The sequence below is a fragment of the Podarcis gaigeae genome (genome assembly GCF_964106915.1).
Source record: "Podarcis gaigeae genome assembly, chromosome: 3".
In the NCBI taxonomy this organism is placed as follows: domain Eukaryota; kingdom Metazoa; phylum Chordata; class Lepidosauria; order Squamata; family Lacertidae; genus Podarcis; species Podarcis gaigeae.
Window position 1 is genome coordinate 10,602,165 of NC_139680.1, and position 72,089 is coordinate 10,674,253.

Sequence of the window (72,089 nt, forward strand, 5' to 3'; positions counted from 1 at the left end):
TCAATGGGCTTGCTTTGCAAGATGAAAAAACCGCTAGACGAAGGGAATCGCGGAACGGATTCTTTTCATCTTGCGAGGCACCACTGTAGTATGATACTGCTTTAAATGTATAGTGTAGATCGGGTCCTTAATTAATGCCCACCATATTGAGAGAAGAAAGTCACTAGATGGTTAATGTAAATAGGGATATAAAGCTAAGTGCCCTTGCTGAGTTGCCTGGTTTCAGATTCGCGGTCACCTTTCCTGTTTGCTTTTGTAGTGCCTGATAACATGCAGGTGGCGCTGTGGTCTAAATCGCTGAGCATCTTGGGCTTGCTGATCAGAAAGTCGATGGTTCGAATCCCCGCGACGGAGTGAGCTCCCGTTGCTCTGTCCCACCTCCTGCCAACCTAGCAGTTTGAAAGCATGCCAGTGCAAGTAGATAAATAGATACTGCTGTGGCAGGAAGGTAAACGGCATTTCCGTGTGCTCTGGTTTCCGTCATGGTGTTCAGATGCACCAGAAGCAGCTTAGTCCTGCTGGCCACATGACCCGGAAAACTGTCTGTGGACAAACGCTGGCTCCCTCGGCCTGAAAGCAAGATGAGTGCCGCAACCCCATAGTCGCCTTTGACTGGACTTAATCACCCAGAGGTCCTTTACCTTTTACCTTTACCTGCCTGATAACAGTAAGTCAAACATTTTGTTTGTTTGTTTTGTATACAGTGGTACCTTGGGTTACAGATGCTTCAGGTTACAGACACTTCAGGTTACAGACTCCACTAACCCAGAAATAGTACCTCGGGTTAAGAACTTTGCTTCAGGATGAGAACAGAAGTCACACGGTGGCAGCAGGAGGCCCCATTAGCTAAAGCGGTACCTCAGGTTAACAACAGTTTCAGGTTAAGAATGGACCTCCAGAACAAATTAAGTTCTTAACCTGAGGTACCACTGTACTACCCAATACCCACAGGTTTCAGGGCAGCTCACAACATAAAATCACAATATAAATGCACAAAATACATATTAATAACCTCCCCCTATATTATATATATATATATATATATATATATATATATATATATATATATATATATAATATCGTGGGACGTGGGTTGCACTGTGGGTTAAACCACTGAGCCTAGACTTGCCAATCAGAAGGTCGGCAGTTCGAATCCCCGCAACGGGGTGAGCTCCCATTGTTCGGTCCCTTCTCCTGCCAACCTAGCAGTTCGAAAGCACATCAAAGTGCAAGTAGATAAATAGGTACCACTCCGGCGGGAAGGTAAACGGCGCTTCTGTGCGCTGCTGTCGTTCGCCAGAAGTGTCTTAATCATGCTGGCCACATGACCCGGAAGCTGTACACCGGCTCCCTCGGCCAATAAAGCGAGATGAGCTTCACAACCCCAGAGTCGGCCACAACTGGACCTAATGGTCAGGGGTCCCTTTACCTTTACCTTATATCACATTTCCAGTGTAAAGTTTACATCCATGCCCATCTTTGCCATGCTGAGACAAAACCTACTCTGTGAAATGCAGCAGCTGGAAGGAGGAGACAGGGACAGCACTGCTTTTTTACTCTAGCCTTGCATCTGCCTAGCAGGTGAGTAACATCAACCCTAACGAAAGAAGAGGACTTGAAAAAAACAGAGTCTAGTCGGAAACGAGACATAAATGGTTATGGTGGCCTGCTGCCCAAACGAAGTTATGCTACTACCCTCCCCATCCAAGCCGTGGCTATAATTACAAGCCCGTTCCCCGGAGTCGGGTGTGTTTTCTGGAAGTGATGCTGCCATGTTTAGTATAATTGTTCTTAGGCCCAGATCCAGCCTGAGTAGCTTGACTAGAAGCTGGGGGAATCAAGCCTCTCGAGGGGGTGAGGCAAACCCTGGGAGAGAAGAGACTGAGCTGGAATTTCTGGAGGCTTGCCAGGTCGCCGCAGGCAGGGAGAGTAAATCACACCGCGCTGAGTTGCGCTTGGAGATGAGATGGACAGAGTCAAAGGAAGACCCACGGCTGGAAAATAACTGGACTTGTTCTAAGTATACAGAATGTTGGAAGCTTGGGGGAAAGTCGCCTCAGTTCTTCCAAGACTTCTTTCCAAAAACATGCCACGAACAGGGACAACATTCAGTCACCTTCCTCTGACTCACAGCAAATGCTCAGAGCCAGTGGGTATCTCACCAGCAGTCTCTGGGAGAAATAGCCATGCACAGGAATTACAACGAAATGTTGCAATGTGGATTGCTCCTCTTCAGGGCTCCAGCCAGCCAGCCAGCCATGGGCTCCATTCAATGTACTTGTTATGTTCTGAGTTGAATAGGATCCAAAAGGCAGCGGTCTGATTGGTCCTAGAACAATGGGATTCAGAATGCAACAGTCTGATTGGTCCTAGAACAGTAGGATTCAGAATGCAGCAGTCTGATTGGTCCACAGGAGCCACCCAATCCAGCTCCAGGTGGAAGTGAATCCCCAACCTGATTGGCCTACAGGTGAATCCCGGAATTAGTCAATCACATGGGGCCCATTGTGTAAATAATGTATATAAAGCAGACATTCTGGGGGAACTCCAATTCCTCCTCACCACTATGAGCTGAATAAAGAGCATGAAATCCACTCTTGACTCCGAGTGTATTTCAGTACTCCATTACAGTGGTACCTCAGGTTACATACGCTTCAGGTTACATACGCTTCAGGTTACAGACTCCGCTAACCCAGAAATAGTGCTTCAGGTTAAGAACTTTTCTTCAGGATGAGAACAGAAACCGTGCTCAGGCGGAACAACAGCAGCAGGAGGCCCCATTAGCTAAAGTGGTGTTTCAGGTTAAGAACAGTTTCAGGTTAAGAATGGACCTCCAGAACGAATTAAGTACTTAACCTGAGGTACCACTGTACATTCCCCCTTCCATTCTACCACCCAAATCAGTCAGAATTCTGTTGCCACTGCTCACAGTTAGTCCCCATTGAGATGGTTTGGAATACCCCATTCAGGGGCTTTCTACCCCAAAAGGGGTGTGTGTGTGTGTGTGTGTGTTTCAACAAACCTTGGGGTTTCTCTGAGCCTGATGATGATAACCCACTATGGTCAGCACCACTCTGGCCCCATTCTTGGTGGGAAGAAGAAACATGGCAGAATCTCTACAGGAAACATCTTATAGTTTTTGTTGTTGAAAACAAACCTCCTGATCCACACAGGCTCTGCTTGTGCGGGTAATCCATACAGTGGTACCTCTGGTTACGAAGTTAATTCATTCCGGATGTCCGTTCTTAACCTGAAACCGTTCTTAACCTGAGGTACCACTGTAGCTAAAGGGGCCTCCTGCTGCCACCGCACCGCCGCCACACGATTTCTGTTCTCATCCTGAGGTAAAAGTTCTTAACCCGAGGTACTACTTCCGGGTTAGCGGAGTCTGTAAGCCAAGGTGTTTGTAACCCGAGGTACCACTGTATTTGAAAACAGAACAAGTGGGTTGGAGAAGGGAATTGATAGTGGGATTTATACTTGGAGCAGTTAATAGGACTGGATGGAGAATTTCTGCCATTTACAGTTTTGCAGTTTCGGTACCGCTTACCCACTGCTAGATGAAATAATTGGACCTTTACAGAAAGCTAAACCAGTAAAAGTTGTTTAATCAATGTTTATGGTGTGGGGGGAGAGCCCTGGTTGTACTAAAGTGATGTAGAAAAGGAAGAAGAAAAAGCAACAACACACACTACTGTCTCTCTGTGTGAATATTAAGTAGGAAAAGTCGAATGAGCAGAAAACTATGCAATTTGGGATTTTGATTTTGATAGTTTCCTGCTTGGCAGGGGGTTGGACTCGATGGCCCTTGTGGTCTCTTCCAACTCTATGATTCTATGATTCTATGATTTCTGCGAACTTCACTAATAAAAATATATATATAGCCATATAATAGATTTCACCAAAAGAACAAATTATAATGCCATTTCACAATCCCTTTTCCCTCCCAGCATATGATTAGAGAGCTGCGTAATCTCAAACCTAATTGTCCAAGCGCCCCTGCATGCTTCTGTAGCCTAGAGGATTTTTGCAGAATTTCTCAGGTAGGGTTGCTATATTTCAAAAGGTGAAAATCTGGAAACCAAAGTTTTGGAACTTCTTTTTTGGGGTGGGGGGTGGGGATTTGACAAAAATAAATTGATGGCAAACTTACCTATCTCAGGGCTTTCCTAACATAAAAGTCATATATATCACTCAAGGGTTGGTTTTATGTGCTCAGGTCAGGCTTCAGTTTAGAGATTAATGCACAAAGGGCCGCAAGGTTTGAAGTCAGAATTGAATGCAAAAGGCTTTATGTATTTAAGTCTTGCTGAGATGGGCAGCCCTAGCGAAGTCTACAAGTCGACTGCTCTTACGGGCCCTGAGGAGATTTCACCCCTCCCATTCCAAGAATCTGCTGATGTTCTCTGCTGGTTCTCCAGAGAGGAGGGGGGCGGTTTCTCCTCACTACTTATTCTGCTCCAGCCTCACATCAAAAAGAGAGACTGAGTGTTAGAGAGAGAGTGTGTTATCTCTGTATAGATAAGGTTGTTGCTAAGAGCAGCTGTTACACTCAGTGCAGTCTAGATTCTCCATTTAGCTCTGTATATAGTTTGTAGTTGTAGATAGAATAAAAGTAGTTATTCTACAGAGCTGTTCTCTGAGTGGTTTATGCTCTGCTGTACTCTGCTGTGCAACGACTGTCTTCGGAAGTGAATCTGGTGCTCACAACTCTGAGTTGTGAGTCCACAGCACTTTGACCTGTTCCTGTGCAGAAGGTGGTCTCTGGAAGTGCTACCCAGCTCGCCTGGCCCAGTCGGGGCTGAAGTGTAGATAGAATAAATGAGTCCAGTCGGTGGCACTGGCTCAAGGGCAATGCTGACAGGCCCATGGTCCTTGCAGTACACTTTGAGCATTTAAATAAATCAGAACTGAAAAGCTTTTAAAAGTGCATAGTAAGGTCCGCTAGTTATCCATTGCCATGGAGTTTAAGAGGTTTGGCTTGGTGCATGAACTACAAAAGTTATTTTAGGCTTCAATTCAGTTCCAGTTGCTGTTTCGGTTTTAATCTCCAGACAGGTTGAACCCAGTGCTATTAACTGAAGGGGCAGACAGGCTGTGGAGTTTTCTCATTTTTCCGGCCTTAAATTCAGTATTCCACCTTTCCACATCAGTTTTCATTTTTAAAAATCCATCGTGAAAGTACTCTGCGCCAGGGACACGAAAGGCAAGCTTGAGTCAGCACAGCATCACACGTTTGCCTTAAAACAAAAATATGAGCCTTGCACAGAACACTGAGAAGGATCTGCTATGTCACTGATGACTGGGTCTCCACTATGGCAAGAGTGAGTGGACCTCTGCCCCAACCCAAATGACCCACAGATGTTGCTTAACCACAACCCTTTTCATCCCTGGAGCTGGCAACTTTAGGTTGCTTCTTTGCAAGATGTCATCCAGGTCATATTCACACTGCGCATCTAGTGTGCATTTAGAGTGCAGGCCTTCTTCTAAGGAACCCTGGGAACTGTAGGCCACCCTCCACAGGGCTACATTCCCCAGCACCCTTAGCAAACTACAGTTCACAAAATTTTGGGGGGGATTTAAATGTGCATTAAAGTAGCATTGAATGTTTGGTGTGGCGTGGTATTTGACAAAATGTATAGGACAAGAAACAAGGGAGCGGGTGGCACTGTGGGATAAACCAAAGAAACTAGGACTTGCTGATCAGAAGGTCGGTGGTTCGAATCCCCACAATGGGGTGAGCTCCCGTTGCTCAGTCCCTGCTCCTGCCAACCTAGCATTTCGAAAGCACGTCAAGGTGCAAATAGATAAATAGGTACCACTCTGGCGGGAAGGTAAACGGCATTTCCGTGCGCTGCTCTGGCTCGCCAGAAGCGGCTTAGTCATGCTAGCCACATGACCCGGAAGCTGTACACCGGCTCCCTCGGCCAATAAAGTGAGATGAGCGCCACAACCCCAGAGCCGGCCACGACTGGACTGAATGGTCAGAGGTCCCTTTACCTTTTTATAGGACAAGAAGCAAGGAATGTTGGGAATGTAAAGAAAAAGAAGGGAGTTTTTATCGCATGTGGTGAACATGTGATAAGGTAAAGGCATATTGGGAAATGATATATAATGAATTAAAAAAATGTACAATAATACCTTTGTTAAAAAACCCGGAAACTTTCTTGCTGGGGTTAGTTGGGAAGGAGATACCAAAGGGAGATAAAAAAACTGTTTATGTATGCAACTACTGCAGCAAGGACTCTTTTAACCCAAAAATGGAAACAGCAAGAGATACCAAGGTTAGAAGAGTGGCAGATGAATATGATGGACTATGCGCAATTATGTGTTCAGACCCAGAGACCTCCCCCCTAAATAAACACACATTTGACTCAAATTTTAGTTTTGGTTTTTGGCAGAATTTAGGCCACAGCTTTATTGATTACAGAAAAGTTAGTGGTTGCATAGGCTATGGTTTGACTAGTTCCCTGCACCCTTGCAGTTAACGCTGACCCAGGGCTCCAGCATAGGTCAGCCAAGGGTGAACACCTGAGATAGGTGAAAAGTCTGGGAACAGACTCTGTTCACTCCCCAGATGCTCCCCTGGACTCAGGCACGGGCACAACCCCCTCTCAGGGGTGGACCAAACCAAGTTGAGACCTGGATTCCTTTAACGGAATACCCTTCACATAGGGATGTCGAGACCGTTCTCCCATCCCTATCACCTGAACCAGTGCCTATCCACAACCTTACAAGTTGTGATGATTTGCTACGCAGCAGGCGAAACCCAAATGGCAACAGCCAATCAGCCAAGTGGGGAAAATTCCTGCCGTGCCCCTGTCCCAACAACATATGACACATGATGGCATAGCAAGGTCAATTGCAAAATGCCCTAAAAGTAGGGAGAGGTGGGCGGGTGTTCCGATGCACGAGCCAAAAGAGGAAGCTCTGGGTCATGTGCATAGGTATATATAGGTCCCTCGATCCGTCTAGACTGCACCCCATTGGCCAGATTAAATCCAGCAACGAGGGACTTACCAATCGGGTGTTGTGGCTTTCCAATATACCCGCCCACAACCAGGCGCTCAGTCTCCAGGTCTTACCACAACACGTGCCCGCTTTTAGGGAGGACACGATTTGGCAAAACTGACTGGGAAAATCTGAAACCATCAGGATCAAGCTTTCCAAAAGGACTGGAATAAACTTATACTATATTTGAAAGAACATTGTAATCAACTAACAAGACTTGCAGGGTTGTAAGAAGACATGTAATGGCAATGATTTGTACCCTTTTATTTAAAAATTAAGAGATGTGGAAAGAAAAAATGTAAAGGGGAAGATTTATAAATGCTAGAATATAAAGATGAAAATTAGGAAACCAGAAAGCGGGATGGAGGGAAGTCGAAGGGCTCATGTGAGCAATACATAGAGTGAATAATAAGAATATGTTTAAATGTCAAAAAATTGAGAAGCAATAAAATATTGTTTTTTAAATTATGTTTGGCGTCGCCATGGCCGTAGCAACAGACATTCTGAGCATCTTCAGAAGATCACAAGCATTCCAGCGTCTGGACCTGTGACCTTGGTTATTTGTCGCAGTTTGTGATGGAAACTATTTCTGGAATAGGTGGAGCTGTTTATGTCCCATGGTCTTCCCAAACCCTTCGGCACAGGGAATCACAAATCACTCCCTTCCTAGCTTTCTCTCAGCAGGTGGCACATGAAGCTACTCACAATTTGTCCAAGCAGTGTGCCAAGTAGTCGTCGTCTTGTTATGATTTATCTTTGCTAAGATCATCTGCAAAGGGAGAGGCCTAGCCAGATATATTTACCCATTTTATTACAAAGTTGCCAATAGATACATATTTTGTTAGAGGGTTGTTGTTGTTGTTGTTGTTCTGGAAATAGCCCTGAGCGGCACAGGGTGGGCTTTAAATGTTAACTGGGAAATAAATAAATATGCAGCATGGAAGTGAAAAATAAAAAAGAGAAGAATATAAGAAAGTGAAGAGATGAAGTATACATTGCAGTCTCCAGCTCTACCTCTCTTTTAAATCAGAACCAGTGAAGGTGGTGAAGGTCCTGTGTGAGTGCCTGGAGGTGGTTGGGGGATGGATGGTGGCTAACTGAGGTTGAATCCTGACAAGACAGAAGTACTGTTTTTGGAGGACAGGGGGTGGGCAGGTGTGGAGGACTCCCTGGTCCTGAATGGGATAACTGTGCCCCTGAAGGACCAGGTGTGCAGCCTGGGAGCCATTTTGGACTCACAGTTGTCCATGGAGGCGCAGGTCAATTCTGTGTCCAGGGCAGCTGTTTACCAGCTCCATCTGGTACACAGGCTGAGACCCTACCTGCCCGCGGACTGTCTTGCCAGAGTGGTGCATGCTCTGGTTATCTCCCGCTTGGACTACTGCAATGTGCTCTATGTGAGGCTACCTTTGAAGGTGACTCAGAAACTGCAATTAATCCAGAATGCAGCAGCTAGACTGGTGACTGGGAGTGGCCACCAGGACCATATAACACCAGTCCTGAGAGATCTGCATTGGCTCCCGGTACGTTTCCGAGCACAATTCAAAGTGTTGGTGCTGAACTTTAAAGCCCTAAATGGCCTTGGTCCTGTATACCTGAAGGAGTGTCTCCACCCCAGTCATTCAGCCCGGACACTGAGGTCCAGCGCCGAGGGCCTTCTGGCGGTTCCCTCACTGCGAGAAGTGAGGTTACAGGGAACCAGGCAGAGGGCCTTCTTGGCAGTGGCACCTGCCCTGTGGAACACCCAGCAGATGTCAAGGCAATAAACAACTTTTACTTTAAAAAGACAACTGAAGGCGGCCCTGTTTAGGGAAGTTTTTAATGTCTGACGCTGTATTGTTTTTAATATTCAGTTGGAAGCCATCCAGAGTGGCTGGGGAAACCCAGCCAGATGGGTGGGGTATAAATTATTATTATTATTATTATTATTATTATTATTATTATTATTATGCACTAGGTGCTTCCAGAGAGCAGCATCAGCAACACTGCCAATTCCTTCTGTACTAACATTAGCCCTGTTCAGTGGTGATGATGTCTGCAAGTTATCTAGTCTCCATGCAAAAAGGAAGCCAGAGGTATGAAAAGGAAAGGCAACTTCCTGCAGCCTCAAAAAGCACAAATTGACTCCTGCCGCCGCCACAGAAAAGAAATGTAAACCTACCCAAACCAGCAGCAAACATGGTCAGGTTTTCCTCCCAATTCTCAGTTCGAGTGACAGCGACTTTGGTGAAGGTCTGTTGCACGACACCATGTTTGGGAAATCTGGAATTTCTGAATAGGTTCCCAACAACTTTTTCAGGCTTTCCTTGTTGATTTATTGGGATATGAAAATCCACTCAGGCTTCTGTGGTCTGTGGTCCCAATAACTCCATAAATTAAGTGCTTGCCTTGCTGAAACTGTAATGAACTTCATCAGTTTTTAGGATTACTAGACCAGGGCAACACATTTTAAAACGGGAAGTTCAGGATACAGCTTTTCACTGTAGCTTCAGCCCCATCCTCAACACCCAACAATATCAGTCATCCTCAGTCACCCTAACCCTCCCATCAATGTCTCCATCACATCTGATAAGTCAATGGCTTTGGCTTCCCCCTTGAACACTACAAGCTGTCTGTCTGAATCAAACATTGGTCCTTCTAGTTCATAGGTAGGCAAACTAAGGCTCGGGGCCCAGATCTGGCCCAATCGCCTTCTAAATCCGGCTTGCAGACTGTCTGGGAATCAGCATGTTTTTACATGAGTAGAATGTGTGCTTTTATTTAAAATGCATCTCTGGGTTATTTGTGGGGCATAGGAATTCGTTCATTCCCCCCCCCCCAAAAAAAATAGTCCAGCCCAACAAGGTCGGAGGGACAGTGGACCAGCACCCTGCTGAAAAAGTTTGCTGACCAGAAACATGGGAGATTACAAGGGGTTTGAAAAAAATGGATGTACCGTGCCATATTAGAAGCAAAAAAAAACTTGTTTTGATGAATTGGAAGAACCGCAAAAAGATCCCATTGAGCACATGGATTGACAATATGAACAGATTAGTTACATACGAACGAATTGCATATCGACGCAAATGAAGAATGGATAAATATGAAGAAATCTGGAAGGAAAGTGGTGGGAAGTAGGGGGAGGAGAGGTGGGGAAATATTGTTAAAAGGGTGTAGTTATAGGTATATCAGTACTCAAATCTGAATTGTTAAATTGTTTTATTAGTGTTATTGTGGTTTTTGTTGTATGTGTTTCTTGTGGTTGGTGTCTGTATTGAAAAAACAATTACCGTATTTTTTGCTCTATAAGACACACAAGACGCACCTAGTTTTTGGAGGAGGAAAACAAGAAAAAAAATATTCTGAATCTCAGAAGCCAGAACAACTAGAGGGATCGCTGTGCAGTGAAAGCAGCAATCCCGCTTGCTGTTCTGGCTTCTGGGATAGCTGCGCAGCCTGTATTCACTCCATAAGACGCACACACATTTCCCCTTACTTTTTAGGAGGGGAAAAAGTGAGTCTTATAGAGCAAAAAATACGGTAAATAAATTTTATTTTTAAAAAAGTTTGCTGACCCTGTTCTAGTCCAGGGTTGTCTACTTTGACTATCGGCATCCCTCTGACGTCTCTGGCAAATGTATGTTTCCCAGCTCTGCTACCTGAGATCCTTTCAGCTGGGAGATTAATTCCTTTGAAGCAAGGATTGAACCTGGAACCACCTGCAGGAAAAGCATGAAGCCATGGTCCTTCCTCAATGTACACAGAATGGGGAAAAATGAAACAGAGGTGGGAAATGAAGACCGAGAATCCCTTTAGATTCACGGTGGAAGAAACAATAGGAGAATCTGGACAGATCTCTCTTATTTTGTACTAATGAAAAACAACTGTAAGTGCATCTTTTTAGAAATGAAGTGTTAAGTGGGGTGAAAAGACAAAAAAGGAAATGCCAAAGTTGGTGTGAGAACAATTGAGCTGTATTTCCCACTGTTTTCAGGCTGGGTTTTCGATATTTGAACCTTGGGGGTTGCTTTAGAAAGAGAGAAATCTCCAGCTAAAGGGAATGCAGAGAAAAGGGAATAAACGGTTTATGAAGTGAGGCTTTCTGTCTATTATTACTATAGCCACAGGAACCATTTGTGTCGTCGTTTTGTTCAGATTCTTTTCCCACAGCTGAATCTATCCAAAATAGGGTGAGAGAGGATGAGCGAGCTCAGCTGAAATTTCTCAGAAAATAATTTCTTGAAAACTTTATTTGTCAAGCTCCGCCTGAATTATGAGGGAATATCACTCACCCATCCCTCATCAATGAATATCCTATCTTCCTCTCTTAGCCCATTGCTTCCCTTATCCACAAGTATTAACTAACAATAGAGTATTAGATGAGCTAAGATTTCTCAGAAAATTATTTTCTGGTAATTTTCTCCCCACCCCCCAACTATTAGAGTACAGGTGGGGGGGGGGCTAAGCTTCAGAGGCCAAATGAGATAAACATCAGGCTCCCCTCTGCCCTCATAGCTATACCCGAGAATGGGCATAGTTCTCATGCTTGCAAGAAATCCATCTTTCACTGTGATGGCACCTACACATTGGAACTTCTTGTCCATTGATATAAAGACAGGAAACTTTGCTGTATTGTTTCCACTGCCTGCTAAAAACTCTTTTGTTTAGGGAGGCCCTACCCAAACATATATACCGTATTTTTTGCTGTATAAGACTCACTTTTTCCCTCCTAAAAAGTAAGGGGAAATGTGTGTGCGTCTTATGGAGCGAATGCAGGCTGTGCAGCTATCCCAGAAGCCAGAACAGCAAGAGGGATCGCTGCTTTCACTGCGCAGCGATCTCTCTTGCTGTTCTGGCTTCTGAGATTCAAAATATTTTTTTTCTTGTTTTCCTCCTCCAAAAACTAGGTGCATCTTGTGGACTGGCGTGTCTTATAGAGCGAAAAATACGGTATTTCAACATGTACAGTACAGTCATACCTCATGTTACGTTTGCTTCAGGTTATGCGTTTTCAGGTCGCGTCCCGCGGTGAGGCTTCACACCTCACTGCTGATAAGAGGGGGCACCTGCATTTTAAGGCAGCCTGTCCCTCCCCTGTTCATTGGCTAGCCAGTACCATGAGGTGTCATTGGTTGATCCATGCCTCTAGTCCATCCCAGAAAGAATGGGGCAAACCCATATGCAGAAGGCATAGCATTGTGTCAACTCAACAGGCGAAAGCCAATCAGAACTGTGCTAATTTAGACCATGCTGAATTTTACCCGAAGGCCAAAACTCATGCTTGCTTTCCCTGTGTCCATACCAATAGATGAGCTCCTTCCAAAGATTCTCTAACAGGTAGCTCTGTGAATTGTAGGCAATTCAAAACATCTCCCCCCCATCCCGCCTGCCCCCCAAACTATATCCGGTGCTTTCCAAAACATTGCACATTGACAGGGAGTTCAGTTCCCCCAGTTCTGTTTGCTCCACATTTTTCTCCACACTGCCATAAATCTTCACTCCATAGGGCTGCAGTACATATGACCTATTCCTTGGCACCGGGGCCTGTTATGTTTCCATCCCAATACGTGTGTTTGGTTTCATGAGGGTGAACAGGCAGCTGGCCAAGCAGAGAACACATCTCCTCTGCGGCTGGGCCAGAGCCAAGATATTATCCCGACTTTTAAGAATGCATGAGCAATCGAGAGAAGAGGAGGAGGAAGAAGAAGAAGAAGAAAAGGGGAGGAAAGAAGAAGGAGGGGAAGGAAAATTAAAACCATCCTCCCCTCACCTCTCTGTTCCTCGCTTCCTGCGTTTGAAAGGTATCCTGGATTACATGACATCCAGTGTGGGGATTAAAGGTCCCAATCAATATTGGGCTATGGTTTCCCTTTCTCACTCGGGCTACGGTTTCTTTTTCCGCTTGATGTTGCACCGAAGGTATGAGCCTGCAGTGTGTTTCGAAAGAGCCAAGCTCTGTGTCAGAAAGAAGCCCGCAGAACAGCACATCTTCATCACGCTTGTACATCTGGTCCTTATGTATCTTCCCTCCTGCAGGGTCCTTTTGCGACGGAGCTTGGAAACTGTGAGGCAGTGTTTTGGAGTGTGTTAAAGAACTACGCTGTGTCTCCCCTTACAATGCGCTATGCCCTGCTATGATTTGCCTGGCAGTTGTACAGAAACCTTGGCTTTGCTTTAATCTCGGTAGTGGAATGATTTTTTCCCCCCAAGATTATTTTATTTTGGGGGCTTTCAGGCTTGCCAATCTTCCGAGGCTGTAATAACCCAGAGCCAAAAGCTGGGGGATAATCCGGTTACTTGTGAGTAGATATCCTCCCCATGCCAAATTCACCCCTTGGGGCATCCGGCAAACTCCAACATTCTCTCTCCAGTGCAGTGGGGATTAATATTACATTTACACCCACCATAGAGATGGTTGGCCATTAGTCATACGCCATGTAGGCCTCATCACACATATTGGAGCCCTTCAAAAGACTTCAAACCCTGGGCTAGGAGATAACTGGGACAAATGGACCTAAGTTTCTTAACACTGAGACAGAATCTTCAATTTAAGCTAATGCTGAACATGGCAGAAGGTGCATTAGCTTGTATATTAGGCCAAAATAAAGGAACTGAAACTGTGATTGTAAAAGGGCAAGAAAAGGACTGTGAGGGCTAATCCTTTTGATGGTTTATGAATGGCGCACACCTGTTTTGCTTGCCGCCATTTTTCATCCACAGCCTACTTCTTTTAGAATGAGAAGGGTAAACCTCCATCAACCGGTAAATTTGTTGCTAATTCCCTGGGTCCAGCCCCACCATTTAGCAAGCTGCAGCAATTTGCGTCAGGCAACATCATGAGGTTGGGTTAGAGGAAGGCAGGAATAAGTGACTGAATGATGTAGCAAGATTTTTTAAACTTCATTGCTACTGAATGTTGCAATGACCATCATTTTAGGGATTGGATGTCAGGCTTCGGGGAATTGGCTTCCTCGTGGCAGTAAATAAGCAGATCAAACGAAAAGAACACCTTACCAGTTAGCTTCTTTAATAAACACAGCAAGAGACAAAAGAATGCATCTCTCTAGAATGGCGGTGCTCCCAATTAAGGTTTCCCCACGTCCCTATTAATCTATGTCACTTCTGCGCCTTGTAATCTGAGCTTGTTGCCACGCGCTTTCTGTTCTAACACTCTCTGAGCTCTCCTTGTCCTTGGAGGGGGGTTGGGATGCGGTCCAAAGAGTGTGAATCTGTTAACCCCCTATCTTCCAGTGTTTCTTCTTCTAGATGTTCCCCATCCAGTATTTCCCAACTTCTGCCTTCTGGACTATGCCCCTCTGCAAAACACTGTTCTAAATCTATACTGTCCTCCTGCTCCTGGGAAGCTTCAGGGGAGGGGGGGGCGGCTCCCACCATTCCTCCTCAGTGCAGTCCTCCTCAGCACAGTCCCTGATATTGGACCATGAGTGGCTCCCCCATAGTCCATGACCCATGGTATCCATCATAAGGATACTCCCTTAAGGTCTTCTTTTTGCCCTTTCATGATTATACATAGGGCCCACCAAGGGGTTTTGGGTGGCCTCCAGCGACTCCCAACAATTCTGTTGAAATTCTTTGACTGTGTCTCTTTTTTTGGAAGTATTCTTGGTGATTCTCTGTCATGGTCCAGTTCACGGGCGATCAAAGTCCCGGCTGGGGACGTCAGGACTGGGGGCAAGATGGAAGGGTGGGAGCAGGAAAGGGAGTCAGGAAGCAAGGAGTCACGAAGTCAAGGGTGCGAGGATCAAGAAGCAAGGAGTCATGAAGTCAGGGGTCCAAGGATCAAGAAGCAAGGAGTCACGAAGTCAGGGGTCCAAGGATCAAGAAGCAAGGAGTCACGAAGTCAGGGGTCCAAGGATCAAGAAGCAAGGAGTCAAGGAGCCAAACACAGCCAGGCAGGGAACATGTTGCTGTGGCAAAGAGCCGAAGGGAAATGCTGACCTTATATTCCTTCCGGGCTCTTGCCACCAGGTGCTGTGAGTTACCAACCTTGCCTCTTCAGAACAAACTTAGGAAGACCCCAGCCCTGCAAAGTCCTACTGGTCACAGGGCCTGGCTCCTGTAAGCACTCCTGACACTCTCCACCCATAAGTTTTCCCCATTTTTCTCTCCTGTAATTAATTACCGTCATTAGACTGAACCAAGTGCCCTTGGGTAATTTTCACTACTTTTTAGTCTAATTGATTATTTCCTGTTGCTGCTACCGGGTGCACTATTAATAGGACTACTCATTAGCAGCCTATTGACTTCTCTTCTGTTTATGGCTGGCTGCACTATTTCTGTGAGGCCTTTGGCAGCCAGTGATTAATGATCATTCGCCATGTGCTGCTGAAGGCATCCAAGAAGGAGAGACAATGAAACCAGCAGTGAATACGTCTGATGTCAATAGAGACAATACACTTAAATAGAATTAATGAAGTTAGCAACACCTATTCATTGCATTGGTGAGCAAATGTAATATATTTGGGCAGTGGCGTAGCGTGGGTTGTCAGCACCTGGGGCAAAGCAAGTAATTTGTGCCCCCTAACCTGTCGATTTGCGCCCCCTAACCCTAACCCCCAGATGTTGCGCCCAGTGCGGCCGGCCCCCCCTGCAACCCCCCACATTACGCCACTGTATTTGGGGCGGGGAAGGTTGGAGGATTTTGTCTCAGAAGGAATATTAAAAAGGAGAAAATAATCAATTTAAAATAAAATAAAAATTAGAAAAGAAATATGAGTTGCGGATGGTTAAGGAAGGGTTGAGACTGACTTGGATGGAAGGAGGAAGAAGACTCCATCTAAGTTCTATTCAGAGTAATCTCATTGAAATGAATCAACCAAAAGAACCAGCTCCAGCAATTTCAATAGGTCTAATCTGAATACAGCTAACACTGGTTGCAGCCAACGGGTTACAGACAGACATTGGATGGAAATCATCACCATCGGTTAAAAGAAATAATAGAAAAAGAAAATACAGATAGAAAGAGGCAGGGAAGAGACTTTGAAAAAATAATATTAATAATAACAATAGCAAGCAAAGTAACAATTTGGGCTGTGCAAGAGAGCACTTGGGAGGGGCTTCTAAATGTCACTTGACATCATTGTCACATCATATGACTGGCAGGTGGGCAGGTCTGTCCACCTTTCAGGCTTGGCCCACAAAGAGTAGGGAGATAATGACCCGGTTCTCTGCCTTATGGCATTTTCCATTTCTTTCTTTCTTTCCTTCCTTCCTTCCTTCCTTCCTTCCTTCCTTCCTTCCTTCCTTCCTTCTCATGGGTGACTTTCTTTCTCCTCCTGTCACTGTCCCACATCCTCCCCCATTTCTTTCTGATTTTCCCTGCTTCAACTCACATGCCTTGTCTTCCTCCTCTAACTGTGCTGACAGTCCTTTTGCATGGACTCCCAATGCTGTTGTTTTTATGTGCTTCTCTTTTATCTGTACAGCATCCTAAAAAGCAGAGACATCACCTTGCCAACAAAGGTCCGTAGAGTTAAAGCTCTGGTTTTCCCAGTAGTGATGTATGGAAGTGGGAGCAGGACCATAAAGAAGGCTGATCGCTGAAGAATTGATGCTTTTGAATTCTGGTGCTGGAGGAGACTCTTGAGAGTCCCATGGACTGCAAGAAGATCAAACCTCTCCATTCTGAAGGAAATCAGCCCTGAGTGCTCACTGGAAGGACAGATCCTGAAGCTGAGGCTCCAATACTTTGGCCACCTCATGAGAAGAGAAGACTCCCTGGAAAAGACCCTGATGTTGGGAAAGATGGAGGGCACAAGGAGGAGGGGATGACAGAGGACGAGATGGTTGGACAGTGTTCTCGAAGCTACCAGAAAGAGTTTGACCAAAGTGCGGGATGCAGTGGAAGACAGAAGTGCAATGGGATCATGAAGAGTCGGACACGACTAAACGACTAAACAACAACAACAACTTTTATCTGGGTTCTTTGCAGAGGTGTACCTATGCAGATGCTTGCATCCTTGGCAAGGAGCTGTATCACCCCCTGCAATAATAATAATAATAATAATAATAATAATAATAATAATAATAATCACTTTACCGCTCGCCTTCATACTGCGGTGAGAGAAGGATGGGAAACTTCTCTTGTGTTTGATCTCATCACAACAACTGTGGTGCATTGCTGCACACATCATATAGTCATACATGTGTGAGTGTCCCCAGCCTGCACCCCTGGTGAAAGCCAGATTCACCTCTAGGTACGCTTCTGGTTCAATGTAGTCCTTATTGTCTGAATATTCAGGTATATTCAATATTACATGTTAGCAACCCAATGCAAAATCTTTCTCATAAACGGAGTGAAATATTAGTACAGTGGTACCTCTGAAGCTGAATGGAATCCATTCTAGAAGTCCGTTCGACTTCCAAAACATTCGGTAACCAAGGCGCGGCTTCCGATTGGCTGCAGGAAGCTCCGGCAGCCAATCGGAAGCTGCGGAAGTCACGTCAGACATTTGGCTTCCAAAGAACGTTCACAAACCGGAGCAGTTACTTCAGGGTTTGTGGCATTCGGGAACCAAAACGTTTGACTCATTTGGGATCCAAGGTACGACTGTGTTTTAATTAAAAAAGGCTTTCTGACTGCTGCTGCCAAGTAGTTTACAGTACAATCCTTAGCATGTTTAATCAGAAGCCCCCTCGATTTCGCCAGTAGCTGTTCCCAAGCAATTGTGCGTAGGTTTGCAGCGTTAACCTCTTGCAAAATCTCGCTCTCCTTCGTCCTCCTCAATATTTCAAAAGGGGAGAGAGGGGTGATTGCTTCACCAGAGCACCGACAAGAATATAAAACTAAAAACCCATAGTCTCTTCCCCTGAGGACACCCTGGGGTACCCTCTGTAGTTTATTTTTGGCACTTACCTGTGGCGGCACACATTCATGGCAAAGCCACTGGTCATAATTGTTCTGGAGGGAAAGGGCGGAGCAATTACCTGAGAGGCCTTTGTGTCAAACACCTATGAGAAGAGCTGGGCAGAACATTGGTGAAAAATCAAACAAATTGCAATCTGTGGTAATATTTGGCTTTGGATAAATCCCCTCCCTACCTCTAGAACTGAATAAATCATTAGAACAGCCCCCCCTCTCTCTCCATCACCAGAAGCATTGATGCCTTTTCCATTTTGCTTTCAAACGGGCTTTCAGCACATATTGTATTGTTATTATGTGGGCTGCCAAGTCCACAGAGCTGCTTTGAATTTGGGTTTCTCAACTGAAGCATTGGGTTTTCATTGGAGTGCCATTAGGGTTTCCAGACTTTGATGATGTTTCAATAATGCAATAAAAGGCAGGTCCTCGCCACAACAAACGGCAGTATATCATGTTTGAATAAACAGAAATCTTTTCCCTGTACAGAACATGCCATTGTGATTTTGTGTGTGTGTGCACGACCTTCCCCAGGATGGGAACTTTTCTGGAACTAATTATTAGTGTAGTGTTTGTACTTGTGTATAAGTTCACCACTTGATATGACTTATCAAATCTCTATTTCCAAAACAGATGCATGAGTTCAAAAATCAGGGAGGCTGCAGGTTGAAATTTTCACAGGGCAGCAGATGGATACGATCACATATTTTGACATCCTGTCTAAATATACCATACTTTTTTCCAAGTATGTGGCATACAGTGTGAGGCTGCTGCCCAATGGGATTGGGGAAGGGGAAGGCAGGAGAAGCCAGAATCAAATATAAGCAGAGGTAACTAACCCTAGTGTCATGGACTGGCTGGACAAAGAACAGTAGTGAGAGGCACTAGCTGGGGAACACCCAAGGGAGGAAGGTTCAGAGCCAGGGGATTGATGGGACGATGATGAATGGTTAGAGGGAAAGGAGGGATCAGACTGGGAGGAGGTGTCAGAAGCTGAAGAGGTAACAGGGTTTAGTGAGCAGGAAGAGGCTGTGGCAGAGAGCAGTCCAGATTCAGAGGCAGAAGCGAAAGCTGGAGGAGGGCCAAGACACAGAGATGAGGCAGGCTGCTGAAGAAGCCAGGGTGTCTCCATCTCCTGCTGCAACCAGCTCCTGTGACGGCCTGGGATTCAGACTCGGAGGCTGAACCTGAGGAATCCCAGCCTGCACAGGAGTCCCTGCCTCCAGAACCAGCTGAGCCGGGGCTGGGCCTTGAGCCTGAAGGGTCCTCACCTGTGCTGGGTCCTCAGGTGCAGGCATCCACTGAGTCTGCTCTGGCTCCTGAGGTGATGGAGGACCCATTGCCTGCAAGGGCTCCACTCTCAGCCCCGTCAAGGGAAGCTGAGGTTGTCTCTGGGTCTGGTAACCCTCCAGCCTCTCCTGAGCTGCAGAGGCTCAGGGCAGAGAGGCGGAGGGAACTAAGTTCCTGCAGGAGGAGTGCTCGCCTCCAGGCCAGGAGAGGTGAGTCACCTGTGGACCGGGGCCGCCCTGTGCCTCGGGGCAGATAAAAGCCAGCCAGCCCCAGTCCCAGGTTGTGGGAGCAACATTGTTGGTAGCCTGTTCCTGCCTGCACCCTATCCGGCTCTTCTGCCACAGTTCCTGACCTCACCCGACTCCCTGCCTTGGACCCAGCTACAGCTTTGATGGGCAGACTCTATACCACACCCTCAACCTCGGACTGGACTCAGACCTCGCCACACGGTTGACCCTCGGGACCAGCACAGCTCCCCTCCACCCTGGTCTCCCAGGACCAGAAGAGGTATGAAGAGGGCAGAGTAGAGACATATGCATTGGCATGGTCTCAGATTGCTTGGGAAGTACCTGGGGGAGAAGGAGGCTTAGGCAACTATGGAAAGGCAGGGAACGTCAGCCTCCACAACTGCCTCATAGGGGCAAGATGTGTTGGAGTTCATAGTCTATGTGCAGCTTGGCAAGTGAGCAATTAGTGTTTTGACTACAGGCTAGGGAGACAGAGCACGGGAGAAATTTGCCTGGAGATAAGAAGGGCCTAGTAACAGCTCGGTGATTGGCTGAGGTCTCTCATATACGCAGCATGACCTATGACATTGTTTGGCTAGTTAGGAGTATTCTGGAGTGCATGGAGAGTGATGAAGTTTGTGTCCTTATATAGTAACTTGTATATAGCTTGTGAGTTTACTGCCGTATATAATAAACTAGAAAATCAAGTTAATAGTCGTCAGCTTTGTTCCTGATCATTGTCCTGACTGAGCAGTCTCGATCGTTGCCTAGGCAAAGCTGCACTACTCTAAGTTGTGCATCACTGAAGAAGTTCAGAGGTGAAGAGGCAGCTCCTAGTAGCATGTGAAAGGACTTCAGAAAGTGTTCACAGCCTTCAGAGTTTTAACAAGATGTACCAGGAAAGGCTGGGCTGGATGAATCCCTAGCCGGAATTAAGATTGCCGGAAGAAATATCAACAACCTCAGATATGCAGATGACATAACCTTGATGGCAGAACGTGAGGTGGAATTAAAGAACCTTTTACTGAGGGTGAAAGAGGAGAGCACAAAATATGGTCTGAAGCTCAACATCAAAAAAAACGAAGATCATGGCCACTGGGCCCATCACCTCCTGGCAAATAGAAGGGGAAGAAATGGAAGCAATGAGAGATTTTACTTTCTTGGGCTCCATGATCACTACAGATGGTGACAGCAGCCACGAAATTAAAAGACGCCTGCTTCTTGGGAGAAAAGCAGTGACAAACCTAGACAGCATCTTAAAAAGTAGAGACATCACCTTGCCAACAAAGGTCTGTATAGTTAAAGCTATCGTTTTCCCAGTAGTGATGTATGGAAGTGAGAGCTGGAAGAAGGCTGATCGCCAAAGAATTGATGCTTTTGAATTACGGTGCTGGAGGAGACTCTTGAGAGTCCCATGGACTGCAAGAAGATCAAACCTCTCCATTCTGAAGGAAATCAGCCCTGAGTGCTCACTGGAAGGACAGACCGTGAAGCTGAGGTTCCAATACTTTGGCCACCTCATGAGAAGAGAAGACTCCCTGGAAAAGACCCTGATGTTGGGAAAGATGGAGGGCAAAGGAGAAGGGGACAACAGAGGATGAGATGTTTGGACAGTGTTCTCAAAGCTACCAGCATGAGTTTGACCAAACTGCGGGAGGCAGTGGAAAACAGGAGTGCCTGGCGTGCTCTGGTCCATGGGGTCACGAAGAGTCGGACATGACTAAATGACTAAACAACAACAACCAGGACAAGTTGCTGTGCTCACTAGACCTGGTTCTCCTGAGTTTCCTTGAACAAAGAGTTAACTTCACTGGTGCCATGTGATTTATTGCAACCTGCTCCTGACTCTTGCTCCTGAAACCTAGTTTTGCCACAATCCTCCTCCTAACACTGAGACCCAGGAAGAGGGGCTGACGGGTTGTGCCAGTACCCCCACCCCAGACTGGTTATAAGTAAGGAGGTATGCAAATGGGGGCTAGCTGAAGGCAGACTGATCTTGATATAGGACAGTATCCTGAATGGACCAGTTTCCACTGGTGGCATGTACAAAAATCCTTCAGCTACAGTGAATTAATTACCTTGTAAACATACGGACTATAAAATGTCTTGTTTCTGCTGGTACAGGTTTTTCCTTCTCTCTTTTGCTAATATTTGTGATGATGTGGAATATTATGTAAGTGGGCAGATATTCACTCAATTTACAAGAGTCCTGGCGGTCCTCCATGACAAATGTAGCAAAGCAAGTTTATTAGAGTAAGAGCAGTATTTTCTGTAATGGTCACATGGATGATACCTGACAGTAAACCCTCACTAAATAATTGGGGCTTCTTTCTGAGTAGACACGGTTCTAATTGCAAATCCAAAGCTGGTCTGTGACAAATGGAGGCAGAGGAAGCCATAGGAAAGATCTCTATTGTCTGCTCTCAGCTGATCAGTGTTGTACTTAATAGCAGACATGCAAGACTGGTGCCTTGTTATCCTGCTAATTTGCCGATTCAGCAAAAGATATAGGGTTGGCAGGGAGCGCCTGGTCCATGTGTTTAGGCTGCAGCCTGTGTGGTGGTTTCTAGGCACCAGAGCAAACTGATGTCATCATTGGTGTATGTTTGAATCTACCAACCCTGTAGACCTGTTACATAGCCAGGACCCTGCTTCAAATTCAGTAAGTTCCATCACCCCTGCTCCACACAGGCTAGTTTCCATCCAGGAGGATCTCCACAAACCAGCTGGAGTTCCACTTTAGGCAGAATGTCCTGACAACAATAATGTTTGCCAACACACTCGCAGGCCATCACCTAAATTCTTGGGTTCACTTGGCTAAGTCTTCCACGGACATTTTATTATTTCATTTGGATTGCTGTATAACTTTGCAGGTAGGCGCAGCTTTATATTTGAGCAAAAAATAAGAAAGCTTTTTCTAAAAAATAAGGACCACAGCAATGTTATTTCTAGATGATTGATGACATAATTGGAGCTGACATGGAGCTTTGCAACACATGAAACAAAACTGAGGCCCTTCCTTAATGGACTCTATAATCTAAGACAGACGGTTAGAAGTTATTACTGAGCTACTTCTCTGTGACTCGATCTTGGCCCACCTTTCCTAAATCTGGAAAGTCCTTAGTGCTACCAACTGAATATTCCCCACTCATTACCGTGGTCATTTGGTATGGGACCCAAACAAGAAGGGTGGAAGTGAAGAAGGCCTTCCACATTCCACAACGTGAACCCCAGACATCTTTGTGCAGCAGAGCTATATAGGATTTGTGAGTGCAAAACTTAAAGGTGAGTAAATAAGAGGCCCATATTTTTCTCTGTCGCACTGTGTCTTGTGAGCCACATGCAGATCTGCTGCTGGAATAGGGCTCAATCAATCAATCAATCTTTATTGCGGTCAAAGACCAGACAGCAAAGTTAACAACAACATATGCCACAACCACATAAAGAAGTGAAAAATTACCTACAAACTTATTTACATTAAAAATAACTCTTCTTCAGCTTAAATCTGTATTTCCGAGATTAATATCAGTACTCATTCTCCAGCCATCACTGTCACCACAGCCTGTCTTGTCCTCGTTGCTATAAAACAGAATTTCACAACGGGCCTGATGATATCCAGATCTTTATCAGCAAGAAGGTATTTAACATAAGATTCCTCTGAGCGGCCAGGTAATTTCCTTAATAATGGTAATATTAGCTTTCTTCGGGTATCATGGTACAACGGGCAGCATAGAAGAATGTGCCCAATGGATTCGATCTCATTAGAGTTGCATGGACATAATCTTTGTTCAGCTGGGATGTCATGATGCCTGCCCTCTAGTTGTGCTGAAGGGAGAGCATTAAAATGGGCTCTGGAAAATGCCCAACGGTGTTTAGGGTTATCCAGTGCACTTAAGTAATTTGCTGGATGGGATCTTTGGGGTTCGTGTAGAGATTTATATATTTTAGACTATCGGGTAAAAATCAGTTTGGAATTCTGTGTCCCAGATTCATTCTTTGATTATATTTCTGGCCCTTCTCATTTCCAGACTTAAAAGATATTCAAGAGAGAAAGGACAGCTTTCTTGTAATGCTCTTCCACCATTTTGTTTGATAGTTATCACGCAGAATCAAGGGGAGCAGCCCAGTTGGGGTCTTATTCTTACCCACGTTTACAGAGTAACTAGCAACACTTTGGCTTCAATCCTGTATAGGTGTGCTGGCCCCGGGGGGGGGGGGTACCGTGCGGCGTGGTCCGTGTCCTGTCTAAGGCAGGAAGTTGGGTGTGGTCAGGAACTCTGGCAGAAAGCAGGACAGGGTATCGGCAGGATCAGGTAACCAACGATGTTGCTCCCGCAACTTGGGACTGGGTGGGCTGGCCTTTATCTCCTCTGAGGCATAGGTCGGCCCCGGTCCACAGGTGACTCGCCTGGAGGCGAGCACTCCTCCTGCGGGAACTTAGTTCCCTCCGCCTCTCTGCCCTGAGCCCCTGCAGCTCAGGAGAGGCTGGAGGGTTACTGGACCCAGAGGCAATCTCAGCTTCCTCTGACGGGCTGAGAGTGGAGCACCTGCAGGCAGTGGGTCCTCCATCAGCTCCGGAGCCAGAGTGGATTCAGCTGGTGTCTGCTCCTGAGGATCTGGCACAGGTGAGGGCTCTTCAGGTTCAAGTCCCTGCCCCGGTTCAGCTGGCCCTGGAGGCTGGGATTCCTGTGCAGGCTGGGATTCCTCAGGTTCAGCCTCTGAATCAGATTCCCAGGCCATCTCAATAGGCCTGTCTGCAGTCACAGGGCTGCATTAGAGACACATTTAGGGGCTTGGATAATTGACTGGAGAGGACTTTAAACTAAATGGGAGTTGTTTATAATGGGGGGTCAGAAACACCACGATAGTTACAGCAGGGGGTGGATAACGTGTTGCTGATGGACTCCAACTCCCATCATCCCCAGCCAGCATTGACCGTGATAATGGGAGTTGTAGTCCGGGGGTGGATCTACACATGGGGAAAAATCCACTATAAATAAGTCAGAAATTAAATCGTTATAACAAAAGAGAGAGAAAACGCTATGTAAAATCACACATTTTGTTTGTTTGTTCTCCAGCGACAGCTGCTGTTGGCTGTTGCATATTTATAACGCATTCAAAGTGCTGTTTTTTAGCTAATGTAGTTGAGTCCCAAGTTCCTCACCTTGCTTAGAGGCTGAGAAAATAAGAGTGGTTGGTTTCTAATTATGACACGTGCTTCTAATTCTTTCTCCCTGTCCCCCCTCCCACACTCAACCTCTCTCTCGCTCTCTGAAAGAATGTGGATGACATCAGATTTTGAGTGCATAAAAGCCAGTTCTCAATTCCCAAGAAGCTGCAAGTGGCTTTTGCCGGGACATGTTTTGTCTCCTTTTGAATCTCTTTCCTACTAATAGTTAGAGCAACAGCAGGAGTGACCTGCTGAACTAGCTTGAGGAGGTGTCATTAGTCATATAGCTCAACAGGCATTATAATGTAGCTTTGAGCTCCGAGGGCTGGTGTGTTAGAACTCTATATATGCTCTTATCAAAAAGTTGGAGGCCAAGTATTAGGAATACTCCAGCTGTCGCAGAGGGAGGAGTAGAAAAGGCCCCCCATGAAATCTGGAATGTGTTTCTACTTACTGTCCATCCAAGTAAAATAAAACGATTTCTCCTGCAGCCATATGGTTCTCCTTAGACGAGAAACTGTATATATTGGTCTAAATCCACAATAGTCTTGCTGACATATTATTCAGTATATTAGAAAATCACTACAACCTGTGTGCGCTGTAGCAGTTCCTAAAACTAAGTGCAACAAATCTGAGGGGAGGGAAGAGGGCAGCCTTTTCAAAGCCGGGCCTGGGGAGGCAGGTGGGATGACGTAAAAATCCTCTCTGCAGGAACGACGTCTTTCTCTGTTAGGCAGCCACACATGCCCGGTGAGCAGCCCTGAACTTGACAAAAGGCACAGGTCTGTGTTAATTCTAGCTGTGAAGAAGGGAAACTCACTTTGCGCCATGAAAACTGGAGGAAGATAGTGTTGAACTGTTGGGGGTTATGGTGGTGGGTGAGGGGGGGCATTGCACAGTATAAGAGGAACATGTCTATGTGCATATGTGTAATGTCTGTGTGCATATGTGTCCAACATTTCTCTGATGAAAATAGAGTGGTACCTCGGGTTAAGAACTTAATTCGTTCCGTAGGTCCGTTCTTTTTTTTTTTTTTTTTACTTCTTTTTATTCATTTTCTATAACCAAACGACAAAAAAAGAAAAACAAAAATAAACAACACACACCAAAGAAAAAAGAAAACATCAACCAAAACAAAACACATGAACAAACCAGAAGACAAACATTAATTAACAACAAATAATGGTCGACTTCCCTCCATCTCGGTTTCGGGTTATGTAAATACTAAATCCATGCTGCAGTTTTTCATTTTATATTGTCTACACACCGCAAGGGTTATATTAAACCTACTGTGATTTTTATATCTCTAGAATTTGTTTTCATATATGTTATGAATTTGGTCCAATCGTCAATAAGCTTTGTACCTTTTTGCTGTCTGATGTTCTGCGTCATTTTTGCCAAATCCATATATTCAAATAATTTAATTTGCCAATCTTTAACGGTCAGGATATTTGGGGTTTTCCAATTTTGTGCTAACAGAATCCTGGCAGCTACACCGTAGGTCCGTTCTTAACCTGAAACCGTTTTTAACCTGAGGTACCACTTTAGCTAATGGGGCCTCCCGCTGCTGCCGCGCCGCCGCTGCACGATTTCTGTTCTCATCCTGAAGCAAAGTTCTTAACCCAAGGTACTACTTCTGGGTTAGCGGAGTCTGTAACCTGAAGCGTATGTAACCTGAAGCGTATGCAGCTACATAAGCATATGAATCATTCCCAAAATATATTGTCCTTGAATCTTCCCACCACGCCTGCCATCCTCTCCTGCCACACCCACTGAAAACCACTGCCCTAATACAGTGGTACCTCGGGTTACATACGCTTCAGGTTACATACGCTTCAGGTTACAGACTCTGCTAACCCAGAAATATTACCTCGGGTTAAGAACTTTGCTTCAGGATGAGAACAGAAATCGTGCAGTGGCGGTGCGGCGGCAGTGGGAGGCCCCATTAGCTAAAGTGGTGCTTCAGGTTAAGAACAGTTTCAGGTTAAGAACGGACTACTGGAACGAATTTAGTTCTTAACCCGAGGTGTCACTGTATCTGACTTTTAGAAGACATCTGAAGGCAACCCTGTTTAGGGAAGTTTTTAATGTCTGATCTTTTATCCTCTTTTTAATGTCCAGAGTAACCGGGGAACCCAGCCAGATGGGTGGGGTACAATTATTATTATTATTATTATTATTATTATTATTATTATTATTAAAATCCAGCACTGTCCCTGGAAAAAAGTAAACAATGCTCATGAAAATACACCAGCATTATAGTGCACATGCATATTTTTGAAAGCAAATTTCTGCATTTTAAAATGTTATTTTCATCAAGATGTACAAATTGCCCCAGGTCATTCTTCATGAAAGGTAAGGTTATGAATGACTTCTAGTCATGATGGATACACTTTTCCTCAACCGACAGAGGTGCTATAACTCTGAATGCATGTTGCTGGGAACAGTGCTTTTGTGCGCAAGATCTGCTTGAGGGCTTGCCACGAACATCTGGTTGGCTTGTGACTGTGAGCACAAGATGGTGGACTTGGCAGGCCTTTGGCAGATCCTACAGGTCTCTTCTGGTGTCCTTAATAGCTGAATCAACCTTCCTCTGCTGCCTTTGGGAGATGGAGGACCCATGCTGAAAACCTGCAGTTTTCATCTGTCTAGCTGAGGCCAGTTACATCTGTCTCTGGCATCAGCTAATCCTAAGGAAATGAAAGGAATATAGGAAAAGAAAAGGGAGGAGGGGCAACCCTCACCCAGTGAATGAAGTAACCTTTAAACATGGGAATGCAGTTTTCATAGGGTTATGCTGACAAGGGGCTAAGCTGGGGCCATTCGAGAGCAAGAAATTTCACAAGGTTGATGCCATTTCCACAAGCTCTGGAGAAGATCCCAGCAAAGGCCTAACCCTAGAATTGCAGGGTTTAGACTACTTTGTTAAGGGAAAGGGTGGTTGTAGAATTGCATGCAGTGGATCACTATGATACAATATGATACAATACAAATCTTTATTGTCATTGTCCCATACAGAACAACGAAATTGAAAAAATCTACATCAGACATTCAAAAACCAACAAGCCTGCTAACCCAGCTATCCCAGCCTGCTTAGCCCCCTAAAAACTCTGATACCCCAAAATTAAATACAATATACCCCCATAGAGGCTACCTTACACTGCGTTTAAAACCAAAATCGCATTTGGATAGAAACTGTTTCTCAGGCGGCTAGTCCTAGTCTTTATAACCCTGTACCTTCTTCCAGAAGGGTCGCGGGTGGCGCTGTGGGTTAAACCACAGAGCCTAGGACTTACTGATCAGAAGGTTGGCGGTTCAAATCCCCACGACGGGGTGAGCTCCCAATGCTCGGTCCCTGCTCCTGCCAACCTAGCAGTTCAAAAGCACGGCAAAGTGCAAATAGATAAATAGGTACCGCTCCGGCGGGAAGGTAAACGGCGTTTCCGTGAGCTGCTCTGGTTCGCCAGAAGCGGCTTAGTCATGCTGCCACATGACCCAGAAGCTGTACGCTGGCTCCCTCGGCCAATAAAGCAAGATGAGCGCCGCAAGCCCAGAGTCGGTCACAGCTGGACCTAATGGTCAGGGATCCCTTTACCTTCTTCCAGAAGGCAGAAGCTGAAAGAGATCATTTCCGGGGTGCGCACAATTCTGCACTATCTCTGCAGCTTTCTTATGGCACCTGGAAGCATAGATTTGATCCAAGGTGAGAAGAGTGCACCCAGTTATTCTCTCCGCAGTCTTTACAACCCTGGACAGCATTGTTTTTTCCCTGACCGTGCAGCTCCCAAACCACACACAGAGACCATAAGTTAATACACTCTCAACAGTACAGTGGTAAAATGCTACAAGCAGGTTCTGGAGTGGTGTTAAGAGAAGGTATTAGAGCAACAGACACCTAGAGCAAGGAGCAACAGACACCTAGAGCATGTGTTCAGTGTTCACGGAAACCCAAAGTTTAGGTAACTGCTGTTTTTAATAACAAGTTTGGAGGTCATCTATAAAAAATGGACTAGATTGCTTCATAATGCCAGGAATTAAATTGGGGGATCTTGACCAGAAAATGTACCTCATTAATCATACCAGTGATGAGGTAATGGCTCCCCTCTCCTCTAAATGAAAGCTCACTGCAGAAAGCGAGACAAAGGTCTTTGCAATCAGATATCTTCACAGCACCTTTGCAGCATCTGTGTTTTGCACAGATCAGGTAGCTTCCGCTCTCAAAGGCAAGTGATTATTATCTCTTTGAGGCACCAAACAGCTTATTCATTTCAGGGCTGAGGTTAAAAAACACATCTTTGAGGAAGCACCGTGTTGTTGCTGTATTGACTTTGAACAATGTAAGGGACTGTGGAGGTAAGATGATACAAGTGAGATCCGGAGCAGAGATTCTGCGACTAAAGCACACAAAAGAAAGATATCATCAGCTCAGACTTTCAAGAACTTTGGTGAGAAACTCTCTGCAGATGTAGAAATGTTTATGATAGTTGCAGCACGGAGGAAGTTTGTTAAATACAACCCACAGAATGAGGGCCTAAGTCTGCATGTTATGTTAAATATATAGAATACAGCATCACCTCCATTTTTTAATTTAATACTAGGTGCATGTGTAGGGTTTTTAAAAAACACTCTTTCCCTCCCCATCTGTGATCCCAATGAAACTCACACCCACACAAACATGTGGGTTAGGGAACAAAATTAAAGGACAAAATCCCATTATTACCAATTAGATAAGGCTTTCTTACGATGCAACTTCCAAACTTTGCAGTGGATCCACATAGATCAGTATTATTATTACTACTACTATTATTATTATTATTATTATTATTATTATTATTATTATTTTATTTTATTTTATTATTTCTACCCCGCCTATCAGGCTGGGTTTCCCCAGTCACTCTGGGAGGCTTCCAACAGAATATTAAAATACAATAATCTATTAAACATTAAAAGCTTCCCTAAACAGGGCTGCCTTCAGATATCTTCTAAATGTCTGGTAGTTGTTTTTCTCTTTGACAACTGGTGGGAGGGCGTTCCACAGGGCGGGTGCCGCTACCGAGAAGGCCCTCTGCCTGGTTCCCTGTAACTTGGCTTCTCGCAGTGAGGAAACTGCCAGAAGGCCCTTGGCACTGGACTTCAGTGTCCGGGCAGAACGATGAGGGTGGAGACACTCCTTCAGGTATACTGGACCGAAACCGTTTAGGGCTTTAAAGGTCAGCTCCTTTGACTGGCAGGCACCCTCTAGGCTTTCAGAGAAGAGTTTTTTACCCAGCTCAACCTGGAGAAAACAGGAATTGAACCTGGAGCCTGTAAATCGCATAATCTAGTGCTTGGCTGCGGCCTTTCCCCCTGGATTACCACTGTTGCATAATAATAGTCCATGGCCTGACATCAAACACATTTTCAATGAAAGATTTGTGGTGCATCGCATCAGAAAATTGAATGGGTGGGACCCTACAGGATCCAATCTTAATTTAGTTCTAAGGTAGCAAACTTTTATAACCCTTACTTATAATGTATTAACCTAAGGGCACCTCCACCACATGTGCTGAAAATTTGAATCTGCCACATTGCATTCAGCACTTAAAATGAGCAGTTTCAAAATTCTGACCAAGTTTCCTTTGTGTAAACTACAACCTTCACCAAACCTTACATCATGCCTCACAAAATCAATTATAGGTTCAAAGGACAGATAGACGGAACTATTTTTATTTTTACAATTGCCAGCGTCAACCCAGAACTGATACCTATCTATTTATAAATCTTTCATCTCCTCTTATTTTTGCCAACATACGAACTTTTCAAATGTGTAGGTACTAATTTTTAAAAGAAGGTGGAAACAGCTAGAGCACAGTCTGGGAAATGGCCGAGCTGTCTGTTCAGGCAATAATCTGATCAGAATAGCAATGTGGTAGATTCTCTACAGCTGGGAAAATTCTGAAACCTTTCAATTCAGTTAAAAAAGTTGCATTTTCTTAGCTATGAAAAACAAAAAAGAGCAGAAGCTGAATAGGAGAAAAATGAGAGACATTGTTAACAATGTCATGCAGGAGTAACTGCCATCAAATTTACTGTATGCTACAACAGCAGCAAGAATACTTATATCAAAGTATTGGAAGACACAAGATCTACCCACCCGGGAAGAATGGAAGATGAAGGTGATGGACTATATGGAACTGGCGGAAATGACTGGCAGAATCTGAGACGAGGGAGAAGAATCGGTGGAGGAAGATTGGAAGAAATTTAAAGACTATTTACAGAAACATTGCAAAATTAATGAATGTTAGAATGATGTTGGAATGAATTTATGTGATTTTAGCAGAAATGTTACAAAGATTTAGGAAAAAACAGACTGCTAATTGGTGAAAGGAGGGAAAGTAAAGTTATATTAATATCAAGATAAATTACAGGACAAAAATTTGAAAAGAGGGAAAGGATTTGCTGAAATGGATAATTGACCTAGAATACAAAAGAGGGAGGTGCGAGGTGGTCAGGGAAATAAGCTAATGAAGGATAAGTAATGGGAAGATTTGTTGTATTTTTCTTTGTTTTTTATTTTTGCTTAATGGATTTTAATTCTCTGTTCTTTCTTTTTTATTTTTATTTTTTCCTTTTTGTATTTTATCTTATTTCTGTTTAAAATGATGTTTTTTTGTTTTCTCTTTTTGTAGCTCTAAAAATTTTAATAAATATCTTATTTTAAAAAAAAACTGCCATCAAATTTACTTCTGAGTAAATGCATAGGATTGTACTGTAAAACGACAGAAGAAGGCCCTTGATGACCTCAAATTGCATTTGATCTCCCTTGAAGTCTTGCATGGATACTTGGGGTTGGGTGAGACAACAGTCCTGTTGTTGTTGTTGTTTAGTCATTTAGTTGTGTCCGACTCTTCATGACCCCATGGACCAGAGCACGCCAGGCACTCCGGTCTTCCACTGCTTCCCACAGTTTGGTCAAACTCATGCTGGTAGCTTCGAGAACACTGTCCAACCATCTCATCCTCTGCCATCCCCTTCTCCTTGTGCCCTCCATCTTTCCCAAAATCAGGGTCTTTTCCAGGGAGTCTTCTCTTCTCATGAGGTGGCCAAAGTATTGGAGTCTCAGCTTCAGGATCTGTCCTTCCAGTGAGCACTCAGGGCTGGTTTCCTTCAGAATGGAGAGGTTTGATCTTTTTGCAGTCCATGGGACTCTCAAGTGTCTCCTCCAGCACCAGAATTCAAAAGCATCAATTCTTTGGCGATCAGCCTTCTTTATGGTCCAGCTCTCACTTCCATACATCACTACTGGGAAAACCATAGCTTTAACTATACAGACCTTTGTTGGCAAGGTGATGTCTCTGCTTTTTAAGATGCTGCCTAGGTTTATCATTGCTTTTCTCCCAAGAAGCAGGCGTCTTTTAATTTCGTGACTGCTGTCACCATCCGCAGTGATCATGGAGCCCAAGAAAATAAAATCTCTCACTGCCTCCATTTCTTCCCCTTCTATTTGCCAGGAGGTGATGGGACCAGTGGCCATGATCTTCATTTTTTGGATGTTGAGCTTCAGACCATATTTTGCGCTCTCCTCTTTCACCCTCATTAAGAGGTTCTTTAATTCCTCCTCACTTTCTGCCATCAAGGTTGTGTCATCTGCATATCTGAGGTTGTTGATATTTCTTCCGGCAATCTTAATTCTCTCTCTCGGAATTAAGACAACAGTCCTACTTCAAAATAAATGATGGAAATTTCAGAAACTGATGCAGTTTCTCAACAATTTCCCTACTCCTCCAGCTTTTTTCTCACGTTTCTGCTCCATTAACGACAAGCCCTGCTGATCAGTCTCAGCTACTGACTGCAACACTGCACAGTTTACACTAGTCAGCTGTCCGTTCATTTCATTTTACCTCTACACTTTTTCATTCTTTTTACCACAGGGGAGATAATCACAACATCAACTAATTACAGTCTCGCATGAGATGTTGAAATTCTATTGATGAAAACATATTTCACCAATATTTGAGTTATTCAGAATTTGTCTCATTCCTTCTTAATTTATTTTGCATACGTACTGTAGTATATTGGACTATATTGGAACGGGATCTTGGAACCTGTGTTTCAGTTTTGGCTTAGCCATGAACTCTGGAGGTGGGTCAGTGAGCATCTTAGCCAAGTCAATGGTTTCCAGAGTCAGGCTGCCATTTATACATGCATACATGTATATAGATATAAACTCTGTTTCCAGTTTGAGTCAGACATGTTCATTTATAGGTCTGATCCATCCATTTTCCACATTAATCTGCCATTATTTTTTAACTCACACAAAAATGTACTTAAACACATACATGGATACTATTTTTGAATACATTTTCTTACAAAACACACATCTATTTCCATATTTCCCCACAAAGCACACCTTTAGAAACATACCGTATCCTAAAATCCTACATTTCTGAGCTTAAAGCTACCTTGCAAAATCAAGGAGTGCAAGGATAATTGCACTCAGATCCACAACCAATGGGAATTGGGTCAGTTTGTATTACAATTTGTTGTTGTTTAGTCGTGTCCGACTCTTTGTGACCCCATGGACCAGAGCACGACAGGCACTCCTGTTGTCTTTGTCCATGGAGTTTTCTTGGCAGGGATACTGGAGTGGCTTGCCGGTTCCTGCTCCAGGTGGATCATGTTTGGTCAAAACTCTCCACTATCACCTGTCCATCTTGGGTGGCCCTGCATGGCATAGCTCATAGCTTCTCTGAGTTATTCAAGCCCCTTCGCCACAGCAAGGCAGTGATCCATGAAGTGGGTATTACAATTTACAAAGAACCAGTTCCCCAAACATCTCTAGCTCAGTGGGAATTACCTCTGAGTAGACATGCCTAGGATTACGTAGCTAGACATCTTGTACAAGAAAAGAGTTAATTGTTATCCCTCTCATTGTGTTTGCTAATGAACGGTACCTGGACTTTAAAGCACTTTGCCTGGTAATGGGAGTGCTAAATGCATGGCAATAAATATACAATCTGAAATTCTTTCCCCAGGCAACATAAGGAATAATCAGTATCTGGTGAATGAAGTGCTACTTTCAGGGTTCGGGTGCTAACATCGTACCTTGATGGCTCCTGGGGGAGCCTTTCCTCATTTAGGAGGGAAATAGCTTTGCCACACCAGCACTGATTAATGCAATAGCCCATCGCCACCAAACCGCTAGGCTCATTAATCCAGGGTTGGTGCATTCTGTCAACAGGCGATAAAAGTTAGTGTATTTTTCGCTCCATAAGATGCACCTTTTTCCTCCTAAAAAGTAAGGGGAAATGTCTATGCGTCTTATAGAATGAATGTGTGGTCAATTGCTGGCTCCCTTTCTGGCCCCGCCCCCTTGCCCAGGCCTCCATTGTTGAATGTTCTGCAGACGGAGGCTGTTTGTTTCCCCAGCGACTGGCTGATTAGATTATCTGTCTGGAAACTGTAGAAACAGCTCCCTTTCCTTTCCTAAAGAAGCTGCAGAACTGTGAGTTGAACCCCATAAAAACAGGATTTTCCCCCTTTGCAAAGTAAGCTCAACAACTTTGAGCTGATCCTCAAAAAAGGGGCTTTTCCCCTTTGTGAAAGAAGCTGCACAACTGTGAGCTGGTCCTCAAAAAACCGGGGCTTTCCCCCTTTCCTCCTCTAAAAACTAGGTGCGTCTTATGGTCAGATGCATCTTATGGTGCGAAAAATATGGTATGACCCAGTGGCGTAGCGTGGGGGGTGCAGGGGGGGGCCGGCCGCACCGGGCGCAACATCTGGGGGTTAGGGTTAGGGGGCGCAAATCCACGGGTTAGGGGGCGCAAATCTATGGGCTGGGGGGTGCAAATTACTTGCCTTGCCCCGGGTGCTGACAACCCACGCTACGCCACTGGTATGACCTCCATAAAAAGGACAGTTTCCTTTCAGATGGATTGCAACCTTACATCCTTGTAAACAAAGCTATCTACTATCCCAAGTGGACTCTTCCTATAGCTGTGGCTGAATCCATTGTTTTCCTTTAGGCTACAGACCTTCTTCAGTCGTTTTCTGACCTCCCAAAAAGTGCTCTAGCACTGCTTTGATGGCCTGGTCTGTGGTGTGGCTGCTTCACCTGCTACTGAAGTTCAGGCCAGCACATCTGTGCCATTTATGCAGAAGTGTCAAAATCCTTCTTCTTTTTAAGTCTTTATTTATGCTTTTCAGGTTTATAAATTTCACTAATTTTACAACCCCTCTTTCAGCAGTTCCTTAAATTTATTTTTTAATATCTTCTGCATATCCAAATTCATTTAATTTGCTTATTTAATTAACTACTTTAAATATATACTCTCATGAAACTGCAGGTTACTACAATATCCTGCTAATGTTTTTATCTGTTTGCAAGTTACAGTGGTACCACGGGTTAAGTACTTAATTCTTTCCTGAGGTCCGTTCTTAACCTGAAACTGTTATTACCCTGAAGCACCTGAGGCCTCCTACTCCCGCCACACCACCGGAGCACGATTTCTGTTCTCATCCTGAAGCAAAGTTCTTAACCCGAGGCACTATTTCTGGGTTAGCAGAGTCTGTAACCTGAAGCGTATGTAACCTGAAGCATATGTAACCCAAGGTACCACTGTATCTGTAAATATTCAATAAACCATTTCCATTCTTTTTTTAAAAAAAATTGTTATCTTGATTTCTTACGGTATGTTTCACCATTTCTGCATATTCCATAAATTTTTGTATCCATTCTTGCTTTGCTGGGAATTCTGCTTCTTCCCACTTTTGGGTAAATAGCATTCTTGCTGCTGTAGTCACATACATGAATAAATTTCTATACAATCTAGGTAGTTCTGTCCCTATAATTCCCAAAAGAAAAGCCTTCTTCTCAGATCATATAAATCTTTCACCTTTTACAAAATCGTTCTTCTGCATTTTATTCCATGTAATGAACCTTAGAAGGGAATCCAATCGCACAGATCTTTCTATTATGTCTACACAAAGAGATCTAAACACATCAGTAGGGTCCTGTAAGATTCTCCGATGCCAGGGTGGATCATTATTGTTGTTGTTTAGTCGTGTCTGACTCTTCATGACCCCATGGACCAGAGCACTCCAGGCACTCCGGTCTTTTACTCTCTCCAGCAGTTTGGTCAAACTCATGTGGTAGCTTCAAGAACACTGTCCAACCATGTCGTCCTCTGGCGTCCCCTTCTCCTTGTGCCCTCCATCTTTCCCAAAATCAGGGTCTTTTCCAGGGAGTCTTCTCTTCTCATGAGGTGGCCAAAGTATTGGAGCCTCAGCTTCAGGATCTGTCCTTCCAGTGAGCACTCAGGGCTGATTTCCTTCAGTATGGAGAGGTTTGATCTTCTTGCAGTCCATGGGACTCTCAAGAGTCTCCTCCAGCACCATAATTCAGAAGCATCAATTCTTCGGCGATCAGCCTTCTTTATGGTCCAGCTCTCACTTCCATACATCACTACTGGGAAACCATAGCTTTAACTATACGGACCTTTGTTGGCAAGGTGATGTCTCTGCTCTGGATTATTAAAGAGGCAAGTCACACTTTTATATGTAGATCTGCTCTGGTTTTCCAGCTGCACAAGGGGGGGGGGGGAGAGAGATGTGGCTTATCAGTTGAGAGTGCATCTTGCCAAAGTAGTATGGATTCTTCTGGTGCGAGACACAAACCATATGCGGGAGCGCACTGCCCAAATTGAAAGCATGTGGCACCATGCAGGATTTTTGTTCTTAAGCCAAAATATTAGAAGCAGAATTTTTGCCACATTGCAGAATATCCTCAGTCGGAAAACAACCAGCAATCTGGGAAACGCTTGCCAGGCCATGCAAAGCTAGCATCAGGCAAGGGCAGGAGAAGTGTGATTTTAATTCAGGAGATGCAAGAGAAAGTTGTTCTTCATACAACATGTGAATACTGAGTGAAACATGTCACCATATAACGATAATGGTAACCAGCTTTCAAAGGAGATGGGGATCATGACATTCATCTCTATGAGCAGCTGTTAGCATCCTATATATGCCATACCTGTATGGATTAGAGGTGAGAAGGCTTGGGGGGGGACAGGAAAAATGGGGGGGGGAGAGAGACACCAGTTTTTCCCTGTTTCCCCAGAAAATATCAAAATCAAAGGAGAAAAAAATGGTTTGATATAGTTTGACTATTCCACACACTCTTCCCCCCTTTTTCCCCAAGGAAAAAACGGCTTTGGGGGGAAACGGGGGGAAACTGGGTCCCCCCCCCCAATTTTCCAGGTTTTTTTTCCAGGCCTTCTCATCTCTAGCTAGGGATACCTGTAGCCCCACACCCATGTTGCTGGACTCCAACTTCAACCATCTCTGGCCAGCATGACTAAGCTGCTTCTGGCGAACCAGAGCAGCGCACGGAAACGCCGTTTACCTTCCTGCCGGAGTGGTACCTATTTATCTACTTGCACTTTGACGTGCTTTCAAACTGCTAGGTGGGCAGGAGCTGGGACCGAGCAATGGGAGCTCACCCCCGTCGCAGGGATTCGAACTGCCTTCTGATCGGCAAGTCCTAGGCTCTGTAGTTTAACCCACAGCGCCACCCACTGTGTTATATATGTTATATATGTGATATATATGTGATATAGGTTAACACACTACCATCCGCACATATCAACAAGCTTGGAATAACCCCATGGAATCCTGGGATTTTCTTAAGGCTGTGAACTTTACGGACCTTACAGTTCCCAATCAACAGTCCCCACGATTCTCCATGATTGTGAACATGGTATAAGAATGCTTTAAACATATGGTGTGGGTATTTATTAATGAATTTGTTAATTTCATAAAACCTACCACAGCAACCTCAAAGCAGTTTATAAACCGCTTGTGATCAATAATTAGGATATTGACTCTGAGCCATATGCAGAGACCAGGAAGCTAGCCTCTAGGCATAAAAACGAGAAAAACGTGGCCAACACTGATATCAAGCCATAATATAAATACATAAACTATTGCATTATATGATGACAGGTGGAGATGCTTCCCCCGCAGTTTTTTATTTGCAAAGAAAAGTAGCCAAAAAGCAGCCTTTTGTAAGTTCATAAGAGGGCCATAAATTTGGTTGTAAGAGATTATATGTTTGCACTGCATTTAATTTTATCTCAAGTTATTTTAAAAAGAGAAACTTGCAGCCAAGCTAGGCGTGAAATGCGTGAATGCATTTAACATAAGGTAAAGGTAAAGGTACCCCTGCCCGTACGGGCCAGTCTTGACAGACTCTGGGGTTGTGCGCCCATCTCACTCAAGAGGCCAGGGGCCAGCGCTGTCCGGAGACACTTCCGGGTCACGTGGCCAGCGTGACATCGCTGCTCTGGCGAGCCAGAGCTGCACACGGAAACGCCGTTTACCTTCCCGCTAGAAAGCGGTCCCTATTTATCTACTTGCACCCGAGGGTGCTTTCGAACTGCTAGGTTGGCAGGCGCTGGGACCGAGCAGCGGGAGCGCACCCCGCCGCAGGGATTCGAACCGCCGACCTTTCGATCGGCAAGTCCTAGGCGCTGAGGCTTTAACCCACAGCGCCACCTGCGTCCCGTCGCATTTAACATATCTATTATCTATTTGCATGCATATAACAGCCACCGAGGGCGGGGCAACAATCAGGATAATGGGACACAGGGAGATTTTTTTTAACCCTTCCCCTGCTGCTGGAATCCCAAGGAAAACCAAACCCTGCCGAAGCTGCTTTTAGCCTCAGAAGGCAAACTGCATCGTGGGGGAAACCTGAAGATGGCATAAGAAGACAAGATAAAAGCAAACAGGGCAAGAAGCAGGAGAGGGTTGATGATACGGTTTCAGGTGGCATGGGAAGCTGTTGTGTGACCTGACACAGCTGGTCCCTAATCAGTCAATCAATCAATCAATCAATCAATCAATCATCAATCAATCAATCAATCAATCAGTATTAGCTATCCAATGTCAGTCTTCACCATGCCACATTCTTATCTAAACATAGAGTTAAACACACCAATTCTGATTCCCGGGGATTTATCTGAGAGCATTATCAGGAGATATTTCCAACATAAGGAGACAGAAAGTGTGTTTGGCAAAGGAGAAAAGCTTGAAAACAAAATAATCAAAACGTGCAAAGATCTGAAATGCAAGATGCCAGTGTGTCTGTAATTACTTCTAAAGAGTGGCTACAAATACACAGAGAGAACAGATCCCCTTCTTAAATGCATCCACATGCCAATTTCTTGATGTATATAGGTTCCCCCTCCCCCCGTCAGTATTATTTATGCTTGTTATTTGCTGCCAAAATCAGCAACATATGTCACTCTCAGGACAAAAGGAACAAATTAAATGTCATGAGGAACACCTAGTCAAATTTGAGCACTTTTAAGCCCCACTGACTTCAGTAGGAGTAATTTAAGCATATTCTTGGCACTCCCGTTTAAATCAATGATACATAAAGGTGCATAACGTGGGCTGGACCATGGGCCATTTTTAATTGACTGTGAGCCAGTGCTCCTTTTCGTAGACCATGGGTGGGAAGCCTCATGCAGGTGGGGGTGTCAAATATGGCCCCCAGTGCTTCTCAATGCCTTTGGGAATCCCAGTCACCACTGAAGAAAACATAGGTCACTTTATACGGGAAGTGAGGAGCTTGACTTGTGTTTGAATGTGGGGTGACCCCTGGGGAAAGGCATCCCTCCGCACAGTGTCCATACTCATGAGGGATTTTCCTGACTTTTCCTGGTTTTCCCAACATGTGTTTAGCTTTATTGTCATGTAGAGAATGTTCTGCTTTGGATGCTGTCAGCTGAAATGCTCCAACTTTTACGTCTTCATTTTGTCTTAAAAATGTTGGTGGTGTAAGCCAATAGAAGACATCTGAAGGCAGCCCTGTATAGGGAAGTTTGAAGGTCTGATGTCTTACTGAGGTTTAATTTGTTAGAAGCTACCCAGAGTGGCTGAGGTAACCCAGTCAGATGGACGGCATATAAATAATAATAAGTAGTAGTAGTAGTGGCGCTGTGGGTTAAACCACAGAGCCTAGGACTTGCCGATCAGAAGGTCGGCAGTTCGAATCCCCACGACGGGGTGAGCTCCCGTTGCTTGGTCCCTGCTCCTGCCAACCTAGCTGTTCGAAAGCACGTCAAAGTGCAAGTAGATAAATAGGTACCACTCTGGCAGAAGGTAAACAGCGTTTCCGTATGCTGCTCTGGTTCACCAGAAGCAGCTTAGTCATGCTGGCCACATGACCCGGAAGCTGTATGCCAGCTCCCTCAGCCAATAAAGCGAGATCAGCGCCACAACTCCAGAGTCGATCACAACTGGACGTAATGGTCAGAGTTCCCTTTACCTTTTAGTAGTAGTAGTTATTGTTGTTTTACCCCTCCTCCATTGAGTTGTGACCTAGCAACTATCAAATCTATGTCACAAATATGTCCAAACAGAGACAGAACATCTGTGTCACAGTTTTAGCTCCTCCTCAGAGTCCCACAATGGAACCATCTCCATAGTATTTCCTGCCATCTTCACAGTCAATATGGCATTGTGCACTGGTTCCTTTCGAAAAGGCTTTTGTTTTTCTTCTCCAAAGGACTGCTTTCTGTATGTCAAAGTTACTACAGTGGTACCTCTGTTTACGAACGCTTCTGGTTACGAACGCTTCAGGTTACGAGCTCCACTAACCTGGAAGTAGCTGCTCCTGGGTGTGAACTTTGCCCCAGGTTGCGAACGGAAATTGTGTGCCAGAGGTGCACGCGTAGTGGGAGACCCCATTAGCGAAAGCATGCCTCAGGATAAGAACGGTTTCAGCTTAAGAATGGACCTCCAAAACAAATTAAGTTCATAACCAGAGGTATTTGTTTGTTGTGCTGAGAGACTTTTTTTGTGGGAGGTTAGTGAACAAGGGGAGGTGAAGAGGCACCATTCCTAAGGGTCCATGAATCGGTGTGGGTTACCACTTTCACCATGACTTCTAAGCTGAGGTAACGCTTTTGTTTGCCAACTCTTCTCCTTTGGGCTCTACTAACTGAAGGCAGAAGGAGAGATTGATATTATCTGTGGAATGTTCCTTGAAAGTCCGTTTGCACAGTATGCTGATGAGTAGGGTGTTCAAAGAGAAGGGTGTCCTTTCTCCTTTCCACCCTATCCATCAAAGCCCCAGCAATATACGAGTCTGGTTTCAGAACATCACTGATTTACATTATTCCCAATCATCTAATCCCATTTCCATGTCGAGATTGCTTTAGAGGCATGCATGCCCTCCCCTGAACAGCCCATTATCTCACTCTATCTCCTGTTCATGTTGAAGGGAAATGTGGCATCCAGATGCTCTGGTAGCCTGCCAAATTGCAGACATACGATGATGTTCCCCAGTGGCTTGCAAACCTAGTGTGAGGCTGAGGCAGATCCAGAGAGTGGATGGATAGGTTATCTGGGAAATGCCAGCAAGCAACCTGAGTGGCCAAGAGACGGTTGCAGGTGGCAGGAGCAGGAAAATAAACTCCATGCATTGCTCAGGAAGAAGGGCAGTAGATGTGGTTATGAGAACCTTGATATAAGCAAGTTCCACATCTGGACATAGGTGATTCTGTAACAATTCTTTGCATTTGGTTCCCTAACACGTTGCATGGACTTCCATGGGCCTCGTACATTCTGCAAGGTCTTCTGCCTTTCAAACGATTTCTGACTGCTCACATTGAAATGATTTTTCTGCAAGCTACATCCACCTGCCTATCCCTGCCCTGTATCCAAAAGATTTGTGGGTAACTCACCCCTGTGTGGTGTAGTGGTTAAGAGCGGTGGACTCGTAATCTGGTGAACCGGGTTCACTTCCCTGCACCTCCACATGCAGCTGCTGGGTGACCTTGGGCTAATCACACTTCTCTGAAGTCTCTCAACCTCACTCACCTCCCCGTTGCCTGTCCCCGGACCTGTTTTAAAGCAAGGGAAGGGGCAGCGGGGAGAATCGCTTCTCCCCATTGCCGCCCCTTGGTTCAAAAGGGGTCCGGGGAGAGATCGCTTCTCCCCGTTGCCGCCCCTTGGTTCAAAAGGGGTCCGGGGAGAGAGGGGAAGGCGCGCGCGCCTTCCCCTCTGTCCCCGGAGATTGCGGGGCTGGCAACAGGGAGAAGCGATCTTCTCCCCGCCGCCCCTTGCTTCAAAAGAGGTCCGGGGTCAGCGGGGAAGACGCGCTGCGCTTCCCCACTATCCCTGGAGCTTGCGGGGCAAGCTTCGTTTTGCGAAGCAAGCCCATAGGGAAATGCATCTTGCAAAGTGGCTAAGAAAACGAAAAACTCCTTCGTCTAGCGAGTTTTTCGTCTTCCGAGGTGTTCATCTTGCGGGGTACCACTGTATCAAATCCAAACTCTTCTTCTTCCTGTGCAAACACAGCTCTGATCCATCCCTCCCAACTGCTAGACCCAATAAGAACATAAGAGGAGCTCACTGGATCAGAACAAAGGTCTCTCTGGTCCAGCATCTTCTTCCCCAGGGTCGCCCACCAGATACCATGGGTGGCCCATAAGCAGGAGATGAGGTCAACAGCCCTCTCCTCCTGACATTTCACAGCAACTTGTATTCAGAGTCATGGAGCCTCTGATCCTGGGAGCAGCCTGTAGCCATCATGACTTGATAGCCACATCGTCCTTTAGTTTCTCTGATCCCTCTGAAAGCCAGTCAAGATGGTGGCCATAACCCCATTTTGTCAGAACAAATGGAAAGCACTACGTCCATCTCTCTCTCGTTTCAGGAGCAGGTGCCAGGAACAGGTCAGCAATAACTCACATGGTGTCAGAGAAATTAGCTCTTTATTTAAAGGAACAAGACAGCTCAGGCCTAGAACCTAGAGAGCACAGCAATTATTCTGGGTAGACCTTGCCCCTATGAGGCAGTTTGAAGGTCTCTGCCTTCCCACAGCTCCCTAGGTCTCCCCTTTCCCTGGTTTCTTCCCAAGCAATCTGAAGCTCCATCATTTTGCTTGTCTTTGCTCTGTCCTCTTCATACTTCTTCGGGTTGTAGGACACCAGTTGGGAGGGGAGTTGGTCACAGCAAGAGGGAATAACAGGCTGGTTTCCTCACCAGCCTGATTCATCTCTGCCTCCTCTTCTGCCTTGCTCTCCTGCTCACTAAACCCTATTACTTCTTCAGACTTCTCCCTCTGAACACTTGTCATCTTCCCACCAGCAATCCCCTAGCTTTGAGTCTTCTTCCTTTGGGGGTTCATCTGCTGGTTCCTCCACTCTTCTGCATCCAGCCAGTCCATGACTTCGGAAGGAATAATGGGAAGAGGTAGCCCAGCCAGTTGCAATAACCCCTTCCCCTGTAGCAAATAGCTGCTCTGCTGAGGAAGATTCAGGAAATAACAGATTCCTTCTTTCCAAAGGTACATGGACCGTAGGGAGCAAGGAAACTGGCTCATGCCCCTCCAGTCCTTTTCCCTTCTATGTTTGGGGCAGCTTCTTTTTTTTAATATGATTTTATTAAGTTTTCCATATTTCATTACATTTCCATATCAAAAATCCATAACTTAAAGAATTGCTTAAATAAAGCATCGACCTCCTTCCCTCCCTCTAACTGACTTCCACACAACTTTACCAATTTCTTCACATTCCTATATCCACTTTTTTACCTGATGTCAAACTTTTAGCACTCACCTTCTTGTATGTAAATCACCTCCTTATTTTCCCATTACCAAACATTTCAACTCAAACCTACAAACGTTTTCAACTGTTTACAATTTTCTTTCATATAAAGTATAAATTTGCTCCAGTCCTTTTGAAACAATTCATCACGCCAATTCCGGATCTTCCCTGTCAGCTTTGATGTTTGGGGCAGCTTCAGGAAGAAGCCATCATTATTCTAGATGAGCTGAGCAGAGCATGGGCTCTCCGAACTGCCAATTATCCCATTCTGTCACTTGTTCAAATTTGGCCGAAACATGGCATTCAGATGCCTTGGTCACCTGTTTGGTAGCCAAAGAGTGCAATTTGTAGCTCACCTCTTACTTAGGGTATAAAAACTCCATTGAATTTCAAAAAGGTACCAGTTTGATACCTTGTCTGGAAACCTATGAACATGTGTTATACTGAAGTAGACCATTGGTCCACCTAGATTTGCCTGGTCTACTTTGGCTCTCCAAAATATAAGAACATAAGAGCCTGCTGGATCAAGCCAGTGGCCCTTTTAGTCCTGCATCTTGTTCTCACAATGGCAAACCCTCAAGCAGAGCCCAAGAACAAGAGCAAGGAAATCTTTCTGGCACCTTTCCCTGAAACTCCCGTTATCCCTTAATTATTCCTCACACAATGCCATTACCCTTTGCAATCTACTTGCTGGGGCAAAACGTTAGATCATTCATCAGATATCTTATCATTTCTCTACCATAAGGAAATAATAATAATAATAATAATAATAATAATAATAATAATAATTTGTTATTTATACCCCGCCCATCTGGCTGGGCTTCCCCAGCCACTCTGAGCAGCTTCCAAAAAAATATTAAAATACCGTAATACATCAAACATTAAAAGCTTCCCTAAACAGGGCTGCCTTCAGATGTCTTCTCAAAGTATGGTTGTTGTTTTTCTCTTTGACATCTGGTGGGAGGGTGTTCCACAGGGCGGGCGCCACTACCAAGAAGGCCCTCTGCCCGGTTCCCTGTAACTTGGCTTCTCACAGTGAAAGAACTGCCAGAAGGCCCTCAGAGTTGGACCTCAGTGTCCAGGCAGAACGATGGGGGTGGAGACGCTCCTCCAGGTATACTGGACCGAGGCCATTTAGGGCTTTAAAGGTCAGCACCAACACTTGGAATTGTGTTCAAGGCAGCAGTCACAGTAGTACATATGCACATAATTATTGGCAGGAGGTGGGGTATTTATTTATTTATTTATTTATTGGTTTTCTGCCAAAGCACCCTAGGTGGTTTACAAATTTGAAAACACTGAAACAAATGAATGGGATAAAATGCTCGGTTGGAAAAATTTCCTTTTGATAGAACTGGTGTGCATATAGTTGCCAAGAGGGTCCCAGTCGAGGGGAATGGACCCTACATAGAAACTCTCTAAGCTATTGTGTACACATCTGGGGGGAGTCTAAATCTCACCAGCTGGCCCCAGTCCCTTGCCATGCCTGAACTCGTTGTGTTTGAACGCCCTGCACAGAAGCCAATGTCCATGCTCTCCAATATACACAGACTCCCTTTTTGTAAGATGTAAATTGGACCTTGGAATGTGTGGGGATTGGTGATAGGACATGGCTAGAAGTTGTTGTTGTTGTTGTTGTTACCCCTGGGTTTCCCCAGCCACTCTGGGCAGCTTTCAACAAAATATTAAAAACACAATAAAACATCAACCATTAAAAACTTTCCTAAACAAGGCTGCCTTCAGATGTCTTCTAAAAGTCAGATAGTTCTTTATTTCCTTGACATTTGATGGGAGGGCATTCCACAGGGCGGGTGCCACTACTGAGAAGGCCCTCTGCCTGGTTCCCTGTAACCTCACATCTTGCAGGGAGGAAACCGCCAGAAGGCCCTCGGCACTGGACCTCGGTGTCCAGGCAGAATGATGGGGGTGGAGACGCTCCTTCAGGTATACTGGGCTGAGGCCGTTTAGGGCTTTAAAGGTGAAAAGCTGAACCATCCCCACCTCAGTTATGACCACATATGCTTTGTCCCCTGGAGAACACACAGGGTATAGGATTCAAAGTTTTCAGTGATTCTCTGGGTCTACTATGTTGTAGCCTCAAACTGATTCCAATACCATTCTCCTCCTGATGACAATAGGATGAATGTTTTATTTTTCTTTACACTTACAGTGATAACTGCTTCCTTGTCGTGTCTCCCCTCCCCCCACAACACACACACAGTTCACGCCTGGTCTGAATAAAACTTCATCAGCATCACTGGAGAAAAGCTTTCTTCGACTTTCCTTTGAAATCAACTCCACTCATAGGGTTTACAGACAAACCTGTAGTAGACATCACTAGAACTGTTCCCAGTGGTTCTACACTAAAAACTTTTTGATCAGAAGTGTTTGGATTAAATTCAGGGTAAACTCTTCTGGCTCACATGACTGCCAGGATAGTCAAAGATGTGGAACTTTTTTTAGTAGTTTTGATGGAAACCAAGTGTAGCAGAATGGCTAAAAAATCACACCGCAAATCAGTAACTATCTGGTTTGAATTTCAGCTCCACTATGAACTCACAAGTGAGTAATCTCCTTCTTCCTCATCCGTACTGCCAGTGCAATCATACTGACTACCTTGGAAGGTCCTTGTGTTGATTGATACTGTTATTTATCATCAATATCAGCAGCACTTTTTTTCTAAATGATAATATCAATCAGTGCAACAATGATCCATGTTAGCACTTATATACTAAGTGCAGTATCACCAAGATAATAGAAGATGAAGTTCATGTATGATCTGGGTATTCTTAGCAGAGTTGAGAAGACATGTTACTACTCTTCATATACCTGAAGAAGTGTCAGAAGAAGCTAATGAGCGTACGTTACAGGAGGCAGATTATGGTTGAACATTAGGAGAAACTTTTAAATGGTGAGAACAGTTCAACAATAGAACCTAGAGCAGTGGTTCTCAAACTCCTTCCTCCTTAGACACGTAACAATGATAGAAACAAGTCATATGAGCTGAGGACCATTTGCACAACTAGCAGGGATGCAACCAGGCTAGTATTTTCCCTAAACACAATGTTATTTTCTTTTCCTTAAGAGTTACAAATTTGCATTTGCTCCATGGGCAGCTCCATTGAAGTCCTTACAAGTATCACTGACAAACTGTGACCAATAAGTATTATCAACTATCCTGCAACCTTTCTATGGACCACCTGAATGGCACTTGTAGACCACAAGTGGTCAGTGGAGCACAGTTAGAGAACATCTGACCTAGATGTGTGGTGGGCTCTTAGTTGCTGGAGGTCTTCAAGCAGAGCCTGTTTGCTGCATCATTAGGCAGGGGTTGCTATAATGGACCACTTGCTGCTGCCTCCAACAACTCCATAGAATTGTAGAGTTGGAAGGGTCACCGACGGTCATCTAGTCCAAGCCCCTGCAATGCAGGAATCTCAACTAAATCATACATGACAGGTGGCCATCCAACCTCTGCTTAAAAACCTCCGAGAAAGGAGAGCCCGCCACCTCCTGAGGAAGTCCATTCCACTAGTCTTTATGATCCTTGGTATGAACTTAGTTCTTAAACCCTTTGTCCATAGCTGTGAAGGCAAATGAGGGCTAGGTTGTTACACCTCTAGTGACATATATCCAGTTGCAGAAGCAAACACCTGTATCTCATTCCAGCAGGAGAGATCCATGGACCTAAGCGGTCTTCCATGCAAATTGCACATGCACCTCCACTTGTCACATGACTCATAACGTGATCCTCTGGATGTTGTTAGATTCCAATTCCCAGCTGGCATGACCAAGGATCAGGGACGATAGGAATTGTAGTCCATATGGGGGACTTACTCCAGAAACATGCAGAAGGATTAGAAAGTATGAGAGTTTTGCTGAGATATGATGTCCATCATCAGCTGCTAAGTTTGACAATATGGTGATATGTATAATATGATATGATTTCACAACTATTGCTCCAGGATAAGCCAGCGGGATTTGCAGTGTGGTTCGAAGGCATACAAAACAAGCAAACATGATGTTTGGCCATTGAAAACTTCACTGTCCTTAGTATATAAGAGCTGGGAATATACCACATTCTGCGCGTATATGCACACACGTACATGAAAGCCCACTATTATGTTACAGTGTGCAAAAGGAGGCAATAAAAATCATACAGTGATTTAAAACATGGAATTTATTGAATTACAATGCATAACTGAAACCAGTAGAGCTAATGTAAAATGTGATGAGAGACTCGTTAATCTGGGATACTAACATTTTACAAACCAAAAAGCATTATACACTGATGTGATGTGAGACTCGTTATAACCAGAGTGAGAAGGAAATTCAGCATATTATGAGGTGCAATAGAAGCCAATATAAATGTGAGTTATGATGTGTGGAGTCGGACACTTCATAACCAAGGAAAATGGATATGAAATCAAGCTTTCTATCGAAACACGGGAAGATAAACGTAAACTTAACAAACATGCACAACCAGCCATGTAAGTAACATACCAACAGCAGTCCATTTCTTTGCTCACAAAAAGTAATTTTACACAGTGCTATCATACTACCAAAAAGTAAATATTTCAAAAATGATATTTCTATATATGAAAAAGAATATGGAAATGGCAATGACACAAATAAAAAAACATAAGGGCATACGTGGACGTAAAATATCACAACATTTTAAATGCTTTTCTTTCTTTCTTTTAGATTTTACTATTTCATATCATTGTGGTGCAGGATATTGCATAATTATTCTTCTGTACTGGGATATTGTTATACCCCAGAGGCACATCTCTCGCAGCAACTTGCAAATTAGTGGTTCTGCAGCTATGCCCTTTTAACATCATGTTGCATTTTTTAAAGTCCCTGGTTTTGCTACAGAAACTTTTAAATGACATCTCTAACCTTTGTAAAGATGACAAATGTTACTTTAGAACTGAATCAAGCAGTCGAGCAAAACGATACACTGTTTTTGTTATTACTAATCAAATTCAAAGAGTGTGATGACTAGTATAAACATCTGCACCCAAATATTTCTCAGGCAGGTTGCTTTTGCAGGTTCTGTTCATGAAGTGGATGAAACTATATGGTTTCATCTTCTCATTATATCTCATGTAAAAGATGGGCAGGTCGCTTTAGGCCAGGCATGGCCAAACTTGGCCCTCCAGCTGTTTGGGGACTACAACTCCCATCATCCCTAGCTAATAGGACCGGTGGTCAAGGATGATGGGAGCTGTAGTCCCAAAACAGCTGGAGGGCCAAGTTTGGCCACCACTGCTCTAGGTCATGCTATGAATGTGGTGATTCAGAACAGAAACGATTCCCTATATTTTGCTATTGCTGAGTCTGTTTTAAAAACTAAATGCCAACATCACCGGGTCCACCTTAGAGGGTGCCCCTTAAAATGAATGGTCCCCTTTTGGGAAACAAAGCTCTGTGAAAAAACACTCCCAAGGAGAGGAATGGATGGACCCATTAAAGGCAGTCCCTTCTAGAGATGGCATTGTTGATCCTGTTTCTGTGAGATTTTTCAAGAGAAAATCCTTTAAAATCTGCATGGGAATATGAAGGTTTTAAAAACATTGCAATAGTGGTCCAAGAGCTTCAGCACTGCCTCTACACATGCAACAGGTCCCGTCCCCCCCCCCCCCTGCCTTTTTTAAAAACTCCCAAACAGGTCATCCAGCTAACTGGAGTGGCTAGCGTTCTGTTTCCAGGGCAGCTGTCTACCAGCTCCATCTGGCACACAGGCTGAGACCCTACCTGCCCGCAGACTGTCTTGCCAGAGTGGTGCATGCTCTGGTTATCTCCTGCTTGGACTACTGAAATGTGCTCTACGTGGGGCTACCTTTGAAGGTGACCCAGAAGCAACAACTAATCCAGAATGCGGCAGCTAGACTGGTGACTGGGAGTGGCCGCCAAGACCACATAACACCGGTCCTGAGAGACCTACATTGGCTCCCAGTATGCTTCCGGGCACAATTCAAAGTGCTAGTGCTGACGTTTAAAGCCCTAAACGGCCTCGGTCCTGTATACCTGAAGGAGCATCTCCACCCCAATCATTCAGCCCGGAAACTGAGGTCCAGCTCCAAGGGCCTTCTGGCGGTTCCCTCACTGTGAGAAGCGAAGTTACAGGGAACCAGGCAGAGGGCCTTCACAGTAGTGGCACCCGCCCTGTGGAACACCCTCCCTTCAGATGTCAGGGAAATGAATATCTGACTTTTAAAAGACATCTGAAGGCAACCTTGCTTAGGGAAGCTTTTAATATTTGTGTTTTAATATTTTGCTCTAAGCTGCCCAGAGTGGCTGAGGAAACGCAGTCAGATGGATGGGGTATAAATAATAAATAATAAATTAGTAGTAGTAGTAGTAGTAGTAGTAGTAGTAGTAGTAGTATTACAACGTATGGGGCTCCTTGATGCTGTGCACTATGAGGAAACTGTAGGAAAGAAACATGGTGGCCTCTGGTTTTTCCATGGGGGCAACCATGTTTGTTTCCATACAATTATCTCTGAGATTAATTGAATGTCATTAAGGCCCATCACTGCCAGGGGGCTTGCACAGACATTGAGCTGCAGCCATTGGGATTAAATGCAAGAATTTCCTTCTCTTACTCTGCTTTCTGAGGCTGAAATCAGTAGGGCCTGAGAGGCTGGTGTTACGGCAGAATCCGAGACCAGGGAGAAGAGTCGGTGGAAGAAGATTGTAAGAAATTTAAAGATTATCTACAGAAATATTGTAAAATTAATGAATGTTAGAAAGATGTTGAAATGAAGTTATATGGCTTTAGCAGAAATATTATAAAGAATTAAGTACAAATAGATTGTTAATGGATCAAAGGGAAAAATAAGGTCAGAATGTGTTAAGATAAATTATAGGACAGAAAACTGAGGAAGATGGAAAGGATTTGCTGAAACAGTTAATTGAAGTGGAATACAAAAAGGGAGGTGCGAGGAGGTCGCTGAAACAAGTAAATAAAGAGAAAAGATATTGAAAGTATTGGATGTGTTTTTAATTGTTTTTATTTTGTTTTGTTATGTATATGTAGTCTTTTTGTTTCTGTATTGTATTGTATTGTTTAATTCTTTTTCTTTTTATTCTGTAATCTTTAAACTCTTAATAAATATTATTAAAAAAAAAAAAGAGAGATGCTGGTGTTACTTACCTGACCTGCCAGTGCTGCAAATGGCTGCCAGTTACTGAGTGGAGAAAAGTTGAGGCAGTGGGCAGATGCAGAGCAGTGGACCCTATCCAATGTTCCTACCACTCCTCACTGCTTCTCCTTTCTCCTTCTTGGTAACTAGAAGTGACACGAGGCATTGAGAACCCAGTTAAGGTACAAGGTAAAGGTAAAGGACCCCTGGACAGTTAAGTCCAGTCAAAGGCGACTCTGGGGTTGCGGCGCTCATCTCCCTTTCAGGCTGAGGGAGCCAACGTTTGACCACAGACAGCTTTCTAGGTCATGTGGCCAGCAGGACTAAACTGCCTCTGGTGCAGCGGAACACCGTGATGGAAACCAGAGTGCATGGAATTACTTTTTTACTTTCCCGCCGCAACAGTACCTATTTATCTACTTGCACTGGTTTAGACCACAGCACCACCCGTGTCCACTTCCTGTAAGCAGAGACACCCTGTAACAGATGGATTGCTTTCTTGCCTGCTCTTTGCCTTGCCTGCTGCTTCTCTGTCCGCATGCTGCTGCCCATTTTGGTGAGATGACCACTACACTCATACTTCTACTGACCACCTCACTAAGAGAAGAACATACAGGGTCCACCATCTCCTCCCAACTAAGCCTGCCTCACTGAAAAATTATTGCATTGACATGTACCTGCTTTTGGCAGCTTCCGCAAGAGAAATAAATATTCTGCCCACATGCTACCGCCTGCCTGAGTGGAAGAGGTATGAAGATGAATGAATGCCTCTCCCCACAAGATGAAGCTCCCTACCTGAAGGACAGGGGCTGCCCACTGTGTCCCATGCTAGCCACCTGAGGGAGAAAAACTGGCCATTGTGATCTCATGCTGATGCTGCCTATTTCACAGACTGGCCACTGTGTTCTCACAAGGATGTGTCCAACCAGAAGGAGAGACACAGGCCATTGTGATGTCATGCTGATGCTGAAGGAGAGAGGAACTGGCCAATGAATAACAAGGAGACACTGCCTGGCACGCCTACACATTGCTCACCATGTTCATGAGAATTAGGTCCTTTCCACCTTGGAGCAGACTGGGGTTTCTTAACTTGATTTTATTCTTCTGTTCCTGTATATTAGGTTCCCTTACCAGAGGTCTATCATAACAATGTAATGCATCAACACACATTTATTTGTACACAAAAGGTGGGTAAAGGTAAAAGGTAAAGGATCCCTGGACAGTTAAGTCCAGTCAAAGGCAATTATGGGGTTGTGGCTCTCATTTCACTTTCAAGCCGAGGGAGCCGGCGTTTGTCTGCAGACAGCTTTCCGGGTCATGTGGCCAGCATGACTAAGCCGCTTCTGGCGCAATAAGACATCGTGACGGAAACCAGAATGCATGAAAATGCTGCTTACCTTCCCGCCGCAGCAGTACCTATTTATCTACTTGCACTGGTGTGCTTTCGAACTTCTAGGTAGGCAGGAGCTGGGACAAAGCTACAGGAGCTCACCCCGTTGTGTGGATTTGAACCACCAACCTTCTGATCAGCAAGCCCAAGAGGCTCAGTGGTTTAGACCACAGCATCACCTGCATCCCTATATCCAGGTAAGCAAAGATGCTCTGCCCCTACCACCTCGCTATTGGATCAAATATGCTGTTCAAACACTTGTTGTGGGCGTCCTTCATTTCCGTCTTGTCAAGTCTGGCAGCAAGATTTGAATATGCTGCTCCTTTAATGCTGGTGGAGAAATAAGAATTCGCTTTCTGATATGAACAAAAGCCCTAGACATAACAATGAAAACACGGGCTTCTCTGATCAAAGCACTTTAGGAAATGGGCAGCAAAGTTTTTCAAAGTCTCAAAGTTGCTGCTTTTAATAGTTGCAACCCTAGTTGTCTCTCCCTTACTTTCCATCCCAACAAGCAACTCCTTCCCTCCTCCACATGCACAGTGTGTTAAAAAAAAAATTTTTAACAGTTTTATAGGGATGTGCAAAAGTGTTTCAATCCATTCTAACATTGATTCACACTTCCACTTGGGTATTGTACTTTCTGCTACAATTGGTTTATTTTGCAGAAGTCTTCCCTTTGCTTTGTTGTTCACTGATGTGGAAATACATATTTTGGGTTTTTTGCATATATCAAAAAACACCATAGACATGTGTATCTCATCCATCAAAAGATATTTACAATTCAATTGCGTTCTTGTGTTTTCCTTTTCAGAATTAATAAATTTCCAGAAGGGTAGCCCTGTTAGACTGCTGTAACAAAAACATCAAAGAGTCTTGCGTGACAAGGCCCCCAAACCAGCCCCTCATTAGAATAAAATTCACACTGGCACAGAATTTTGGTTTAAGGTTATTGGGCAAATTTTAGGCCACAGCTTTATTGATTGCAGAAATGTGAGCGGTATTGGCTTAGGCATTGGCAAAGGACTATATCATTTTTATTATTATTTTTAAGTAATATGTATTGAAGTTTTAAGGTTACAAAAAGAAAAAAGAAAAAACACTGAATTAAACAAAAACAAGACAACACATCAAAATAAAAAAACAGAAAAATAGAAACAATTAAAAAAAAACACAACGAACCTTCCCATAACTTATCTTTCATTTGCTTGTTTCCTTGACCTCCTCACACCTCCCTTTTTTGTATTCTAGTTCAGTTAGCTATTTCAGCAAATCCTTCCCATCTTTTCCAATTTTTGTCCTGTAATTTATCTTAATATTAATGTAACTTTACTTTCCCTCCTTTCACCAATTAACAGTCTGTTTTTTCCTAAACCTTTGTAACATTTCTGCTAAAAGCACATAAATTCATTCCAACATCATTCTAACATTCATTAATTTTACAATGTTTCTGTAAATAGTCTTTAAATTTCTTCCAATCTTCTTCCACCGACGGCAAAGGACTATATCAGACTCCTGCCCCCTTTGCAGGAAGTCAGTAAAGGTAAACCACCCAAAGAGAAAGTCACATCAGGAGAACCCACCTGTAGCTCTCCTCAGTTTCCCCAGAGGCGTTGCATGGGCCTAGCCCCTCAAGCAGACTTCGGACAGGATCCAGGCCCTGGATTCCTTTAACAGAATACCCTTGGTCAATGGAGGGGTGGGCGGTGGCTGACTTCCCCTCCCCCACAAATCAATGAACCAGTGCCTAACCGCCAAACCTTACAAGTTGTGATGATTGCTAAGAGGTAGGCAAAAACCAAGTGGCCAGTGGTAAAGGTAAAGGGACCCCTGACCATTAGGTCCAGTCGTGGCCGACTCTGGGGTTGCGGCGCTTATCTCGCTTTATTGGCCGAGGGAGCCAGCGTACAGCTTCCAGGTCATGTGGCCAGCATGACTAAGCCGGTTCTGGCGAACCAGAGCAGCACACGGAAACGCCGTTTACCTTCCCACTGGAGCGGTACCTATTTATCTACTTGCACTTTGATGTGCTTTCAAACTGCTAGGTTGGCAGGAGCAGGGACCGAGCAACGGGAGCTCACCCCGTCGTGGGAATTTGAACCGCCAACCTTCCAATCGGCAAGCCCAAGCCTCAGTGGTTTAGACCACAGTGCCGCCCAAATGGAAAAATGCCTACCTGGCCCCCGTTCTAAGACAGGCAACCAACCAAAGTCCAAAGCAAGGCCAGAGGACATATAAAATAAAGGGCGGGTGGGCAGGTGTTCGTCAGCGTGAAGCAGGTTTTTTGCATATATCAAAACACACAATAGACATGCGTATCTCATCCATCAAAAGATATTTACAATTCAATTGCATTCTTGTGTGTTCCTTTTCAGAATTAATGAATTTCCAGAAGGGTGGCCCTGTTAGAGTGTGTAAGAAAAACATCAAAGAGTCTTATGGAAGCTTAAAAATAATGCGCGAGAGAGAAAGTGTCCAACAGCCCATTGCAAAGCCATCTATAGCTGCAATCCTAACCTTGCCTATCAGAAATAAGTCTCATTCAATAAGGCACACTCCCTGGTAAGTGGGGTTTCAATTGCAGCCTATTTTACATAACCACATTTAAGTCTATTTCATTGCAACATTTTATGCCATAAAGTTGTATTTTCTACCAAAAATAGCCATGTGTGCGTCTGTTGAAACAAAACACTAAAGCTGATTTATGTTTTAAATGTTTCTGGTAAACATGATTTTGTATTTGACAGTTTAAAATCCTCTTTATTTTGTTCCAATGTATTCCTGCCATGTGAAAAACAACAATAATGAATGATGTGTTCCATTGGTTTTTTTCCAATTCTATGGGGGTTTGGTTGGGAGAAGTGCAAGGACACTTTTAAAACAAAACTTTTGAAACAAAGATTTGGTGGAAAGATGGTAAACAAAGGAGCTGTCAAATCCAGATGGTTCTCCCCATTTTGGCAAAGCGGCTCAGACTTTAAACTCAGTCTACAGGGATGAAACGGTGAAATCAGTCATGATTAAGTGGGCACAAGACATTGGTCATAACATTATGTTTGCTGACTGGGAAAAGTTGTGGACCACCGGAATGAAATTTACGGCATGTAATGCCCTAAGAGAGAATATTATGAAAATGATTTATAGGTGGTACATGACCCCAGTCAAGCTTGCAAAAATTTACCATTTGCCTGATAATAAATGTTGGAAATGTAAAGAAAATGAAGGTACTTTCTTTCACCTTTGGTGGACGTGCCCAAAGATTAAGGCGTTCTGGGAAATGATATATAATGAAATGAAAAAGGTATTTAAATATACCTTTCTGAAGAAACCAGAGGCCTTTCTCTTGGGTATTGTCGGCCAATTGGTGCCAAAGAAGGATAGAACATTCTTTATGTATGCTACAACAGCAGCAAGAATACTCATCGCATAGTATTGGAAGACACAAGATCTACCCACCTTGGAAGAATGGCAGATGAAGGTGATAGACTACATGGGACTGGCAGAAATGACTGGCAGAATCCGAGACCAGGGGAGAGAGACAGCGGAAGAAGATTGGAAGAAATTTAAGGACTATCTTAAGAAACATTGCAAAATTAATGAATGTTAGAATGACATTGGTTTAGAAATTACGTGGTTTCCAGCTGTAATGGATAAGTAAAAAGAAAAGAAAGGCCAAAAATTAAATGAAAATTAAGGGAAAGGATTTGCTGAATAAATAAATTAGAAATTGGAATACAGAAAGGGGAAATATGAGGAAGTCGGGGAAGTAAGTTATAAGAAAATAAGGGACTGAAATTATACTTGTTTTTATTTTTGTCTGTTTGTATTATTGTTTTGTTTTGTTTTTATATAATTTTTGAAACTTTAATAAAAATCTTTTAAAAAAATAAAAATAAACTCAGTCTACAGGTAACAAAAGAGATCACAGCTTTCCATAGGAAAAGAATAATTCTGAACAATGCATTCCATTAGCTTTTAATATTTGCAGTAGGAAGTGGACAGAGGCTGCAATCCTAACCGCACTTAACTGGGAGTAAGCTGCACTCAGTTCAATGGGAAATACTTCTGAGTATACATGGCTAGCACTGCAGCTTTAGTTATATGGGCAGTTTCTAACTGAGTCAGTGTGGTGTAGTGGTTAAGAGCGGTAGACTTGTAATCTGGGGAACCAGGTTCGCTTCCCTGCTCCTCCACATGCAGCTGCTGGATGACCTTGGGCCAGTCACACTTCTTTGAAGTCTCTCAGCCCCACTCACCTCACAGAGTGTTTGTTGTGAGGGAGGAAGGGAAAGGAGAATGTTAGCTGATTTGAGACTCCTTCGGGTAGTGATAAAGCGGGATATCAAATCCAAACTCTTCTCCTTCTAACAACCAACATCTTACACAGTCAACAAACAAAGAACGAAGGAAAACAAGGGGTATCTGTGGGACAGCACCAAGTATAAACCAGTGAATAAGGAAACAACGTACAGTACAAAGCAATTTCCATGTCTATTTACATATAAAGTTTGCTTGTTATTTTTGATTTTGTAAACTTGTGCTGTAATAAACTAAGGCAAGGTTTCTGGTTCCTATCTGCCTTAATGGAAGCAGCCCTCATGACATTGCGGGGATCAAAGGCAAAGAAAAACAAGAATGATAGAGGGTAAATCATTCTTGGAATTTCTTCCCAGGGAAGGGAGGAACGGGCTTCACTCGCAGTCCATCCCGGTACCTGGCTCTCACTCCGGCATGGAATGCAGGGGGGGCAGGGGGGCGCTGAGTGTAAAAGCACTTCGCCTGGCAAAAACCCTCCTACACCACCATTCAGAAGCAGAGATTCTCCTGTTAATTGGATTTTTAATAGGCTTTAAAGTCAGGCAAGCTCCGAGAGAAGGTGTACTCAGAACTGCGGAATTACCCAGCTGCATTGATCTGAGATTTGGAACTGAGAAAAAGATTTTATTTGGTGTGGGCGGTGGATGGCGGAGATGGCAGCCTCTGGTTCCCTGTTTACTTTGAGTTTCTTTACTAATGATTCAGCAACCATCTCCAGATAGACTCTCCTCCCTGGAAGAGAGGGGAGTGGTTGTGGGCGGGAGCCTGAGCTCCGCCCCTAGCAGGGGGCGTTAGCCCCCTGCCTCCTCCTCTCACCTGGCTGGCGCCCATGCCCCTTGGCAGGCACCCAACCAGGTGCCTCCGAGGGGGCGTTTACAGCAGCCTTTTGCTGTGGTGCCAGCTCCTCCTCGGCCTCATTCTTCTCTCCATCGTCTCGTCGCGAGTCACCCACCCTCCACTCCCTTTGAGCTCAGGGTCTTAGTTCATTGGCCTTGCTATGGACCTTAGGTTGGTCGCCCTGGTTGTCCAGGGGGCCTGGTAGGAATTTTTCCATTTGGCATTAGGCTTTTTGGTTTTTTCACCTACCTCGTAGCAATCATCACAACTTTTGTGGTATTGGTGGGTAGGTTAGGCATTGGAATAATGTGTTGTGGTGTGTCGAAGGGCTAGGTGTGGCCATCGCCTATGCCTTCAATTTTTGGGTATTCCGTTAAAGGAACCTGGCGGTCGTGTACTCTGTCTGATGCCTGCTTGGCGGGAGGCCATGGCACGACCCTCGGTGACATCAGGGGAGAGCCTATAGTTGGATTAGCATCAACAGGCTCCACCTACTGGTGAATAAACCCCCTTGTTTTAGACATCCAATGCCTAAGCCAATACCTTTTCACTGCTGTAATCAATAAAGTTGTGGCCTTTTCTTGCCCATTAACTTTATATCACGTGTCCTTGCGTATTCATTTCACATTGCGGGGGTCGGGTCCTCGAACCACAAACAAAATTTTAAAGATACAAATGAGGTTGAATTGCAGTATGGAATAAGATTTATGATTAAAAGAACAGTTAGCTGGGTGTGGTTTAAAGAGATGACGGGAGAGCTCTAATGCTGGAATGGATTATCTTGGATAATTAGAGTGGATACCATCTGTACACCCCTTAAAACAACAGAGAAGAGATACAACTTAAGTGGACTTTGCCCAAAATGCAGTTGTAAAGATGAAAGGAATTTGAGGTAGGCAGAAGCTGGATCCCTCCTTCTCGGGCTGTGGAAATTTCTAGATGTTGACTGAATAGGGAGAATGAGTGGACTATGTTGGAGTATGTTGTTGTCTGGAAACACAGAGCAAGATGAGAGCACAATGGAAGGGAGCTAATGAGATATGTTGAAAATTCTCCAGGATTATAGCCCCACCTCAGCTACACTGAGAGAAAACAGCAATTGGAGGAATTTCAAGAACTGGACAGCAGACAAAGGCCAAGGACTTTATAACTGGACATATTCAGATTGACACACACAGGGAAAAGGAAAATAATTAAAGCACCTCATTTGAAATCCTATGGAAAGTTAGATAAGGTATTAACACAATTAGTAATTGCTAAAAATGCAGCTGTTTAAGATAACAGCGTAATGTGATTAATATGCCAACTGAAATGTAATTAGAAGTTAATAAAAAATATGAACCACAGCAATACAGTAGAACCTCGGTTTTTGAGCGTCTCGGAAGTCGAATGTTTCGGCTTTCGAATGCCGAAAACCCGGAAGTAACTGCTTCAGTTTTCGAACGCATTTTGGAAGCTGAATGTGCCACGCGGCTTCCGTATTGAGTTTTCTGGACGTAAATGTTTCCAGAAATTTATGCTTTGGTTTTCGATTATTTTGGAAGTTGAACGGTCTTCCGGAACAGATTACATTCTAAAACCTAGGTTCTAAAACTGAGGTAAAAGAACTGGACAAAAAACATTGATCAAGGAGCGTGGGAAACCACTTTGATTAAATTGTATAAATTTGGATATTATTATAATTTGAATTTGAATTTATATACCGCCCTATACCCGGGGGTCTCAGTAATTGGAATTATTTTGATATTCATAGGCAACCCTATTTAGGGAAGGTTTTAATATTTGATGTTTTATTGTGTTTTTGATATTCTGTTGGGAGCCGCCCAGATGGGTGGGGCATAAATAATAATAATAATAATAATAATAATAATAATAATAATAATACTTACTACTACTACTGCACTGTTAGTTGATTCGCATTTTGTTTAGAAGTAGGTTTTTTGTCAGTTTGCATCATGCAAGCTACACACATGGAACAAATGGCATACGTGTTGCAAACCTCATGCAAGTCCAGGGGATATTTAGTCAAGAGTCGCATTGCTGTGGAGAAGGGAAGGGGGAGGAAAATCTTGCAACCCAATCTAGGAACATGAGTTTCGGTGCTCAAGGAGTTACAGCAAAGTGTTGGAATGTGGCGCTACAGCTTGTAACAGTTATCCGATGAACAATGACATTCCAAGGCCACACATACCTGGGTCGCAAGCCAGCAGCGCACGGTTTTATAGCTTACGCTGAGAAAGAAGCACTGTTGCAATCTCCCCATTAATTTAAATCAATTAGGCAAATTAGCAGGTTTCCATTTAAATGTTTTGCTACATCAGCCACATTCCAGGGGAACCTGTTTCTTCTCATAAACCTTCGTGTTTCTCTCCCCCGCTCCTAGTCCCCGGCTTCCTTATGGCATGGTTTTCATTATGGCCCAAAACTATTGCTAAGTTGCCTGCCTTCAGCTTTTGTGTAAGAATCAGGTGGTTTTAACTTTTCAAGTTGTCTTCCCCAGAGGAGGAGGAGGAAGAGGAGGAGGAGGAGGAGGAGGAGGAGGAGGAGGAGAAGGAGGAGGAGGAGGAGGAGGAGGAAGGAGGAAGAGAAGGAGGAGGAGGAGGAGGAGGAGGAGGAGGAGGAGGAGGAGAAGAAGAAGAAGAAGAAGAAGAAGAAGAAGAAGAAGAAGAAGAAGAAGAAGACGCCAACTTGCTTGGCCTCCTGCCATCCTTTGGAATATGCAATGTTGCATTTTGATACCACACTGCTCTACCAGTATCTCTTTGTGTGGGAGCTCATGTCAGGAATCGCAGAGGTCATGAGCAGAGAAAGTAATGCAGGCAAAGTGATCCCTTTCACATTTTTGCCATAGCAGGATGAGAACGTTTGCAGAGTGCCATGTTTTTATGCTCACTTCATAAACACCACAGGGCCCTGGGGCACACATGGTATTATTAAGGTAAAGGTAAAGGGACCCCTGACCATTAGGTCCAGTCTTGACCGACTCTGGGGTTGTGGCGCTCATCTCGCTTTATTGGCCGAGGGAGCCGGCGTACAGCTTCTGGGTCATGTGGCCAGCATGACTAAGCTCCTTCTGGTGAACCAGAGCAGTGCACGAAAACACCGTTTACCTTCCCGCTGGAGTGGTACCTATTTATCTACTTGCACTTTGATGTGCTTTCGAACTGCTAGGTGGACAGGAGCAGGGACCGAGGAACGGGAGCTCACCCCATCGTGGGGATTCAAACCGCCGACCTTCTGATCGGCAAGTCCTAGGCTCTGTGGTTTAACCCATAGCGCAACCCGTGTCCCTTATGGTATTATTAAATACCAGCAAATAATCCATTAGTACAGAGATGGGGAACCTATCGCTCTTCCCGGTGTTATCGGGCTCCAACTCCCTTCACCCTCAGCTAACAAAACTAGGGGTGATGTGATGTGAGGTGCAGGTAGCGCTTTTTTCTGGGGGTACACAGGGGTACGCATACCCCTAAACATTTTGTGAATCTTTGTACAGTGGTAACTCAGGTTACATACGCTTCAGGTTACACACTCCGCTAACCCAGAAATAATGCTTCAGGTAAAGAACTTTGCTTCAGGATAAGAACAGAAATCAGGGCGCAGATTAAGAGCAGACCTCCGGAACAAATTAAGTACTTAGCCCGAGGTACCACTGTACTTTTGTCCATTTACTGTATTTATTTTCCCCGATTTGAACTATAAAATGGTGATTTTCTTGAGTCAAAATGAGAGTATCCCTTAACATTTTTAAAGGAAAAAAGCACTGAGTGCAGGAATACAGTAACTGGAGGGTCACAGGACCCCACCCCTGTGTTTGAGTAGCAGGTAAGGATACGTGAATCTGTCGATATTTCAGTTTCTCTCTGTTCCCCTTTTTCTTTCAATGTTAAGTTCAGTTCTCTGCACTGCTATGTCAGTTTGTAGCATGAAAATCCATTAGCATTTTAGTGCAAATTTAAACATGTTTTGGGATGCAGTTTCCCCTAATAGAAGGCATTTTTTGCATGCTGTTTTGTGCAGATATGTCTAAGTGGTCGGCTGCGATCGACAGGTAGATCCCCAGCCGTTCAGCAGATATTTAGGCGATCCTTCCCCCCCAAAAAGCTGAATAACTTTGGGTGAAATTGAGAATGCATTTCATGCTCTTTATTCAGCTCATGGTGGGGAGGAAGAATGGAAGTTCCCCCAGAATGTCTGCTTTATATACATTATTTATACAATCGGCCCCACGTGATTGGCTAATTCCAGGATTCTCCTGTAGGCCAATCAGGTTGCGGATTCACTTCCCCCTGGAGCTGGATTGGGTGGCTCCTGTGGACCAATCAGACTGCTGCATTCTGGATCCTATTGTTCTAGGACAAATCAGACTGCTGCATTCTGAATCCTATTGTTCTAGGACCAATCAGACTGCTGCATTCTGGATCCTATTGTTCTAGGACCAATCAGACTGCTGCATTCTGAATCCTATTGTTCTAGGACCAATCAGACTGCTGCATTCTGGATCCTATTGTTCTAGGACCAATCAGATTGCTGCATTTGGGATCCTATTCAACTCAGTACATAACAGGGAAGGCTGTGACTGCCCCATTTCCCCATTCCCAGTACTTTCGTTTGAAGCATGTTATGATGAAAGTTCTCTGTTTACCACTGCTTGCATCGCAACCCTGAACGTGCATGCTTTATCACATATTAACGCTGAATAAATGTGTTTTCTATGCTTCTTATTTAAACAAGAGCTCACATTTCGGTTTCTGACAGACACTTTAAATGATTCCCACAGCCAGTGACACAACGCCCGGTGCCATTATCATTTCTGTGCCATTGCCGGGTAAATAGTCCTCTGCAAAAAAACATATACATTACACAAATCGACGGGTGATTTATGCACTTGTCATTATTCATCGCTATAAAATATTATAATGCTATAAATAAGTAAAAACATTTTTGCAGCTGTAGCAAATGTTTGATTTGTAGATGTAAACTTGGCTGGAACCACAAGGAACCTTGCAAAAGTGCCAAAAACATAGTGAAGTAATTAGCAGATATATATAATATATATATGAGAGAGAGAGAGATGTGGAACACTATCTAAAAGTAATCCATGTTTAACTTTAACCACACTGATACCCAGCCACAAAGACAACCATCTCTCAGGGAAGTTTGCCCATCTTCTCATCAAAAACCTGTGGAAGAGCAAGGATAAAGTGTTATACAACAGGAATGATGTTCCACATTACAGATGTGTAAAACAGCTGGGTGTATGATGTCATTCAAAACACTTTGCCACCTCTGCTACTTGCTGTTATTAAAAACAGACATTAATTTTCTTTACCTAATAACACTGTGTAAACCTGTTGTGTCAAATTCTCAAGTTCGCCCTGTTCTTAATTAGCCACGACAACCAACAGCTGCTTCCCATAAACTTCCTCAGGCTGCTTTGAACTTTGTCATGTCATGAGGCAGATGTGTTTGACTTCTGGAAGGCACGCATTTTTATTTCCATAACAGAATCTTCTTCAAAAGTGACTCTATACGTCCTAGGTTCCAAATCCTTTCCCAGCGGAGGAGACACGAAAAATAATGGGAAAGGGGATGGAATGCATTCAAGGAACATGTTCTCCAGTTCGATTCCATTCTCTCTCTCTCTCTCTCTCTCACACACACACACACACACACATACAAACAGAAACACACCAGACCAGATGCTTCTCACATGTAAGTGTAATGAATGACATCAAGTTCACGCAAGTGTAAACCAGTTTATATATATATATATGGGGTGCGGGTGGCGCTGTGGGTTAAACCACAGAGTCTAGGACTTGCCAATCAGAAGGTCAGTGCTTCGAATCCCTGCGACAGGGTGAGCTCCCGTTGCTCGGTCCCTGCTCCTGCCAACCTAGCAGTTCGAAAGCACGTCATGTGCAAGTAGATAAATAGGTACCGCTCCGGCGGGAAGGTAAACTGCGTTTCCGTGCACTGCTCTGGTTCGCCAGAAGCGGCTTAGTCATGCTGGCCACATGACCCGGAAGCTGTCTGCAGACAAACACCAGCTCCCTCAGCCTATGGAGAGAGATGAGCGCGCAACCCCAGAGTCAGTCACGACTGAGCCTAATGGTCAGGGTTCCTATATATATATTTATATGCTAACAACTTCAATGCTTCATTGTTATCTCCCAACCCAGAGAGAGAGAGAGAGAGAATAGGGCTCTGAATGATATGACTAAGGATTTACTCATATGATTTATGACTAAGACAAGCCCAGAGAGATCAGACCAAAGGCCTGCCTAGTCCCACATTCTGCTTCCCACAGTAGCCAGCCAGATGCCTCTGAACAAATCACATGTAGGACATGAGGGCAACAGCCCTTTCCTGCTGTTCCCTAGCAACTGGTATTTAGAGGCACCATTAAGTCTGATACTGGAAGTGTTATATAATCATCATGACTGGCAACCCCTGATAGCCTTTTCCTCCATGAATCCTACATACCCTCCAACATTTCTCTGATGAAAATAAAGATGTCCTATTGAATAATAAGGATAATACAGTGGTACCTCAGGTTACAGACGCTTCAGGTTACAGACTCTGCTAACCCAGAAATATTGCTTCAGGTTAAGAACTTTGCTTCAGGATGAGAACAGAAATCATGCTCCGGCGGCACGGCGGCAGCGGGAGGCCCCATTAGCTAAAGTGGTACCTCAAGTTAAGAACAGTTTCAAGTTAAGAATGGACCTCCGAAACGAATTAAGTTCTTAACCCAAGGTACCACTGTAATACTAATAATAGTACTTATAATTTTATTATTTCTACCCCACCTATCTGACTGGGTTGCCCCAACCACTCTGGGCAGCTTCCAACAGATATAAAAACATAATAAAACATTAAACATTTGTGGGGGGGACTTCTTTGTACAGGATGCCTAGCAGTTCGAAAGCACGTCAAAGTGCAAGTAGATAAATAGGTACCACTCTGGCGGGAAGGTAAACGGCCTAGCAGTTCGAAAGCACGTCAAAGTGCAAGTAGATAAATAGGTACCATTCTGATGGGAAGGTAAACGGCGTTTCCGTGCGCTACTCCGGTTCACCAGAAGCGGCTTAGTCATGCTGTCCACATTACCCGGAAGCTGTACGCCGGCTCCCTCGGCCAATAAAGTAAGATGAGTGCCGCAACCCCAGAGTCGGCCACGACTGGACCTAATGGTCAGGGGTCCCTTTACCTTTACCTATCTCCTTACCTTGGAGGTAGCACAACTCCATACCCTCCAACATTTATCCAATGAAAATAGGGACATCCTAAGGGAAAGCGGGACATCCGGGGATCAAATCAGAAACCGGGACATCTTCTGTAAATCCCTGAAAACTGTCCCTGGAAAATAGGGGAACTTGGGGGGCGGTCTGCATTACTTTCCCTTCAGAGAATGTTCACCTCCTCCCCCCTGGTCATGTTTGGTGGAATTTTTGACTTCCAAGCCATCATTTCAGCTTTTAGCTTCCTTAAAGAGTCTCTGGAGTTTGAGTAATATTAGTTACCAAGCTCCTGTGATGCTCTCAGAGCAGTACTTTGGGGCACAAAGGGTGGCAAATACGTTCCAGCAGCCTTAAGGGTTTTCAACGCAACATCTGGCAGAATGGGGACTTGCCTAAGCTAGATGGCTTTCAGGCAAAATTTCTACAATCTCAGCTGCAGGCACCCTAATGTGTCCCCAACTCCATACTTCTGTTAGAAGCTGGTGAATGCCCAATTTCAACTAAAGCATGTTGGGCTGCTCTAAAAGATTGGCTCAGGATTTCAGTGTTTGATCAAGGGAAGGGTTTGTACCAACACCTGGCCAATGAGGAGTTTGTCAGCAAATGGCAGAAAACCATGGCTAGAAAAGCTACCTCTATTGGTCTGTCACCCCCCCCCCCAAGTTTATTACCTGCGTTATGAAGGCGCCCTAAGGACGTTAAAGCAAAGGTTATGGGATAATACACACAGTGACTTGCGATCTCGACCACATGCAGTCTGTAATCCGCTGGTAATAGGAGTACAATATGGACATTAAAAACCTGACAGTACCAAATTATTGAAGGTTTTTCACCAAAGCCAGACTAAACGTCTTTCCTTCTGCAGTGTTGGATGGCAGGTTGAGAGGAGTTCCCTACCAGGACAGACTTTGCTCTTGTGCTCAAGACATCGATTCTATAAAACATATTTTGCTGCACTGTGCATAATATGAGAAAGCCAGGGCTAAACTGATATTACCCTTGCTGGTACCTTTCCTGGGAAAATCAGAGGCTCACTATGTCAGGTTCCTATTGGAAGACCAGACAAACACTAGAACATTAGCAGTGGTGAAGTTTTTATTGGTGGTTGCAAGAACCAATGATCCCTATCTTTAAGTCTGAACAAAATGCTTGTTTAACCTGGAGGTAAAAGGTAAAGGTAAAAGGTAAACTGGACCATTAGGTCCAGTCGTGACCGACTCTGGGGTTGCGCGCTGATCTCGCTCTATAGGCTGAGGGAGCCAGCGTTTGTCCACAGACAGCTTCCGGGTCATGTGGCCAGCATGACTAAGCTGCTTTCGGCGAACCAGAGCAGCGCATGGAAACGCTGTTTACCTTCCCGCCGTAGTGGTCCCTATTTATCTACTTGCACTTTGACATGCTTTCAAACTGCTAGGTTGGCAGGAGCAGGGACCGAGCAATGGGAGCTCACCTCGTTGTGGGGATTTGAACCACCGGCCTTCTGATCGGCAAGTCCTAAGCTCTGTGGTTTAACCCACAGTGCCACCTGCATTCCTAACCTGGAGGTAGGCTGTCTGAATTGTGCATTGCTTTGTAACGATTTGTTGGGTCTCTGGACCATAATAAAGATTGATTTATTGACTTTGGGGCAGATGTCCAGGGCCCCACTCAGCAGAATAAACAGGGCCGCAACACAGTAGGGCTGACACGTTTATGTAAGCAAAGTAGTACACCCATTACTATCTAAGGCCAGAGTCTTAAAATGGCAAAATGTTACTAGGGAGTAACTCTAGAATTTCAAAAGCACCACTAGTGTTGATGGGAGTCCTATAAATGGCCTCTTTCAGAGTATTTTGGGGGTGAGTGGACCAGAGTTATTTGTGCCCAGCAAGCTCAAATTTCCTTTTTCCTATTTGGAGGCACCTCCACATCACCCCCACCCTGCCCAAAATATGTATTTGTGGTAGAAAGTACACATGTCACTCTATGTAAGTAAACAAAATACATGCTTTTTTCCCCTACACAGCGATTCTCTATGTAATATATGGCAAAGGCTTCAAAGCTTTTCAGTATTAGCATTGCTGCTGTTTAGTTTGTGTCATGCATAGCAAAACACGCCAAGTAAAGGACATGAAATCTTTGTGTCATTAAACCAGGGGCAGAATTTCCCTCAGTTTCTTCACAGAGACTTAGAAATTCACGCAAAATTCTCAACAGAAGGAACAAATGACCTACAACAGCTCTTGTTCTCCATGCTTGGAGAGGGGCGCTTACAAATTAATCAGTTTAACAGCCACCTGCAAAACAAGTCTAGGTCACCCATCCAGAATTTGCTAGACTTCTCCTTTCTTCCTGTGTGTTCCATCTTCACATAGGCCTATTGTGATTTTGTGTTCATCCAACTGCTGTTTCCCGTGAGTAGTCATCTGTTTAACTGCCCTTAGCATCTGATTAAGTCCTTTAGTGACCGAGTGTATTGGCTCACCGGAGCTGGTAGACCACATGCAAGGGCTTTGGGAGTGTGCAGGGCTATCAATAAACTTGCAGCCCATTGGTGCTCACAAAGAAGCATCATGTAGTAACTAAGAACATCATTGGTCCATTTAGCTCAGTATTGACTAATGGCATAGCACATGTGTTCCATGCAGGTTCAATCTCCAATATCAAGAGCTTGGAGAAATGGTTAAGTATACAGTGGTACCTTGGTTCTCAAACGCCAAAAACCCAGAAGTAAGTGTTCCGGTTTTCGAACATTTTTCGGAAGCTGAACGTCTGATGCGGCTGTCGGCTATTGTGTCCGGGGCGCCTGCACCAATCAGGAGCCGTGCCTTGGCTTTCAAACATTTCAGAAGTCAAACAGACTTCTGGGAATGGATTAAGTTTGGTGCTTTTGCGAGACTTCCGGAGGCGGCGCAAACGACAATGGCTGCCTTCTTCTAATTGTGAAGGGGGAGCTCCGCAGAAACGGGTCGTCCGCTACGGCGAAGCGGAGACCCAAGTCGGAAAACCACAGGCAGCGAAAGCCTGTGGCCGTGGGACTCGGCGGGCACCAGAAGCACCCCCCGAAACGCAGAAGAGACCCCGTAAGGGGTCTCGGAACGTGGAAGGGTTGGCGCGGTGCTGTGAATCGATCGCTCTTTCTGTGGAGTGAAGCCGCGTAGCTGCTGTCGGTGAGCGCTGACCTTTTTTCCTGGGAACATCCGATTTGAAAACAACAACCCGTGAGTAAGAAAAGAAAGAAAGATTTGGAGGCTAAATTACTGCTAATTCGGCTAAAAGCGGGAGACGCAACCAGGAAGTCCGTCTCTCATCTCTGCTTAAGCTCAAAGCAAAGGACTTTGATGTTTGGAGCCTTTGAAGAGGCGCTAAAAGGCAATCAATCTATACATCTATCGGAGCTGTGTTTAAGGAGACTTAGGACTTAACTCTTTGAGTGATTCACTTCTTAATATGAACTGTGCTTTACCTTTTCTGCTGGAATTACAAATCTACAGAGAAACCCAGGCAGTCGGACTGCCTATTTAACAGAACTGTCAGATTGCAAATTTTGACACTTTGTTGCTTTGTGCTGCTACAAGCTGAGTGCTATTGGAACTGTTATATTGAATCATTTTCTCTGGCACTTGCTGAGACATTGTTATGCTTTTAAGACCAACTCTGCTAACTACAGGGAAACTGAAGGTTCTTCGGAAACTAAAGGCTGTATGGACAATGTTTTAGAAACATTGGAATTTGGAGAAGTTTGGAGTTTTAAAACAATTGACTTTAACAATTTGATTTCCTCCCTCAAAACATAATTGGGCTCCCTCTAGAGGATTTTGGATTTACAATTGCATGTGACTTTGCTTTCTTTTTCCTTTCCTTCTATTTGGCTGTTTACCCTCTGGGCTGGTGGTTTCCCATGGGAACATACTCAGTCTGACCTTGACCAGTAGACAGAACTGGAATGAGTGGCACTGGGAGATCAACAAGAGCGGCTAAAGCGAAAGCAAAACAAACAACTCTGACTTTAACTTCACAGCCGCGTAGATCATCTGTCCCTGCTGTTTTGGAAGTGGAAGAAGGAACTGAGCAACCTTTGTTAGAGGATATGGCAGCAGGAGGATCTGCTTCAGTATTAGACAAAATATTCGAAAAACTGGAAGCTCTAGACAAAAAAGCGGATGAGCAAATGGCAAAGATTGATCAAAATACAGCCAGTGTTAATAAATTAACTGAACAAGTCACCTTGAATGCACAATCAATTGGCAAATTATTTGAAGCCACCACAGAAAATCGGAAATTGGCAGAGGGAGCTAATCAAAAAACTGAAGAACTGAGGCAGGAGGTAAAACCATTGCACAAGCAGGTTGGAGAACAACAGGCCTATCTGTCTATGATTGAACTACGGGCTCGGGAAAATAATTTGAGATTGAGGTCTATACCAGAACTTGAACAAGGGAACTTAATTGAGTTTCTGACAAAGGAATTTTCCAAGTTTTGGCCTTTGGAGGAAGAAAATTTAAAATTGTGACTGCTTTCAGACTTGGAAAATTAACAAGGAAAGATAGGCCCAGAGACTGCTTGATTACTTTGAGAACTAAGGAGGAAAGGTGTCAGAGCCACCCGAGGTCCCAGCTCACAAGAGACCAAAATCCAGTCCAAGTTATATACAAAAGGTTTTATTGAAGAACATTGTTGTCGTTACATCCAAGCTCCGTGGCTCAGCATCTTTTACCCTTAGATGTTTGAAGTCCCCTCTGAGTCAGTCCCGCCCCTGCACCAGCTTAAGAGGCTTGTACTGCTCCACCTTTTCCTCTCCTTCCTTTTCCGCAGGGTCTTCCTGCCCCCCTGTGCTCCCTCCCTTCGGGACTCCCCCGAGGCTGAGTCTTCTGACGCCTGCTCCCCCCTCCTTCGTGCTTTGGGACCAGGCTCCTCCTCAGGGCTCTCCTCATTTCCGCGCGCCTCCACATTTGAACTTGGTGCGCGTACGTTGCCTCTGACCTTCCTTTCGACCGTTACGCTACTCTCGGTACTACACTCCTCCCCTTCCGGCAGGATGTTCTGCTCCGAACTCCTTCCCCTCTCTGCTCCCTGTTCTGCTCTTTCTGACACACTGGCAACTCCACCCCCTTCACTCCGTTCCGACGGAGAGGCCGGTCCCGATCTCCAACCCCCACTGGGGATTCCCTCTTCGTTCCCCTGCTTCTGACTGCTTCCCTCTCTACTGCCCCTTGGCCTGACCAGGGGGGCTCCCTTTTGGGAATCCTCGGATTCACTTGACGGACTCACTGACAACCTCGGGTCATCGTCGTCCTCTTCCTCGTCACCCTGGGACCCCTCCCCCTCGCTCTCTGTCCCTGAAACCCTGACATCCATCCCCCCCTCGAAGCCCCCCCTTCCCCCCTCCCGCCCATCGGGTGCAGGTTGTAGGAGCTGCAGCTCTTCGGAGGTGGATGCAGGATACAGGTTGTGTACCTCCATTTCCTCTGCTTGCAGTTCGGTGTATGAGTGTTCGAATTCGGGTTCTTGACCCAAAGTGTTCTCTTCTCCCTCTTCCATTGGTACCTCGTCTGGTGCTGCCGGCCAAGGTCCCGTCAGCCATTTCCTGCGCCAGTCCTCCTCTGGTTGCTCGTCCCACCAATAAGAGGGTTCTGTGTCCACCCCTGAGCACGATCCCCTGGGCGGGCTAGATTCTGGCGTTCTCTCCTCGGCTGAAGAAAAACCCCGGAAAGTACTGTCTGAGAGTGTGGGCGTAAAGAGCCAGTCATCAAAGTACTCGGCTGGCATGGGTCTATGCGGGAAAAGGGCATGGAACTCGTCTTTTAGAAGAGGTTCGTCTAAAGCGTAGCCCGGCACCCAACCGTTGGCACTGGCTGGAGTGCCCTCTGTGGCTAGAAAGTATTCTACCCCCTCTTTCCCCCATCTCGAGTCCAGGATTTCTGTGACCTCATTGAGTGGTTCGGCCCTAGGCGCCCTCTCCCTCTCCTGTGACTTAGTGTGTAGTTGCGGGACTGTTTCAGACTCCTGAAACCTGTGCGGTGCCTTGTAGGGGGTGAGCACCGACCTGTGAAATACCGGATGCACTCTGGAACCTTCGGGGAGGGCTAGTCGAAAGGCTACAGGGTTGATCTTAGTCTCCACCTGGTACGGCCCTAACTGCCTGTGCCCTAGCTTCTTCTTGGCCAACGACTTGGCTGGCATCGCTTGGGCCGCTAACCACACCCAGTCCCCCACCTGGATCTCCTCCCCCGCTCTCCTGTTTTTGTCTGCCTGCACCTTATATGCTTGCTTGGCCAGCTCCAAATGTCTCCGCAACTCTTTGTGCACCTCCTGCAGCTCCGCTGCAAACTGGTCGGCTTCTTGCGGCACCCCCTCTCTCGGTGCCCCGAACCCCGGGAAGGTTCTGGGATGACGACCGTTGTTCGCGAAGAACGGCGTCACCCCCGTGGACGCGTGCTTCGTGTTGTTATAGGCAAACTCTGCCATCGGCAGGTAGTCCACCCAAGCTGCGGGTCGCTGATTGGCGTAACATCTCAGGTACTGCTGCATGATCGCGTTGACCCTCTCAGCTTGGCCGTTGGTCTGTGGGTGTCTCGCCGACGTAAGGTTGATCTTGACGTTCAGGATACCTAAAAGCTTCTGCCAAAAATTGGAAACAAACTGGCGCCCCCTGTCGGACAGGATGGACTGCGGCAGCCCATGCACCTTGAACACGTGATCAATGAAGAGTTTGGCCGTCTGTTCCGCCGTCGCCACCTTTGCGCACGGAATGAAGTGCGCCATCTTGGTGAACAGGTCCACAACCACCAGTACCGCCGTCTTCCCTCTGGAGCTGGGCAGGTCAGTAACGAAGTCCAGGGCTACCCTCTCCCACGGTTGCTGTGGCGTTTCCAGCGGTTCCAACAGCCCCGCTGGCTTCTGGTGTACTGGCTTGGACCTTTGACAAGTGTCACACCTGGCGACGTAATCCGCTACCTCTCCACGCATCCGAGGCCACCAAAAGTCCCTTGCCACCAGTTCTATTGTCTTCTCCTTGCCGAAGTGGCCCGCACTGGGGGCGTCGTGCAACTGCTGCAGAACCTTTGCGCGAAGCTCGTCGCTTGGCACGTAGAGGGCACCTTTGCGAGTTAGCAGCCCGTCGCGTAGTTGGAAATCTTCGCCACTCTGCACACCTCTGCGCAACTCCTCCATTTTGGACTGTGCGAACTGATCCACTTGCAACGCGCGTCGCACCGCGTCCAGATCTACTGTGATGGCAGCGCACGACCACGCCTGCGGTGCGAAAATGTGCCTGGCTGCTACTGGTGTCGCTTCATCGAGATATTGCGGTTTCCTGGATAGCGCATCGGCTATAACGTTGGAATCTCCGGGGATGTACTCTATCCGGAAGTCGAAATCCGCGAAGAATTCCGCCCAGCGCATGTGTCTCTGGCTTTGGAGCTTCGCCGTGCGCCAATACTCTAGGTTCTTGTGATCCGTGCGGACCTGTACTGTGTGCTTGGCTCCTATGAGGAAGTGTCGCCACGCTTTGAACGCTGCGTGAATGGCCAACAGCTCTCTGTCCCATATGGTGTAGTTTTGCTCCGCCTTGCTGAGCTTTCGGGAGTAAAAGGCACCGGGTCTCCAGTTCCCATGTGGATCTTCTTGCAGGAGAAGAACCGCCCTGCAGGAGAAGAACGGCTCCAACCGCCCTGTCTGACGCGTCGGTCTCTACTCGCATGGGCCTGCCTGGATCCACGTGCAGCAGCTGCTCCTCGGAGGCGAAAAGGCTTTTAAGCTTCCGAAAAGAGCGCTCCGCCTGTTCCGTCCACACGAACCTCTTCTTCTTGGAACTCAGAGTGTCCGTGATCGCTGCTGTCTCCTTTGCAAAACCTCTGATGAATTTGCGGTAGAAGTTGGCGAAGCCGACGAATCTCTGGACTTCCTTCCGATTGCGTGGGCTCTTCCAGTCCAACACCGCGCAGACCTTGACGCTGTCCATGGCCAGCCCCTTGTCGGACAGCTTGTAGCCCAGGAAATCCACCTCCGTCACAT

At 45.0% G+C, this 72,089-nt stretch overlaps 2 long non-coding RNA genes across 2 annotated transcripts; both read right to left on the reverse strand.

Moving 5' to 3' along the window:
- Nucleotides 1–43,229: 43,229 nt before the first annotated feature.
- On the reverse strand, nucleotides 43,230–51,291 carry LOC310840816. The gene is made up of 2 exons (XR_014562169.1): nucleotides 50,984–51,291; nucleotides 43,230–43,475 (listed from the first exon to the last, which is right to left on the reverse strand). It is a non-coding gene; the product is annotated as an uncharacterized lncRNA (long non-coding RNA).
- A 13,920-nt stretch (nucleotides 51,292–65,211) lies between these two features.
- LOC310842254 lies at nucleotides 65,212–65,748 on the reverse strand. Its single transcript, XR_014563045.1, has 2 exons — nucleotides 65,633–65,748; nucleotides 65,212–65,252 (listed from the first exon to the last, which is right to left on the reverse strand). It is a non-coding gene; the product is annotated as an uncharacterized lncRNA (long non-coding RNA).
- Nucleotides 65,749–72,089: the final 6,341 nt, after the last annotated feature.